Below are 71936 nucleotides of genomic sequence, written 5' to 3' on the forward strand. Positions count from 1 at the left end.
CGTGTACGTCGACGTCGACCGGGAGGCCGACGGCGGCGGCGTCACCGAGCTGCTCACCGCGCACGGCACGTACATGGACGCGGCGAGGAGGAAGGAGACGACCGTGCACCTGGACGAGCGGATGGCCGTGGTGCAGAGGCGCGACAAGGTCCCCGACGTGTCCCGCGACGTCGCGGCGGAGCTGGTCCGCGTCGACACGGTCAAGATGGTCGCCGCCGTGCTCGACAGGTTCAAGGACAAGGGGAGCGCCGCCGCCGCCATGGAGCTCCGTGAGGGGTGGTGCCGCGTCAAGGCCTCCGAGGACGCGCGTGCCGCCGGCGCGGCGAGCCTCGCCGTCCTCGAGAGGGAGATCGACGAGATTGAGGCCAGCCTGGTCCGGTGCACCGGGCTGTCCACCATGCTCTCGTGGCTCAATCGCCACAAGCTGCAGCTGCACACCGCCGCCGCCGCCGCCGCGACGGCGAGGGTTTCCCCGGCGCCACCGTCGTCGTCCAACGTGGTGGCGGACGCTATCGCCGCCGGCGAGGGGCACGTGAAGGAGGTTGCTGGCGCCGCCGTCGCCGGCGGCACGAAGCGCAAGTGCGTGGAGATGGACATGATCGAGGAGCGGCTTGCCTACTGGTCCAAGGTGAAGCACGACCTGCCGCTCATGTTCCCGGACCACGCGGCGGCGGCGGCGACGTCGACGGCGACGGCAACGGCGGCGGAGGGGACGGCGAGCACCGGCGACCACGTGGCGGCGGTGTTCCGCGACGCCTCGTTGGAGACCATCAACCGCGCCATGTTCCACGACATCTACTTGGTACGTGGTCACGTGTTGCCCCTTATAAAGGCTTTCTATGGTGAGGCCCATTATACGGCCCATATTCTGTGTATGGGCCGGAAACCTAAGTTCAAATCCCCGGCCCATACTGGACATGGGATGCTGCTTGGGCCAGGCCGAGTAACGGCTAAAATTATAAGGGCTAGCTACCATCGCTATTTTCTCTCTCTTTTTTTTTCCTTTCCAAAGCACATTATAAGCACACAAACTTGTCTACACGCAAACTTATACTCACTCCTATAAACTTATACATACACACCATTGTGTACTTTCAGAGTTTATTTTTATAACAATTACTCCCTTTATTCTTTTCTATATAATGTTGGTTAGTTCAAAAACGAAGTAACCAACGTAAAAAAAAGAGGTCGTAGTATATTAAAAAAACCAGGTCCATATGGGTCACCCCCATTTAATTTGCAAATTATTAACTCTGCTAAATTGTACTGTTTCCTAATGTAGCTGCTATGATTTTATCATTTTTTTTACAACAATTTTGCTTGATAAATGGACAGGCGGTTCTACATGCCAGCACCGTGAGGCGTTGCGGCCAGACTTCACAGTCAACGGAGCATCCACATCACGATCAGGATGATTCTTAACTCACCAGTATTCAGTAGTAACTAAACTACAAAAAATGTTCAGTCGCATCAGCTTATTATTGTTTAGTAAGTAAATTAGTGTTTCCATTTTGTTATGGAGAAGAAGAGAACAATCCTTAACTATATGTATTTGATATTTTCCCCATGTCCACTATTTCGTTGTAGATGCATTAAATATTTGTGGTGCTAATCATAACCCTTATATGTGATTTTGAATAAGATTCTATGTATGCAGCCGTCAAGTATTTAATTTTTTTCATTACATGGAAGATGTACCCACACATAATATATAAACCGCAAACACACTCTCAATTCTAGACAAACGTCCAATTCCAAGGAACATTATCAACAAGTGCGAGTTCCACAAAATGACATCATAGAAGCGACTTTATCTCAGAAATGTCATCATCGTTAGGGTTTTGTTGTAACTATCCGTTAAGTGTTATAGGATGAACAATAAATTTAATGGCGTGGGAGGGTCGGAAACTCTAATGATGATAGTATTTCTGAGATAAAATTGCTTTTAAAATGATGCTCCCTCCGTATTTTAATGTATGACGCCGTTGACTTTTTGAGAAACGTTTGACCTTTCGTCTTATTCAAAAAATTTATGTAATTATAATTTTTTTATTGTGACTTGATTTATCATCAAATGTTCTTTAAGAATGACATAAGTATTATTATATTTGTATAAAAATTTTAAATAAGACAAGTAGTCAAACGTTGGTCAAAAAGTCAACGACGTCATACATTAAAATACGGAGGGAATATTTTATGTAACTCGTACTCGTACTTGTTGGCATTTCTTGAATTTGTATGTTTGTCAATGGTATTTCTTGAATTTTCTCACAATATTCGTGGTACTACGATTTAAGCTAGGATTAATTGGATCCATACCACAACAAAAATACCACTAATATTCGTGATATCGGTTGGATGTCATTAAAATTTAGAGAAATTAAAACCGTGCTACTCCGTCACGTTTTCCATCCATGATAGGTAAAGTCGTAAATTAAGATACATCCACGATCGTACTACCCCACCACGCTGATCCATATATACTTTTGTGTTAATAAGTAATCAGTTTTGCGCTCTTTTGCTTATGCATACGTATACACTTACCTCGATGCATGCATGGTCAATATATCCATATTAATAAAATGAACCTTGCCAGGTTAATTGACCATATATATATATATATATATATATATATATATATATGTATATATATATATATGTATATATATATATATATATATATATATATATATATATATATATATATATATATATATATATATATATAAGCAGCCATACGTCATTACTATTGTCAATGCAGAAAAGCAGGCGTACGTTCTGGATGATGCGTGAAAGTTAGACCAGAAATTATCTAGAAAATAAGGACCCTCCTGTACTACAGAGCCTTTTCAGGACAAATTAGCAGCTATCTGCTATCCTAGCTATCGGCCGGGCACATGGTAATAGATCGTTCAGTCATTAGTAGTGAGTTTCGCTATATGAAAAAGAGGTTAGTCATAGCGTTTAAACACCTCTAGGTACTATTTGAAGAAAAATATACATGTCGCTAATGAGGAAAAAGTGAGTTATTTTGTCAAAGACGATGCTTACAATTTACAAAAAAAGACGTACGCGTATGATTTGACTATAGACTTGTAGAGTTGTAAGTTGACAGACAGCTAACTGCTGGTTCTCTCTTCAGTTCCTGTGGACTAGCTAGATCGATCGAGCAGCTGCTAGACAAATGAAACCAGCTACTTAACGAAGAAGAAAAAGAAAAAAGAAAATTAGCCAGTGTAAACGTATGCTGAAGCTTGAAGGCCAAGTTTACTTGTCCCATTGGAAAAATAAATCACCTCTCCTAGCAAAGCATGTACTTCTAATTAACTTCAAATACATAAATATTATTCCATCCGTAGAAAAAATTATATTTTTGAAAATGTCAAACTTTACAGATTCTACTCAACAGTACTTAGTCGAATTGTTAAGTACCTTTAGTATATAGTTATGTCTTTAATAGATTTATATTTGAATGTGCTTTTTATAGTAAGGTCTCAAGAACTAATCAACCAAATGTTCATAGTCTTGTCCTAAAAGACTTTTTGAAGATATAATGTGGCTTGTATTTTTCAACGGAGGGAGTACACACGTGGATCACCATCAAGCTTGACTTGGTTAAGGTAACAACTAATATATAGAAGCCTTTGTAAAAGCAGAATTAAATTGAGACAGGTAAATAGAGATATATCACATATGTACCACATATTGTTAGTTATAATTTATATACCTCTATCCTCAAATAACACATGTACTTATACCTTATAAAAATGAAATAAAAATTTAAGAATATTTACAAAGATAGTTTTCAACCTTATTCAAACCTTTAGCATTAGTTTTGGTAACTTCGCTTATAAAAAGATATATCTCAAGTATGAGGAGGTATATATCTTTTCAAGGATAGGAGATTAAAACCACTAAACTTAAACTTCACACGTACCGGCGCCTTCTATGTTAGTATTTTAATAAATGGTGAACTAATTGGTATTTGTGACTCAATATACAAATATAAGAGATATTATGATTTTTATGAAGAATGGTAATAGATTCGTGTATTGCAATAGGAGAACATATATATCCTATACACATAAGCTTCCCGCACACTCCGTGCACACCAACTATCAAATGTCAAAGAAAATTTAAAATAAATTGGACGCGTACTTCTAACAGTATTTTTCCTAAAATGGTTAGGATGTACCTAAAACATGTGATTTTTTTTCCCTCTAAGAAGAGCACGTACGCCGCCTGCAAAGGAGAGCTAGGGAGAAAACAAACGGATCTGCTTTTAAGGAGTAGAGAAATTAAAATTAAAATGAAAAAAAAACTATGAAGTCCCTATAATTAAATAAGGGGTATTCGAAGAGTAAAAGAGGGTTGTGTACTTGTGTTAAATTTAGTGGAAATTGAATCGAAGGTGGTTACATATGAGAAGTACTAGTAGTAGTCTAATAATCCTTGTGTTTTAAAATCAAATTTAATGTCATAATCACTTATGTCATACTTTTGGACGAAGAAGCAATGCTGCTATATAGCTAGAACAGAGGCCTTCAGTCTGAATAGAGTATGTGATGCCGTTATATATTGTCGTTAATTAACTTCTACAGCGTTCCTAGCTAATTTATACTACTACATACGTATACGTAACTTTGTTTACTTTTTATAACACGTCACTACGTTTACTGCATATTCTTACTGTTGCCGTTATCTTGGACAATGTCATCTTAATTTCATCAACTTAACTAGAACTCGGTCAAGAGCAGAGAGGTTAACAAGTTAAACACACATCAGTAAACAAGAACCTAAGCAACAGTAAGTTGGTCAATACACACTAGCAATGGTCGAAAACGATCAAATTAAGAAACGAGTAGCGACGACCAGCGACCAATCTGTCTTCCTCCCTGCTGAGTGCTGACGATTGTCAATCATTTACGACTTTATCGTAATAAGTAACGGTTGTGTGCGTTTCATATGATACAGAGGTTGGGATTTTTCCCCATTATATCCTTACTATTAATAGCTTATAAAACTTAACATTCAAGTGTGGAACATCATCACCCATAAGTAATTATTACATATAGTATTTTAAATCACATGCAAGTATGTTACATTATCACTCACTAGTAATTATTATTTAGAGTACTCTAAATATAACACATCATTTATAATTTTATTATATTTTTAAAACTCAATATAAAATCAATGTCAAATCATTATCTCTACATCATTTTAACATTATTTAAACATGTACATCTATTATTTTTATAATGTATTTTATCCCCATATCCCGCGGCAAAGCACGGACTATTAACTAGTATAAAAAAAAAGGAGAAGCTCAATTGAAAAGGTATTATGAGTAGTACTCTATAATCACTTGTATCTAAACATAAATTTTAAATGTCAACATCACTTATATATTAGGCCTGGGGAGAGAGGCCTTCCTGATCAGTATTATCCGGTGCAGCTCTTATCATTAACTAGCGTAATCGCACACGTTGTTTACTTCCTTACCAAGTCAGTACATATTACTGTTGCCGTTATCTTGGACATGTCATTGTCATCCTATAGTTTTTTAACAACTCGATCAGAACTTGGTCAAGAGCAGAGGTGGCGGGAAACAACAAGGTGGCGGGAAAGCAAGATGCAGGTCAATACACACTAGCTTAGGTCGCAAACGAACAAAAGTAACCAAAACGAGTAGCGACGACCAACGACAAATAATAATCTTCCTCCATGCTGATCGCTGACGATCCCGCAACGCTAGCTCACGCGTCATGTCGCGTGGCGTCGTGTCGTGTCGCCGACATCGCCGCCTATATATTACTCCATCCATGTCGCTTGCTCTGGAACACACCAAGAATCGATCAATGGCGCTCGTCGCAATGGGTAGCAGCAGCGGCAGTGGCAGCAGTAGATCCACCAATGGGATGCTCGAGGAGACCGTCGCCGACGTCGCGGCGCTCGTCGAGAAGTGGCGCTCCCATGATGATGGGCGGCGCCGGCGCCGGAGCTCTCTGTTCCTCGACGGCGGCGTTGCGGAGGCGGGGAGGTTTATGTCCGCCGCCGTCGAGCTCCACCGCGGGATGCTCGTGCTCGCGTCGTCGGATGTCGAGGATGCGCGGGGACGTGGGGACGAACGGCTTGTGCGCGCGCAGGGGGTTCTCGAGGACTCCATGCGGAGGCTGCAGCTCGAGCTGGAGATTTTGCTGTCGGCGGTGAGGTCGAACGCCGCCGACGACGGCGACGGCGACGGCGCCGCCATGTCCGGCCATGGCTTGGATGGTGACGGTGCTGTTGTGGTGGGGCATATACGGTTGGTCGCCGAGGCCATGATGGCGGCTGGGTATGGCATGGAGTGCGTCACCACGTTCATGTCGCACCGCCGCGCGGAGTTCGCCGGCGCGGTGCGCCGCCTGCTCGGGTACGCGCCGTCGCAGCACGCTCGCTTCCGCAAGCTCGCGTGGGACGACGTCGACGGCAAGGTGCGGTCGTGGCACACCGCCGCCGGGTTCGCGTTCAACTTCGCCTTCTCCGGCGAGAGGGTGCTCTGCCACCGCGTGTTCGCCGCCGCCGACGCGGGCGTCGCCGACAGGGTGTTCGAGGGGATCGCCAGCGACCACGCCGCGGACCTCCTCGCCGTCGCCGAGGCCGCCGTGGCGCGCGCGCGCCGCGCGCCCGAGCGGCTGTTCCACGTGCTCGACGTCCACGCCACCCTCGTCGAGATACTCCCGGCGATCGTGTGCGTCCTCGGCGACAAGTCGGAGGCCGCCGTCCGCGCCACCGCCGCTCTTCGCAACGCCGGCGAGGCGGCGCGTGGTATTCTCGTCAGCTTCGAGGAAGCGATCCAGAAGGCGACGTCCAAGTCGTCGGCGGCGGCGACCGGCGGCGCCGTGCACCCGCTCGCCCGCTACGTGATGAACTACCTCGTCCTCCTCGCCGACTACGACGACACCCTTGCTCGCATCTACCAGAAAGGCCGAGGCAGCACGTCGCTGCACTCTCCATCGTCGTCGTCGAACCCGATTGGTCGTCTCGTGTCCGTCCTGCTGCGCAAGCTGGACGCCATGGCCGGGAGGCACCGGTCGCCGGCGGCGAGGTCCCTGTTCATGGCGAACAACACGCACTACGTGTCCAAGAAGGTGCGCGGCAGCAGCAAGCTGGTGGGCATCGTCGGCGGCGAGGGATGGGCGGTGGCGCAGAGCGCGGAGACAAGGCGCCACGTCGACGCGTTCGTGCACGCGGCGTGGCGGGACGTGCTGGTGGTCGGCGGCGAGGGCGCCGACGCGGCGGTGAGGGAGGCAGTGGCATCGCAGCGGAGGTGGGTGGCGGTGGCGGACGACGAGATGGGCGACGCCGTGAGGGCGGCGGCGGCCGCGGCGGTGGTGCCGGCATACCGGGCGCTCTACCGGCGGCACGGCACGGCGGCGTGGATGACGCCGGGGGACGTGAAGGCGATGATTGGCCGGCTCTTTGGTGGGCCGCGGAATGCGGCGGCGGGTGCCAGGCCGGTCGCCGCCGGCGGTGCGACGCCGCGGCGCCATCGTTTGCGTCTCACCTCTCCGTCGGAGAAATTGGCCCATAAACAGTAGGAAGCCCAAGCCCATCACTCATACGACCCATCACTACATTTTTTTTTTTGGTTGAATAGAGTCTGTCCAATCATCTTTTTTTTTTTAACAAACACATTTTGATCAAAGTAGAAAGTGTTGTTTTTGTTTACTTGGGTTTAAAAATTGTTTACTCTTGTGTACATTGCTGCGGAGATCTTGATTATCGAAGGAAGGTAAATAAGTGCTTTGAGATAAACATGTATCTCTCGAGGTAATAGTTAATTTGATATCCTCGATTTTTCATTTTGTCTAACTGAGTATTCCAAGTTTTCGTTTGAATCTCTATTTTTTGGACCAAAGGCTTGAGCCCCACATCCTTATTCCGCTAAAGTAGCTAAGCTGTACACAACTACATTACATTATTTGAGCTGTGCATTACATCAAGTGGACTAAACCGTAACATATAAGGAATTAATCGACCTATTCTTATTCTCGATAAAGGAATGGCAATATTGTAATTTTTTTTATATTATCGGAAGGATTTCACTAAAGATGAAATTATTACTGGCCTCTACATCAACTAGGGATACACACAACGCCTAGGAAAAGAACAAACTGAGGCAAACATGAACATATCATGTTGTTTTACACAAGCACACACTCAAATAGAATCAAAACAATAACATAAAGTCATAAATATCAACTCCAAAAACAACGCTTTTAAGAGGACATATATATATATAAGCACCACGTGGGACAAAGAATAATCAAACAAGCATCGTGTCAGCTGAAAAGGGATTTGATTTGTACTAATTGTGGATGTTGAGGGTCAATGGTTTTACAATTGAGAGAGGGAATTAATCTCCGCCCCTATTTGAGGGACGTAGATAGAGTCAACCTTTTACCATTGATAGCAACGTGCCAGGCCGGGGGATGCTATCGTCCTCGGAGAAATTGGCCCACAAGCTCCAAGTTTGAAGCCCAAGCACGTCACTTGTACGGCCCAAATAGTTTGCAAATATATATCCTTGCGATATTTTAGTTTATTATATAGTAAAAAAAATAATCATTCTCTTAAGAGGCATTTTGATCACAATATGAAGCAAAGAGATTTTATTTTGTTTACGTACTCCAGCATTAAAAGGGAACGTACGTACTCTTGTCTATACAACGGTGTGGATTATCCACAAGAAGAAGAAGAAGAAGAAAGATTGTTGAAGGAAGAATATATGGTGTACTCTGTACATGCGTGGCTTGAGATAAATCAGAAAGTAAATAACATAATTAATTAATTAATGTGGTTAGAAAGGAAAGCCTAGTATGAAGAGGAGCATCTTGACATGGGTGACGAACTCGGGCACGCCTAATGGGCGGGTGATCGCTCTCCCCTATACTCCAACGCTCCCTCCTCTCCCCCCTTCCTCCCTTGCTCTCTTCCTCTACATCATAAATATTTAAATTTAAATTTAGAATTGAAACGGGTATGTAAAGTTTTGACTTATAAACTTTGGGTCTATAAACTAATATTTGAATTCAAATTCAAATTTGAATCGGGTATGTAAACTTTTGACTTATAAACTTTAGGTGTATAAACTTTAGATGTATAGAAATACTATATATATATATATATATTTGAATTCAAATTCAAATTTGAATCGGGTATATAAACTTTTGATTTATAAAGGTGTATAAACTTTAGATGTATAGAAATACTATATATATATATATAAATATTTGAATTCAAATTTAAATTTAAATTAGATATATAAACTTCGGGTCTCTAAACTTTAGATGTGTAAACTTAAGGTGTATAAACTTTAGGTGCATAAATTTACTAAAATAGGAAAATAATGCGGTGCCAAAAAAGGGAGGGGGGAGGAAATCTAATCTGATCGCCTCTAGCTATCCCTAGCGATCAATCGCTAGGTAGCATTCTCGGACGAACTCCCCACCGTGGCAGAGCTGCTTGGCGTGGAGGCTAACGCCACAATCCATCGTCATGATGAGGTCCCAGCGACCAGCTGCCTCCATTTGACGCAATTCCGACGAGACAGTCTCAAAGCAGATAACACTCTCAAACCCTCCTAACGAGATACAACCTGACGTCGTTAGTAGTTTAGCATCCGAGAAAACGAACGAGCACGGCTAAAGCTAGGGCAGGAACGTGAGGCTAAAGCTCCCACGCCAGCGATGGGCGAGGGACGGCGAGTTGTCGCATTGCCGCGGCTGCGCTGGCGGCATGAGATGATATGGCCATGAGTCCTAATAGTAGCATCTTCAGCATCATACATATAGTGAGCTCGATCGATCGTATGGTGATTAGATAAATTAATTACAGAGCTCTGCTATTGAAGCTCCGATAACAAGCTTGACTATTGGCGATTATATAAAACGGGAATTAAGATAACAAGCTCCAACAGTGAAACAGTACAGAATTTTATCAGATTAGAAGATGTCTTAATATCCATATGCAAAAACCCAAAATAACAAGACAACAGAACTTGCAAAGTTTGATTTTTGATACTCATGTCTCTGACTGACTGACAAAGTGGAAAGATTTTGATGCTTGTGTCTCTGACAAAGTCAAAATGATTCTAACATCAGTCATAAAATGTCGATGAATTGGGGTCTTGATTTTCAAACTCTAAACGCCGAGAAGCTGATGTTGCTGCAGTAGTTTCATGATGAGCTTGAAATAATAGATTTGTGAATTCTCCTTGAATTGGCGGAACGAACATCCTCTCACCTTGGAAGAATCAATAACAGATGGATAGTAAAACAAGCATCTTCTCACCTTGGCTGGCTTCGCCGAGTGTGGGGGTTTGATTCACCCATGAGCACCACCGGTTCATCTCCCGCGCCGCGCTCGTCCATCTCCCTGCAGCCGCGCCGCACCTGTTCATCTTCTCTGCTAACGACGTCAGGTTGTATCGTTAGGAGGGTTTGAGAGTGTTATCTGCTTTGATATTAGCACGGGACACGTGTCGCACAGGAGATGAATTCTTTCACAGGAGCGTAAGACTTGAGTCTTACCAAATTTTCTTCCATACGGTAGGTTCAGATAAACATCCTCAAAGAAACTACTACTGGTACCGACCTTCTGGCCGATTTCTGGTGTCTTTGGGTCCATCCACAAAAAATTCCACCATTCGTCTTGATGTGATACCGAAAATCTGACGCTCGTCCACTGTGCCGAGGGCTTCGAAATTGACGATAATTAAGGTACATGACATAATTTGATAACTCCCGGCATGAGGTCCTCCTTGCAGTAGTCGCCTCATCCACGCTAGTGTAGCCCTGATGTAGGCATAAGTCTGTCGTCACAGTGTGCCAAAGGCAGACACTTGACAAAAAACTTGAATCTTGGATCTTACTCTTCACAAGTGCTCGATGAGCTGCGGCATTACTTTGAGAGAAATCACGGTCTTGTACTCTTTTTTCGACCCACCGCTGTGCATGGCCATATCTGACTCCGACTCCGGATCAGTGTCCGATATGATCTGGGCTAGTATCTTATCAACGAGTAGCTTCTTTACCTCTGCAGAGACCTTCACTGCAGGCTCGGTACTGCAGCCTCCTTCGATGATGATGTCCACACAACGCATCATCCGTTCCAGCCGTCCTTGCATGTGTTGTTTCCTGGATGCCCATGTCGATCATGTTAATTAAACTGTTGCAGCTTTCTGGATGCACATGTCCCACGATTTGTTTGTACAATATATATTGCATCTTCTGCACGAGGCATGCAACAAGGCTCTGCAGCCATGCATGCATGGGCAGATCCGCCGCCAAACACAAAGGGTTAATTATATTAAGGCCACACATCGTCAATCAGTCTATATATTATATATGATGTTGGAAATCTGAAAATTAATTTTACTAGATTTTGATACTCTTAAACAAATTCTCACTCAGCCGCCTGGAGATATATATGTTTGTTTGATGAAGATACAAATGAGATCTAAAGGCTAGAAAATAATTAAATAGGGAGTACCGTAAAAAGTTCCACGACGAATATGACGATCATGATGAGCCATTGCAAGACAGCCAATATCTCCAATGTGATGGCACCCGCGAACAATATGTAAGATATGGTTACATCGGCCTTACTATAGCTGCTGATCCCCTTATGATCAAAAGCTAGCCTGGATACAAGAAACAGTGCGAGAGCAATACATGTTAGAGCAAAGGTGCAAAGGCGGCATAACACACCCATGAGGCCTCCACGAAACTTGGTGTACAAGCGGTCATAGATCATCGAGAGATGGATATCAGCCAACTTGTACACCATGTGATGAACTAACTCATCTGAAGATCCATGTTGTCGCCATAAAGAAATGGAGTATAATCCATGCTTAGCAATGAGCCCGTGTTGGCCAGCTCCATGACTCGCTTGAAATTCCTCTCTTTCTTATCTGAAATAATGATGGATGTTAGCTTCTTCTGGTATCTATTCGTGTCACTAAAGAACAGGGCCCCATTGTCTCGGACCAAAGTATCCTGTTGATGGTTTCTAGCCGCTAGCGTTGTTGACTGGGCTCTCCAGAGTGCCCATATCCTCTCGGCGTACTTGGTTGTCCCGGCTACGAACATTAGTACAGTGGGAGCCACCAGCTGCTTGTCACCTCGCCATTGCTTGCCAACGAAGAGATATATCTAGTATCTAATATATCTAGAGAGAGAGAGAGAGCATAACATATAGTAGTTGAGAAAAAGAAGAGATATATCACAAATCAGTAGAGTCAAAATTGTACGGATAACAAAAATTAACTAGCTAGTGCACGCACATCAATTCATTGAATGCAAATGTAGGTATATACAATCAATCTATCTATACTCATCTGTTCTCCAAAATATAAGGGACTCCTGTTTATATATCCTAAGTCGAACTATATATCTTAAGTTTGACTAAATTCTTATATATATATATATATATATATATATATATATATATATATATATATATATATATATATATATATATATATATATATATATATATATATATATATATATATTGCGCAATTAGGAAAAAACAAAAATAGAAAGGGTTGGGCCATAAGACCCTCTGCGAGGTATTTTTCCTTACGTAATACTCTAATTGTTTGCCTTATTTTCAACGTGATTTCATGGCTTTTTCGGTGGGAATTTTCCTATTAAATACTAAAGGAGCGAGCTCTAGTTAGATACTTCTTTCTTTTTTTCCCGAGCTGATTGCAGTCTGTAAACCAACCGTCAATATCCCACTTCACTTGTTGTGAAATAGATCAAGCCAAAACGAAGCATTGGCCCCGACCCCATTCACACTTAGATAAACTCCCTCTCCCTACTGACTTGTTCCGAGATCTGGCAAAGGGCCTAGAGCAGGTGGGGTGTGTGTGTGTATATATATATATACACACACACACGTATGTATATATACATACACGTATATATACGTATGTACATATACGTGCATATATATATATATATATATATATACACGTATATATATATACGTGTATATATATATATATGTATATATATATATATATATATATATATATATATATACGTGTGTATATATATATATATATGTATATATATATATATACAGCAGTTGAACCTATACAATTAATAAAAGGAGACGATAATCTTTTATATATGGTGATTGTTATTGGTACTCGATTTATCTAGATCTTGTGTTGTTTTCCCTCATTCAATGAATTATATCAATTTATATTATCACTCTATTACTGGTGGCATGTAAATTAATTAAACAGGTATTATTGTTTCTACTGATAGTACCAATTTACAAATCAATTAATAGCTTAGATCATTCCTATTGGTGATAATGCTGGTCGTAGAATTCAACTAGTAGCGATCGACCACCGTAGATAGGTAGAGGGAAAATCATATTATTACTCTCTTTGGTTATAAATATATGATGTTTAGAATCAGATTCAACCAAACTTTTAAATTTTAGAATTTTGACCATCAATTATATATTAATAATGGTCAAAATTTTAACCGGAGGGACTACATTTCAAATCTATCCATCAGCTATTGCGTAAAGATAACTCGAAAAGAAGATGCCATGTTTGCTATCATATTAATCAAAGAAAAAAAAATAATATCTAAGCCGTTAAATCATGGAGATGTTTTACGGTGTTTGCGAGGTATCTAGAGGTACTTGGAGGTGGAACAACGTGCACCGTTGATCAAGAGAGGGTCAAGGTACGGAACAAATTTATTGTAACCTGATGGCAATGGTGTAATTAACTTGTAAAACATGGGCATTATACTTTAATTGAATACTAACATCCATCGATCGGTATGCCATCAGAAAAAGAGTAAATCTAATATCCATCGATCGGTATGCCATCACAAAAAAAGAGTATATCACGGATATCCGATCGATCTATAACAGATCGCATCGTCTTCTTTCCCAGATCGCATCGTCTTCTTTCCCTGCTTTGTTCTTGTTCTACGTTTCACCGGAAAGAGACAGAGGGAAAAGTGTAGGCATGGTTGAGGGTTAATTAGGAGACTAGATTGTCTGGTCGACGATATAGATCTCTTGTTGGAAATAAAATATAATTTTCAACAGAATTAAGGTAGGAGTTTTTACGTATTCGTTGGAATAAAATGTAAATGTAGAAAAAAATCACATAATTAGGCCAATAATGTGTTATAAGAACACTGTAAATCTAGACTCCAATACAACGTAAATCTACAAGAAACCACGCAAAACAGAAAATTAAACCCTAGTGCTGCGTTAAACGACTTAACTCCAATACAACATAAATCTACAATAAACCACGCAAAACAGGAAATTAAACCATGCAGAGAGGTTTTACGGTGTTAATACTTACCGTTATACCTATGCGGTACCTTTTATAATTTGGGAGACAATTCTACCATTTTCTCTCTACTAGCAAAATTATGTTTTTACCCTTAGTACCTAAATACCTATATCAATACTTAAATACTTTTAACATGGTACCTGTGATTGAGGAGCGTTGGATCTTTACCCTTTTCGGAATGTACACCGTAAAACCTCGCTAAATCATGATATGACTAAACTAAACTATAACAGTGTAGATTGTTAGCAACAATTGTATATGTAGAAATAGAACAAAACAACTGTATATGAAATCCACTCGCTATAATCCAACTTTTAAAATGTACTGTATACAAAATATAGTGACATATACGAAAATACAAGTTAAGAGTTGTATAACTTACGAAATACTAATAGCTTAGATCATTTATATTTTCTAATTGTGGTGGTACTTGTAGTAGAAACAATAAATATAGTTTTTATTTGAAAATTGTAAATACACTTGTTTGAATTACCTGTGCTCAGCCGTGGGAGGGTAGCTGAGCTGGTCGGAGACAGGGCCTTGATTATTGTCCCTCAGCGTCCTCATCATATAGCTACTATGTTATATTTGCCCACAGGCAGGCGCCGCAGTTGTCACCACTCTAATTATTTAGTAATTGAGATCGTAATACACAACGGGGATGTGTGATGCTACTTCCTTTATATATTTATTATAGTGCTGCTATATATCCTTTATTTGTTCTTTGCTTGCCTTTGCAGCACAAGATTGGGATGAAATTCTAGCGTGATGCAGGGTGCGGACTCGCTTTGCTTTAATTTATTTGCTTCCAGTTGCAGGCGACGCGATGCTTGATTCTTGTCTCCTGTGTGTCAATGGCGCCGTCGCTCCGGTGCCATCTATCCAACCTTTCCTAAAGATGCATGGCAATAGACACCCAAAACCCGATGTATTAGAAATTTCTCTCAAACAGAGCAAATACTCACGTAATAATAAGAACTGAAATAATAAAACCAACACATAAGAAGAAAACAATTATTAATTAAAAACTATTTATGAAACTCAATATATAGTTGACGAAAATCTATATGATCGTAATGCAAGATACCCATGTATATTATCATCTCTCTCAAAACACAAGATAAAATCGCTATGATTGATGAACTATTAGGTGAATGCACTGCTTAACTTATTTAGTGAATTACTTTTTTAGATATTGGAATAACATCTGGCCTTTGCTTCAAAGAAGCTACAGCCACTTATTACATAGTCCGCTTATCAAATAGCAAATAAAATTTAGGAATTGAAAGTACAAAGACTGATAACTGCAACACTTGAGGAGACATACAGTTATCCAATTCTATTTGTAAATCTTTATCCGTAGTTGATAAATAATAACTTATGCAGTGAATTATTGGTAGTTGAATATTAGGAATGCACCATGGTCAAATTTGTAAATAATAACTTATGCAGTGAATTATTGGTAGTTGAATATTAGGAATGCACCATGGTCAAATTTGCATGTCATATGCTATCGCTTTTTGTAAAATCAAAGGTGTTTTTGATTATTATTCTGTGATAAACAATTGGTATATGAGATTATTGGTTTTGATATTTGAAATTTATGTGCGAAGTGGTTTTGGAGATGATTGGAATTTTACAGGTGATATACAGGTACTGCTATGATTTAGGTCCGGTCAGATCGGTGTGTATTGCGCGGTCAAACCGGCGCAGCCCGCGATCTGACTGGCCGACGCTGTGTCGGTTTCGGTTCGGGTTGTTTATTTGGATATCCGTGATTGTTTCATATTTATGGCTTCTAGATGGATACTATGCGTATGTAATACTATTGTTTTCTACTAATGAGTCAAGTTGGAGATAGCTTGGTCTCGGAATATGGTTTCTTTGTTTGATTCATATGTAGGTGACTTGATGCCTCGGGAGAGTATTTGCGGTGATGGATCGGGAGTCGGCTTGGGGATAAGACGATGTCCATGACAGTCTGATATCATGCGGGATACTTAGGATAGAGTTCAATGCACGTGGTTGTAAAGATTTCATATGGCATACGATGGAGGTAATGTGTGCGTATGGGATGCAGAGTCGAATTTGGAAGGAGTCCAAATTTGATATGATTGGTTATGTAAAGTTTGTTTTCTTGTACGAGAAGGTTTCCTAGGGTGATTAGGACTTCTAGTATGAGTTTGGTTCGTGGCTTTAGGCTGCCTACCTCATGTATAAATAGAGAGGGAGCGTGAGGCTTCTCGGTATCGTTTTTGAGAGCAATTGAGTTGCTAGTTTAGTTAGGGTTTCGAGTTTAGTCGAGATTTTTGTAAGGAGTGCTGTTGGTGCACTTTGTAAAAACAGAGAGAAGCAATAATGTTATCATCTATTTTTTGAGAGTTCTTCGATTTGTGTTTTCTCAGGTGCGGCGGTCCAACCGGCGGGACACCGGCAGTCAGACCGGCAGAACAACGGCGGTCAGACCGGCAGTGGCGGCAACAGGTGCTGGCAGCAGACTTCGGCGGTTCGACCGATCGATCTATATCAGTCAGACCGACGTTTCCCAGGCGGTCAGACCGGCGCATCTACTTCGGTCAGACCGCAATTCGTCGAATTTGAGGGTAACTTTTTATTCCACAAAAAGATTGGGTTTTTGGGCATACCAACCATTCACCCCTCTCTGGTTGGCTTAATAAATCCTACACTTTTGTCAGTGTTGTCTTGTATATTTTATTAATATAATAATATTGCTGCTCGGTCGATAGTGTAATTGTTTCATTTACTTATGTAGGATTTGGGTAAACCTACCATGTATACATATTTTAACCTATGTGTGGTATATATACGTTCTCGGTTTTTTTTCTTGTGTAGGTGGGTGTGGGTGACGAAACCCAAACAGGTTTAGACCCATTATCATCTTTAGCCTTTGCACCGGCATGTGGGCCCATTACTTTTTTTACTATTTTCTTATGACTAACATATGGTTCACCCACATTGAGTTTTTTTTATTTACTAGAAAAAATAACGTTGCAATGGGAAGAAAAGATAAAAAAATTAAGGAGAAGTTGAGAAAGATTTACATTATGTAATTAACTTAAATACAAATTTCCTGAAATAGTTGATATTTTTTAAGTAGGTATGTGTTTAAATTAATTTAATAGTAAAGTAAGTGTGGAAATAAAATGATATGGCTGGATTTAATTTTTATGAAGTTCTCCATGAATAATTACACTTTCAGAGCTCAGTTGCTAATTTTAATAACACAAACATCATTTCAGCATTTATTTAAACAAAAATCTAAATAAAAACCTTTCTTTCTCTCTGGGCTATTTTCAGCCCATTTCCTTCCTCAGCCCGCAGCCTAGCCGGGCCACTTTTCTCCCTTCTCCTCCCCTCCGCCTTGGCCCGCAAGTACGCATCCGGCCCAGCAAGGCACTACAAGTCTAATCAGCCTCCCCATGTCCTTCTTTCAATGTCACCTGGGCCAGTCCTACAGGGTCGTCTCCTACCTCCGTCTGTATTGCCGCATCTACCCGACGACGCTTGAATCCACCTCCTCAGTAAAATCCGGCTACATCCTTAGAGATAATCCGAAATTAACTGAGGGGTTTTGATCCTTATCTTCTCGATCTTCTTTCCGTCTTCCCAAGAATTAAAGCAAAATCACGTCGTATAGATGTCGGAAGCGAAACCCTAGTTTTTTTAAGTCTAAGTCAGTTTCTCTTAAAGAAAAACCAACCGCGCACGCACGCGCGAGAGGGGAGGGAATCGGACCATATGGACGAAAAAAAAGTGTGACTAAAGGAAAAATACGAATCTTTAAATTAGTTAAGATAAGATTAAGATTTCTTGGGGGTGTTTTGTTTGCATCCTTGGGTGGCCATGGTGGCGTGGTGGCTCGAAAGTAGAAGCTTTACGGAGACCGGCCGGAATAGCGGCACGATCCAGCGGCACGGCGACGCTCCTGCTTCCCTACTGCCGAGCTAGTGGCGATAGATGAGGCATCGACGTCGGCGAGTTTACGGCGTCATGACTGATCAGCGACGATTGAGATGCAGAGCCGCTCTAGCATGGAGCTCGCCGGACGCCGGTGATGCCGATGGCATCGCGCACACGCGCACCCAATTCTTGAAGAGCATCAGCGATGTGCCTTCCTCTGGACAACCTCTGGAAGCTAGCCACCAGGATATATAAGTGCCCCAGATCGACCACCATGGAGATTGATCACCACTTGCAGGAGGAACTCGCCGGTACGGAGGAGACGAGGGGAAGAGAAGAGGAGAGGGAAAAATAGAGGTAGAAGGTGAGGTGGCCACTTACATATGGGTCCCATATATTTTTTTATCTTCTTTTTACTTACTGTTAACAAAATCAACTATTCATACTATTATGAAAAAATTAACCCGGTTTTGCATGTTAGGGCGTCAATATTTTTGATATTGCGATTTAGGGATACATATATTAAACTAGACAGAAAGATAAGAGACATAAAGTGGAACTATTCCACTTTATGTCTGACGCCGGGGGACGTGAAGGCGATGATCGGCCGGCTGTTTGGTGGGCCGCGGAATGCGGTGGTAGGTGCTAGGCTGGTCGCCGCTGGCGTGCGACGCTGCGGCGCAATCGTTTGCGTCTCACCTCTTAGTTGGAGAAATTGGCCCATAAACAGTAGGACGGTCCAAGTAGAAGCCCAAGTCCATCACTACATTTTTTTTTGGCTGAATAGAGTCTGTCCAATCATCTTTTTTGTTTAGCAAACACATTTTGATCAAAGTAGGAAGTGTTGTTTTTGTTTACTTGGGTATAAAAATTGTCTACTCTTGTGTACATTGCTGCGGAGATCTTAATTATCGAACGAATGTAAATAAGTGTTTTGAGATAAAGATGTATTTCTCGTGGTAATAGTTAATTTGATTTCCTCGATTTTACATTTTGTCTAACTGAGTATTCCAAGTTTTTGTTTGAATATCTATTTTTTGACCAAAGGCTTGAGCCCCACATCCTTAATCCGCTAAAGTAGCTAAGCTGTACATAGCTACATTACATTATTTGAGCTGTGCATTACATCAAGTGGACTAAACCGTAACATATAAGGAATTACTCGACCTATTCTTATTCTTGATAAAGGAATGGCAATGTTGTAATTTTTTATATTATCGGATGGATTTCACTAAAGATGAAATTACAACCGGCCTCTACATCAACTAGGGATACACAAAGCCTAGACAAAACAAACTGAGGCAAACATGAAGATATTATGTAGTTTTACACCAACACACTCAAATGGAATCAAATCATTTCAAAAGCAATGGCTAATAGAGAGCAAGGAAAAATGGTTGACCTGGTTCATCAAAACTAGTATGGTTTCATTAAGACAAAAACAATCCAGGATTGTTTAGGTTGGGCTTTTGAATACTTGCATCAATGTAAGCACTCTAAAAGAGAAATTGTTCTTCTCAAATTAGACTTCGAAAAAGCATTTGATATGATTGAACACTCGGCTATCATCCAAATTCTGCAATCGTTGGGTTTCCCTTTCAAGTGGATATCTTGGGTTTCTACTCTGTTTACTTCAGCATCTATTGCTGTTCTTCTAAATAGAGTGCCTCGTAAATTCTTCCCATGTAAAAGAGGGGTGCGTCAGGGAGATCCTCTCTCTCCCTTGCTTTTTGCAATTGGGGCAGATATTCTGCAAGCTTTGATGAACAAAGGTCACCAAAAAGGTCTGTTTGGGCTCCCGATCCCTGTGAATGGTGATATAAACTTCCCTATAATCCAATATGCAGATGATACTTTGTTGTTCATGCAAGCATCTGGTTCTCAACTGATAGCTCTTAAGGCCCTTCTCCAAACAGTTGAAAATTCCACTGGACTCAAAGTAAACTTCTCAAAGTCTTGCATGATTCCTTTGAATTTAGAGGAGGAAAAGGCCCAATCTTTGGCTTCAACTTTTAGATGTTCTCTTGGTACTTTGCCTTTTACTTATCTGGGTCTGCCTTTGAGCTGCTCTAAGCCAAAGATTATAGATTTCTCTCCTTTAACTGATCGCATTGAAAGAAGACTTGTTGCCACCTCTTCGTTTCTCTCATATGGGGACAGACTCACGTTGGTAAACTCAGTTCTCTCTGCAATGCCAACCTACTATATGTGTTCTTTACAGCTCCCTGTTGCAGTTATTGAAAATATTGATAGAGCTAGAAGACATTTTTTGTGGAGAGGAAAGGATCTTAATTCAACCAATAAATCTTTGGCTGCTTGGGGAAAGGTTTGTAGGCCTAAGAAGAAAGGGGGGTCTAGGGGTCATTGATTTAAGAGTACAAAATAGAGCCCTGCTTCTTAAGCAACTTGCAAAGTTTTTTTAGTAAACAGACAATTCCTTGGGTGAGTTTGATTTGGAACACTTACTATTCACACAAGCTTCCTCAGGATGCAGTTTTATGTGGATCATTTTGGTGGAAAGATATTGCTCAGCTTGAAATTCTCTTTAGAGGCTTTGCAAGGCCTATCATTAATAATGGATGCTCTGTAAGTTTTTGGCATGATATGTGTAATGGAAAAGTTTTTGCTCACTCCTTCCCAACACTCTTTTCCTTCGCAAAGCACAAATTGGACACAGTTGCTCAGCATCATTCAAGGTCAGTTGATGATCAGTTCTTTCTTCCTCTATCAGTTCAAGCATATGAAGAATATAAAGTTTTCATGGAGGATGTTACCCAAATCTCTTTAAAGTCCATGTGGATAAATGGACATATATCTGGGGTAATGATCTTTATTCTTCTCAGAAATTCTATAAGCTGTCATTTTGGTCCATACAGCCAGCAGTAACCCTCCCATGGATCTAGTCCTGCAAAGTATACATGAAGGTTAAAGTCTTTGCCTGGCTTCTATTCCTATATAGAGTTAATACAAGAGATTTGTTGGAAAGAAGACATTGCAAACCGCCAAATGTTCCTGTTACTTGTGTTTTATGCACCCTGGGTTTGCGAGAAACTAGAGAACATTTATTTTTCCAGTGCCCTTTTGTCAATTACATGCTGGAACACAATTGGTTTTTCTTGGGACACTACACAAGAATTTCATCAAATGCTGCAATCTCACATGAGTGCCAGACCTTATCTTTCGTGCTTTATGGAGATATTTCTTGTGGCTTGTTGGCTGTTATGGAAGCAAAGGAATGATTTAATCTTTAAGCATATACAACCTTCTGTTCAGAGATGGAAATCTAGTCTCAAGGAGGAGCTAAGTCTACATTTACTTAGACTTAGGATAGCTGATAGACCTATTTTGCAAACATGGATTGACACCTTGTAATTTTTTTCTTACTTGTACAGTTTTCTTTCCTTTTATATATGAAATTTAACCGTGGGGGCTTCCCCCACTGTTTTCCGGTAAAAAAAAAGGAATCAAAACAATAACATAAACTCATAAATATCATCTCCGAAAACAACACTTATAATATATTGACATGTAATCCTTTTGCGTGTTCGGAAAAAAAAACACTTTTAAGAAGGACCTGTAAGCACCACGTGGGACAAAGACTAATCAAACAAGCATCGTGTCTGTTGAAAACCGTCCTAATACTACTAAGGGATATGATTTGTACTAATTGTGGATGTTGAGGGACAATGGTTTTACAATTGAGAGAGGCGAATTAATATCTCCCCTATTTGAGGGACAGATAGAGTGAACCTTTTACCATTGATAACTATCCAGATGGGTGGGCCGAATTGGGCCGCTACAAATGCGTCCGCGGTGATGGTGCCGGCGTATCGGGCGTTCTATCTGTGACACGGGGCACGGCAGCGTGGATGATATTGGGGGACATAAACGCGAGATGATCTGCCGGCTGTTTGGTGGGCCGCGGAATGCAGCGGCAGGTGCCAGGCCAATCGCCGCCGGGACAGGAATAAGTTCACTTTGTGACCCTTAAAAGTGATCGAAATCTAATCCGTGACCCTAAACTACAAAACCGGATATCTTGACCCCAAAACTCTTAAAACCGGTGCAATTTGACTCTCACTAGACGGTTTTGGATGGCGGTTTTGCTGACGTGGCGCCTACATGGCGGTATTGACCAGGTCTCCTTTACACGTGGTGTTGACGTGGCGCTTAGGTGACATTAGAATTTTAAAAATAATTCATTTATCATTCACACATAGGATGACATGCGGGGGCCACTAACATAGGGGACCCACTGAAAGGTGGGGCCCATATGTCATCCTCTTTCCTTCCCTTCTTCCTCCTCCCTCCCTCTCCCTTCTCTCATTCTCTCCCCCAGCCTCTCTTCACCATCGGAGCGCAGTGGGGATGGCGGCGGCGTCTGGCGGTCGGGAGTAGCGGCAGCGGCGTCCGGGCGGCATGGGTCGGGCGCCGGGCGGGAGCTAAAGTGGCGGCGGGGATGACGAGGGCGGTAGATGCGGCGGCCATCGACAGGAAGTGGGGACACTCTAATTTTGGCAAGTATAGGCGAGGCAGCGACTCACCAGGGATGGACGCCGCCTGGCGCGACCTCCACCGCCGTGGCCGAAGCCACCAACGCGTGATCTGTTTCGATGCCTCCCCATGGTTGTTGCTGCTTGGTATTTATATCCTCTATGTCCAAGCTTCCATGGACCACAATTGGATATCAGTGCAACATCAGCTCAAGAGCCCATCCAGATTAAGAGCCTTACAAATCCCAGGCCTTCTCCCAAGGAAGTCTCCTGATTCTTCCGTTCTTTCTATTCTTTTTAAATCCAACGGTTCATCTAGTCTAGCATACGTGGCTTAATGTGTGAGAGAATAAACATTCATCGTTCATTTGATGAGATGAGATAATTACGGTCAAAGACTAGTCAACAGCCCTTGGTGTTTGAACCAACCGGATCACCGAACCGATATTTTTCTTTTCCAAAAGAAAAAAAAAGGACCAGTCAACAGAGTCAAAGGAATCCTTCTCCCTTTCGGCTTTCTCGCTCTTCTGCGCGCTTCCCTCGGTCCGAGTGCACCGCCGCCCACCAATCGCGAGCAGAGCACCAGAGCCACACGCCGCCTCACCACCTCGGTCTCCCCTTCCACCAGAAGATGCGTCCTCCTGGATCCAGACGCCGCCGTTGCTTGGGAGCCGCCCGGTGAGCGCCGCCGCCAGGAGGCCTGCGCCTCCTCAGCCTCTCCACGAACCGACGCCGCTGTGCCGGTCCCGTCGAGATGGGGAATCGCCGCCGTCTCCCGGAAGCTCGCTGCCGCCTCACACCGACGCCCACGGAAACCAACGCCGTGCCCAATGCGCCGCCTTGAGGATGCTGCAGCCACCACCAACTGGAGCCGGCCCGCGTCGAGCTCCTCCACGGCCTGTACTGCTGCTCGCCGAAGCCGTACACCGCCGCCCGAGTTCGTCGCCAACAAACCACGCTGCCCACGAAATCGGAGGTTTGGTCTAGCCCTTGTCTTGTGATTTTGCTCAATCCCCGTGGAATCCCTGCTGCAATTTTGGGATATTAATCATCCAATTTTGAGTCCAAATTGAATCCTCCTCTTCCCCCTTTCGTTTCCGACGCGGTATCCTTCTCAATCTCTTTTTTGTCGTGTGTATTGAAGCCGAACCCGTGCTCAACTCCTTTTTACCACGGCCTCCTACCTCTGCATGAACCCAAACCGGGTCTGCTACTACTAGCGCCGCTTCTGTCTCCGTCGCTGGCCTCGACGCAAAACCGCGCACACGGCCGCGACCCTGACCTCCAATTCCAAGCTTCATGTACCCCAGCGACATCCTCGCTCTAAAGTAAGCACACACAGCACGACCATCGACACCGTCAACAACTTCCGCCGGCAATTTGTGTGGACCCTATGCTGATTCTTCTCTGTTCTGCCATCCATCGATGTACGCCGCTAAGTAGCAATCCTCCATGCAGTACCTTGTCGTCAACACCTCCAAAAACAGCCTCTAGGAACCACCCACTTTGACTTCTGATTGAATGCCATCAATCTAGTCGCGGGCTGAAGCCGACAAGTCGCATGCCTTCTTCCTAGACACCGTACGACCTCAGCGCTACGTCTAGCCATCTCCCTGTCGAACGGAGCTCATTGAAAGGCTCGAGCCACCCCGCCCAAAGTGTTCAATCCACCCACCGAGAATGCCGATCGCCTCTAGCTTCAATCAACTCTGGGTCCCACGTCTCCCTGTTGAGAGTAGCTCACTGGAAAGTCTAGGCCACCCGCCCGAAGTGTCCGACCATCGGAAAGTCTGGGCCACCCGCCCGAGGTGTCCGACCCACTGATTGGATTGCCAATCACTTCCGCCGCCATCAACCTGAGCACCACGTCTGGTCATTTCCCTGTTGAAAGGAACCATCGAAAGGATTGGACCACCGCCTGAAGTGTTCGATCCACCGATCAAATTCCGTTGATAGCCGTTGTGCTCCACCTTACGCACATGTCCCTCCCTGGACATAAAGAGCGAGTGGCGTGGTGTGAAGCACCTCCATCACGCCTCTACCATGGATCTCCCGCAGATTATGATACCACTTGTTATAAAACTGGCCCCAAAATCACATCGGAAACCAAACCGTGGAAGAAACACCATAGGAGATCCAAGCACGATGATGACACTGAGGCACGATATTTGTTAACGAGGTTCAGCTGAAGCCTACATTGGTATTAGAGCTCTTGTTTTAAACCGGCCCCACGATCACATCGGAAACCAACCCGAGGAAGGAGGAGATCCAAACACGATGACGACACTGAGGCACGATATTTGTTAATGAGGTTTAACCGAAGCCTATATCCTCGTGGCACTGATTACAGGCGCTCCTCCTCGATCCAGCATATTACAGCGTATCAGAGTTTCAAAAATTCACGGCTGGACGCCGCCCACAGTCGCTAAGTCCAGCTTTCAAACTAATCCTAATACCTAGTACGACTTCCTAAATTGTAACCAACTTTCTACACATATTCGACGGGAGTGGACTTTAATCGGTTGTTCCCTCGTTGTTTGTACGTCATAAAAAAATTTGACAAGATGTATTAACATATGATATATCACTCCACAAACATGCAAGTTTAAATTTAATTTCTATATCTCGCAACGAAAAAAAATAAATTTGACTGTAAATATACGTTAACTAGTTGTAGTTTAATTTGTTTTTTCGTTGTGAGATGTAAAAGTTAAATTCGAACTTGCATGTTTGTGGAGTGATATATCACTTGTTAATACATATTTTCAATTTTTTTCAATTTTTTTGAGTACTATTTGAGTGACATGCAAACAATGAGGGCACCTCCCCTTGTGGGATCAAAATAGTTTCCCATATTTGACACAAACTCTAACAATTAATATGTCACACGGTGGTTAATTATTGGAGAAATTAACCTGCGAGATGCGTGTCTCACGATTATTACATGTAAGCACACCTTAGCTAGGGTCCAATGCCATATACATATGCACACACAAATCCAGATTCCACCATATTGAGCATTTGAGCATAGCAATGCACTGATCGTCCGCCCAACTGGAGGCACCGAGCTAAGCATCCTCACGGGCGTGAGTATGCAGACGAAATTAATGAAGCCACGCAGATCGAGCATGCTAGCTAGGCAGGCTGCAGACAGTACAATTAAGGCAGTAAGCAGAGCGAATGCACACACTGACACACACACACACACAAACACAAACATATATCGACCCATGCACACGAACATCTCCGTCACGGAAACACGAGCATGCAGCTAGCACACACCAACTTTACATGGACGAATGAAGGATGCAGACGTTTGCATCTGTTATTTCTCTTCTTCTGCTCCTTTTCGATCTTACTGGTGATTGAAAATGGGTTTGTTTTTATGTTCGTTAATGTCTTGTATCACCAGAGACAGGGATAATGTCACCGTTGAGACTGAGGCTGCGCAAGCTTGGTAGCTGATTGGCCAGTATTTTCAGTTCATTGAGATCCAGCAAGGTACCATCGAGTGTTAACTTGGAAAGGTGAGGAGCACCGGCAGCAAGACATTCAACAAGCTTCCGATCATTATTATTCCCTTTCAGCTCAAGCTCCTTCAGGTTTGGAAGGTGAACAATTCCATGAATATGAGTTGTGGACGTGAAGGACAGGATAATCTTCTCAATCTTAGGGGCTGCTCCTTGTTTAAATATAATGCTCATCATGTTGGTGCCCTCTATGATAAGGTACTTGAGTTCCAGGAACTCATTCTCTTCAAAAGTGATTTTCTCATCGTCGTATGATAGATGCCTGAGCCGAAAACAGCACAGATTGTGCAGCTTGGCGATGTCTTTCAGATCCTTTTGCTTCAGCTTGGTCCCACTAATAGTTACCTTGGCAAGGTTACTGTTGCCCTGACCTTTGGCCAACAATGGTAGAAGCTGCACCTTGTCTGTCACTCCACTGATGCTTAGGCTCTCTAGAAGCTTGGGATGTTGTTTCAAGCAATCTGCATATATGTCTTCGCTGGAAGGAGTCTGCTCACTTCCTGTTCCAATTAGAGTGATCGATAAAGACCGGAGGGACTCACTCAGCTCACTGATCGCCTGAAGCAACTTCCTGAGGTGACCATCATGGTCGTCGATAACCACACCAAGCTTTCTTAGTTGCTGTAGCTTTCCAATCTCTGTCAACATATTACCATCCCGTGAAACGTTGACACTATACATTACTTCCATTTTAACCATTTTCTCAATCTTGCGAGGAATCCGCACACTGGATGATATTGTCTCTTCATGTCGTTTGAGATACATGCCGGTGCTATTGCATCTTGGGCTTGGATAAACTTGACCTGCCAGTAGGCGCTTCAGATTGAAAAGCATGATAGATTTTGTGTCAATCTCAGGTACCTTGGCTTGCCGGATATCTAATACCTCCAGCTCATGAAGGTTATTGATAGCATTGGGCAGGTGGGCAACATTTGTGTCCTTTAGGCTCAGATACTTAAGCAGTAAAACTTTGTTGCAGATGTCTTCGAGGTAGTGGTTGTTCTTGTCAAATGATTGGCAGCCTTCTAGATCCAGCACCTTGAGCAGTTGCAAATAAGGTGAAAAATACTTGAGATTTTGCATGAACTTTTCGATGTTGTCAGAGCGGCGGAGTCGGAGATTGCTAAAAATAGAGAAGTGGTGAGCCAAGTGATGCAATTGGCTTTCCTTCACAAATTGTTTCTTCTTGGCAGCCTTGGTGATGAACTCATGGACAAGATTGTCTACCATGCAGCTCTTGACCTTTCCTGCAGCAGTAACATCCCCTGGATAAACAAGCCACCGATCGATGAGCGCGTCAAAACATCTCTCAGCATTACGCACGGCACAGTTTGCACTAGGCCAATCGCCCTTCCCGGTTATCAGCCCTTCTACAATCCACCGTGCTTGTAAGGTTGATCTCCTGATGCTTTGGCCTTGAGGGAAGATAGCTAGGTACAGCAAGCAGGACAAGTATCTTGCAGGCATGTCGTTGTATGAGAACTCGAATATCTTCTTAGCATTGCTTTTGTCAGGCTCAGGACTAGCCTTGGTAGCATTACTGGCTAGCGATTTTTGTGGAACCAGGGTTTTATACAACTTGCGCAGATCATTGTTGCTCCTATTGGGTTCAGCATACAAAGCATGAGCAAACATCTTCATGCAGAACTCATCTGGATCACACTTGTCCAAGATGTCACGGAAAAGCTGGGAATTGTAGTTATTGTTTTGTTTCGCCTGCTGACTTGTAAGCTGGAGCACGGTATCATGATAGAGACCAGCAATAGAATAGGTAATAGGCTCTCGCGGTGGATAGCAAAATTTATTGGCCACTTGGCTTTCCTTTGTGATAACCACGACCATTGCATCAGCGCAAGTGTAACCCAGTAGACTTAAAGCATTCATGGTGGTCTCCTCGCACGAAGACAAGAAGCCTTTATCATCTTGGAGGATAATCAGGGTCCTTTTATCCTTCTCCAAATGGTCTTTGATCTTATCCACAATCCCTTGGATCACCAGCTGGACTTTAATCTTCTCCTTGATATCCCCTATCTTGTTCTTAGTTTCTTCAATAGCATCAGCCACTTCCAAGTGCTTCTCCAATTGCTTGTCTAGTATAGCCTTGTGGACAATTTCTTTGATTTGATCCTTGCCTAACATAGTAGCAGCAGCACTTGGTCCTAGTGCAGTGGACTTGGTGGTAGATTTATCCTGCTGCAGTGGCGTGCTGCTGACTGTCGGGAACACTTCCCTCAGGATGTTTACATATTGCTTCTTACTGAGATGAATCTTGTTCACCTCTGATGCTTCCATATGAATTTTAAGCGCCTCTGCAATTTTTCTGATAATATTCGCCTCGCCCGATGCTAAGGTACGCAGGGCACGCCTCACCGACTTTACATCATTTGGCATGGGAGGCAGCAATGCCAGGAAAAGTATGCCCAAAGGTTTATTGTAGACAAGAGCGTTGAGATTAACCTTTTCTTGGCTTCTCACCGTTTTCTCGATTTCATTGGTCGTTTTCTTGTCCTTGATGCTGTCGATCTTCGTCTTGAGTTGTTCAATGCGGTCGTCGAAATTCCTTTTTTCTATCTCTTCCCACATTTCATCAAACACTTGCCATTTTTCATCGGAGGCTTGCGATTGAAGGTTGTCGTCGTCGTCGTCACTGCCCATGGCCTTGTCATCTTTGGCTCCCTCCTCCTGCTTCTGCTTGCGTTGATCTCTGCTGCCTTGTGCTTGTACGGGCTGGGATCTAGGCTTGAGCTCCCCCAGGATGTAGCAGAGAATTTCCCAGGGTTCAAGTGGCAGATCAAATTCCGCGTGCAGCAGCGGGAGATTGACCCAGACTGCGGGATTGAAACCAGCTGCCTCCGCCGCCACATACGAGACTATTGAAGAAACGGCGGCGGCATCCTCTGGACGCGGTGCCTCAACAGCGATAAATGGCACCATTGAACCCCTCTTTGTGTTGAATTCCTTAAGCCACTTGTGCAGGTTCTCGCAGCAGTAGTCCTCTAGAGTGCGAGGCTCTAGAGCTCTTCGGCGGTCAGGACGACCATCGACGACGGTCGCCGTTGCTGCATGATTCTGGTCGTCGTCCTCTTCATCTGCTCGAGCATCAGCTGCAGCTGTGGCCGCCGCAGCATCAGAAGACGGCGCCGTCTGAGACCCGTGGCCGGAAGAAGACGCCGCATTCTTCGTCGGGATCTCCCCCACCACTCCATACCTCTGCCGCCGCTCGCCGACCTCGCGGACACGGTCCTTGAGCTCGTGGATCTTCTTGGCGAGGCGATGGCGGGTGGGCACCGTGCTCAGCCACGTCGGGACGTGGCGGAGCCAGGGCCAGAAGCCCGGCTCCGGCGGGGTGAGGTCGCGGCGGTAGAGCATGATGCAGTCGTCGGCGACGTAGGCGATATCACGGACCTGCTTCATCCACGCCCGGACCTGGTCGTCGTGGGAGGCCTTATTCTCGGTGAGGTACATGAGGGTGCCGTTGATGCTGTCCATCTCATCCTTGATGAACTGCATGTCCTCCTTGGCGCGGCCCGACATCATCAGCTCCGCGTTGCGGATGAGGCCCAACAGCGAGCTCACGGCGCCCGCCGTGAGCTCAGCCATCGCCGCCGTCCAGCCACAACACACCACACACCTTCAGTATTCTGGCTAGCTAGCTAGGCTTACTTCAGCTTTGCTTAGTAAAATGGCCAGCCTATTTAAGTCGAGAATATCGAACTTGCTTGGGAGATCAGGTGAGCACCACACCAGCAATAAAGCTTATCGATCCCTTTATTATTAAATAAATAAAGCAAAAAAACATACGTAAACTTTGCCAAAGCAATAAAGCGCGCGCCGCACTTTAATTTGTCGCCTCCGATCCGTTGCCCCCAATCCGCGGATTTCCGCGCGCCGGTCCCCCCGCGCGGCGCGGCACGTGGTGCGGGATCGACGACGCATGGCAGCTTCTTTCGTTTGTTTTTGTTTTTTTTCCCGGTTTTTCTTTTGGCTTTTTTTCGGTTTTTGCTTTTTAATACATACGTAAACAAACTTTGTATAAGTACGTATACAAACAATATATATACTAGAAAAAATCCCCGTACGTTGCAACAGGTAAGATGTTTTTAATCAGTATACGTTATACTTATTCTACATCCCTCCACTCAGCCTACCTTTCTTTGGCCCAACCCACATGTGGAACCATGGGTCTCCGTCTTCAACCTCCAGAAAATGGTAACGATGCTGGAGCTGATTATCTCCCATTAAATCTGACCGAATCTTTCTCGGTCTCCTAAAATTGGTTTAGGAATTTTGATCCACTCGATCTTCTCTTTCCGTTTTTTCTAAAATTGGAGCGAACAAAACTCGGGATATAAACGGTTGAGAAAGCTTGCTGGCCGGCCATCATCGGCGATGGTTAAATGGAGAGAATTGAAGAATTGAAGGGAAAAATCATGGGAAAATGATGAGGGATGAGTGGGGAATCGATTTTGTAATCAATTAGATGAGGAAACGCATGGAGAGACATATCGACGTGGTGACAGAGCTAGGCTTCGGCCTAGCGAAGGAAAGAGACGGTGACGAAAGGAAAACCAAAAAACCGAAAGCCCTTACCGCGTGCAAGAAAAAAAAACGTCAATGAAAAAAACAGTGGCGGCGACAAAAAAAATCTGGACATAGCATAAAATTTTTTTTTTATTAGGTATATAGAATAAAACTGAAATATCAAATTAAAACCGACTCAAACATGGATGATGTATCACGGAAATGTAGGATCGAACACCTAATACCAAAGCAACCAGAGGGGGGGGGAATTAAAAGTTACCCTCGAATTTTGATGATCTGCGGTCTAACCAGAGTAGATGCGCCGGTCTGACCGCTGAAGATCACCTGCTGTCACCTTCTGTCAACGCCGGTCTGACCGCCGTGCTCCCACCGCTCTGACCGTGCCGATGCCACCGGTCAGACCACCGGTATCTCGTCGGTTGGACCACCGCACCCGAGCAAATACAAATCGAAGAACTCTCAAAGTAGATTAATACTATATTACTTATCTCCGTGTTTACAAAGTGCAACGACAGCACTCCTTACAAAAATCTCGACAAAACTCGAAACCATAACTTTGTCGCAACTCAACTCACTCTAAAACGCATACCGGGAGGCCATACTCTCCCTCTCTATATATACCCGAGTTAGGCAGCCTAAAGCCACGAACCCAACTCATACAAGAAGTCCTAATTCCCTAGGAAACCTTCCGGTACAAGAAACGAACATTACAAACTCCAATTGTACCAATTTTGGACTCCATCCAAAATATAACTCCGCATCCCATACGCACACAATATCTTCATCGTATGCCATATGAAATCTTCACCAACCACGTGCATCAATCTTTACCCTAAGCATCCCTCATGATATCCTGATCGTCCGGACGTCATCTTCTCCCAAGTTGACTCCCGATCCATCACCGGCAACACTCTCCAGAGGCATAAAGATTACCTACACATGAATCAAACAAAGAAACAATATCCGTGCACAAGCTATCTCCAACTTAACTCAATGTTATCACACAACAGTATTACATACGCATAGTATCCATCTAGAAGTCGTAAACACAAATTATCCACAGATATCCAACAAAAACAACCCGAAACCGAAACCGAAACCGACACAGAGTCGGCCGGTCAGACCACGGGCTGGCCGGTCTGACCGCACACAGACCTCCGGTCTGACCGGCAGCATCTGCCCGTATTGATGCGAAAAACACACACTGGCCTGGGAGATTTGCTTAGCTCCAGTGCAGGTCCAAATCTTAGTGAGGTGCGGGCGTGCCAGTCAGTTTGATCCTGCAACTGACAAGATATGTAAATAGTAGATCAATGAGCCGATCGGCTGACAAGCCGATGTAGTAGTTCTAGCCGATAGCCGATGCTAGCCGATAGCGATAGGGTTTTAAGCTATCAGCTATATGTCCAATGTATATAATGATATGAAGGCAATTGGTTGATGATAATATAATATAGCAAGATAAGCTAGTAGAAACCAATCAGCTAACAATATCATATAGTAGAACAAGTATTAATCCGAAGGTTAAAGTATACATCGGCTGGAGGTCCGATGTCATAAAATCCACAAGATTAGATTAAACAGTAAAAGCTTTGTTGCGATCGGCTAAATACAACTTATATGTATATGCAATCCTTACAAGCCGATGCAACGTCCAGATAACTTATCGGCTAGCACCCCGATAAAACATTAGCATGAACCTATCGGCTTAACAAGATTTATATTATCAACAACAATCTAGTAGGTCGAACCTAACCGATGCAGCACTAGACTGTATGTGATAATATAATACTCGATGAGCCGATAGATCTATCTAATGTGATGGATACAACAAATCTATTTATAACAGCATTGGGATTGTAGAGATATATCGGCTAAGACAAAAGATCGGACCTAACCGAGACAGTTACAACTAAACCGATGCGTCTCTAAACACAATGCAACTAGAGATAGAATTGAGATATCAGGTAGGTAAATATATCAACCAAACCAGAGCGATCCAAGAGATCGAAGCGATGCAGCCTTGAACAACACCAATGTAGCCAATAGATCCACCAGGGCCGGTGGAACGTAGGACTTTCCCCTTCGCCGGAGATCGAAAGCCGATGCAGCCCCGCGTCAGGTGCCAAATTCCGCCGGTTGATAAGTAAAAACCTCAGGAAAGAGGGTGGCGATGCGCCGAGAGTAGTTGTATTGATCGAGAGATTGATAGATTACAATGACCCCGGGTGTACATATTTATACCCATGGGTAGATACTAGTCATTGTCGGACAAGAAAGAAACTTTCCTAAAGATAAAAGGAAAACATAAAGTCCTTATCGGACACTAAATACACTTTCGTAAAGATAAAAGGAAACTAACAAACTATTCCTAATTAATAGATAAACTGCCATGCCGCATCCTCCTTGAACTCGGACTCTTCTAGATAAGCTTCCTTTATTTCCTTAACCGAATCTACTAAGAATCCGACTGCCGACGATTGATAATTTCATCATCGGCTTACCCCAGCACTCTGAAGCCGATACAGACTCTTAAGCCGATGATAACTCCGAGGCTTACCAAATTTCGTCGTTAACAGCTCGGTCTGACCAGACCCGACAACAGCAGTCCCTATCAATCACCTGCAGAAATCCAATCATCTCCAAAACTACTTTGCCAATAATCTCCAAATATCAAAACCAATAATCTCATATGCCAATTGTTCATCACCAAAGAATAATCAAACACACTTTAATTTTACTATACCCCCCTTGATGAACACATTGCCAAACCCATCAAAAATGTTTTGGTGTTTGGAAAATTAAAAACAAAAAATGGTAAAAAGCATCGGAGTGCTCAAAAATTCAAAAGAAAATTTCCCCCCCTTTTGAAAAGAAAGAATTTCCCTTGACCTGAAAAACTTGCACTTTTTCTATCTCTTCCCCCCTTTTGACAATAATTTCATCAAGCATAAGAATTATGTTCATTAATAATCAAGAGCTTAGCATCATACATATAGCAGGTCATGTCATGTGTTGCAATAAAAAGAAGATACCCCATAAATTATATAGCAAGCATGCATTAGAGTATAATCATGAACCAAAAATCTTACAATTAAGATCAATAATGCAATAAAAATTCATGAATTCAAACGATTTATAATGCAACATCTTTATAAGCACATAGGTTGAAAAATAAACCCAAACATTTATACCTATTGCAACTATTACTCTTTCTCAAATTAGCTCTAACACAAAACAACCAAGAGAATTTTTTCACATTTATTTGACCCTATTTTTGCTCATATTTTTCTCTCAATTATTCTGGAAATGTCCTTGTCGTCGAGACTGTTTCCAAGGATTTGGCATCCATTATTTTTGCTCACATCGAATACGTCCTTGTCATCAAGACTGTTTACAAGGATTCAGTATTTATTTTTTTCTCTCATAGATATTTTTATTCTCTTGCACAATAAGCACTTTCAAAGCTATTTGAGAAATAACAATTCAACACAGCATATATATAAGCATTTACTATCCAAACTATGCTCTAGTATCAACATTGCATATTTCATTAATTCAAGTATAGGAATTTAAATGTCATGCATCATCTCCCTTAAAAGCAAAATCTAAGCCTCATGAAAAGACTAGAATACATACAAGCTATGCTAGTGACAAATAAACCTTCATAGAATTGCTAGCATGCACAATAAAATACTATATGTATCAACAAAGCTCTCTCTTCAATTTAATTCATTCAAATATTGCTTGATAAAACCAAGAGCACAAACTCCCCCTCAAACCATGCCAAAAGGATGAATAATTCCCAACTCTCCACGAAGAAAAGCAAAGCGAGACGAATCCAATGGTTTAGTGAAAATATCCGCAAGTTGCAATTTAGTATCCAAAAATTTCAATTCAACATCTCCCTTCTCAACATGATCCCTCAAAAAGTGAAAGCGAATATCAATGTGCTTTGTGCGTGAGTGTTGTATATGATTCTTAGCAATGTTTATAGCACTTGTATTGTCACAATAAAGAGGAACCTTCTCAAAAGCAAGACCATAATTTTTCAAGGTTGAAATAAGCCAAAGAATCTGAGAACAACAACTAGTAGAAGCAACATATTTTGATTCAGCAGTTGATTGAGCTATTCTAGATTGTTTTCTAGAAGACCATGCTATCAATGATGTACCAAGAAAATGACATGTTTCACTAGTACTCTTCCTATCAATTCTACAACCCGTAAAATCAGCATCGGAATAACCACTTAAGCATATAGAAGATGAAGTAGAATACCAAATTCCAAACTCAAGTGTATGATTCAAATATCTCATTATTCGCTTGACCGCTTGACGATGTGAAGCACGAGGAGAAGCTTAAAAGTGTGCACACAAACACACAGCAAATTATATGTCTGGCCTAGAAGCAGTTAGGTACAACAAAGATCCAATCAAACTTCTATACTCCTTTTGATCCACAGTTTCACCATTTTCATCAGGATCCAACATAGCAGTAGAACCAATTGGTGTAGAGTTTATCAAGATGTTACTTGGTGGTTTAATAAATTAGAAAAAACTCCTAGAAAATCTAAGAGAAAAACAAAACATCTATCAGATGGTTACCTAAATTGTGCCCTTCTTTCAAATCAAATTCATTTTTCAAACAAAATAAGAAAGCGTATAAAAAAAGTAGAAGTAAATAGCCATATTTTTTAATATAAAATATCTTCAATTAATATATCCTAAAATTCATTAATACATATATAGTATAAAAATTTTGTTACTTAAAGAGTAGAAACTTCAAAAATAAGATATGCTAAATATTAAAAAAAGAAACACACATGGTACAAATGATAGTTTCATAAGAACCAACTCCATTATTACAACACAATATTTTCTCATAATTTCAAAACCGCATAGTTCCAAGTAATTTAAATAAGTTTACAATAGAGTCCGATATTATTTTTAAAAAGTCACCCACACATAAAACATTCTTAACACAAATTAAAACAACATCAAATAAGATGCATGTGCATGTGTGAGGGCTACCTCTATAGTTTTATTAAATGCCCATCCCTATTTAATTTTGTTGCAAAAATCACCCTAGTATGAACATGTTTAACCGCATTAGCCTGTTATGCACCGATGTAGAGCTATCATAGGCTAAGCTAGCCGTGTCAATCTTATCCAAGTGCTTGCATTAGGCTTATTCTTCTGGATTCATTGAATTTTTGTGTGCATAAAACGAAACTCAATGCGACAACGTTTAAGATCTCATCAGCAATTCTATTTGTTGAATCTCTAAAAAAGGTGTTAAGACTATATTAGTAGAAGTATTTAAGTTTGGTAAAGACCACATTGACGGCTCATAGTTTATGAAAAACATATGATTCGATTAAGCACGTGCGCACTAGGATGGTTTTTTCAATAAAACTGAGTAGGGGGATAGTCATTTACAACAAAATAACTTATGGGGTGAATGTCAAACTTCAAGTGATTTATGAGGTGCTTTTCGCAATTTCCCTTTTTTATTTTTGCCTGTTATTTTTGTTTGCGGAGCTTGGCTAAAAGGAACCCAAACCCACTAAGGAGAGGAAGGAAAAACATGCAATTTTCTTCTGCTGATGTGGCGTTGAATCCTACCGTTCTTTTTTTTTTGACTGAGATCTAACAAAGAATCATTCGAATGCGAGGTAGATAGTCCTACCCCAAAATTATTTTTTAATTATAAATAAGTCGTACAAATAAGCATATGCATAAGTGAAACAGGTTGGATTTTCACTACTACAGAAACGGTTTTTCTGTACGAGGGGGGGGGGGGTTGGTTCCATGCGGGCGGTTGTGTCGGCGCCTGGAAAAATCGCCCCCTCGGGGGCGAGTCGACGAGCCGCATGCGAAGATGCTTTATCGCATGCGGCTGCTTAAGATAGCCGCATGCGATAATAGGCCTATTTTCGCATGCGGCCATCTTAAGGGGCCGCATGTATTAGGGCATGCGGCTGCTTAAGACGGCCGCATGCGAAAATAGGCCCATTATCACATGCGGCTGTCCTAAGCAGCCGCATGCGATAATGGATCTTCGCATGCGGTTGGCTTAAGGGACCGCATGCAATGATCGGCCATATATGCTCATCCAGGCCCAAGCTCGACCATTTGAAAATGAAGCTCTCTCTCTCATAAAGCAAGCAACAATTAGGGGGGGAGGTTTTCAACTTGAAATTTTTGCTTGAACTCTATACAAAAGGTGAAGAACTCTCTCTCCTCCTTCATTCGGCACCATTTTTGTTATATTTCGTTGGTGGAAAGTGGAGTTTTTTTAATATTTTGACAAGGTTTGTTCTAGCTAGTTTTTGCAAAATCTAGCTTCAAAATATATGTTTTGATGGGCAAATTTTGCATGTAATCACTTGTACATACTAGTTACATGTATTGTTGTAATTTTTTTGGAGGGACAAATGCATTTAAACTTTTATATAAAATACCTGCGGTCTATTTTTTTTATCTGTAACTTTTTTGTCTTTATATAAATAGATGGATCGGTCATCATGGATGTATGAGATGCGGAGAACGCAGCTGATATTTATTAAGGAAGCATCTAAATTTATTGATTAGGCTAAGGCGCATGCTTTGAGGGAGAATATGACAAAGATTTTTTGTCCGTGCCGTCATTGCAAGAATCAGAAATTGTTGGTAGAGCCTGGTGAAATATTGGGTCACATAATGGAGTACGGATTCACCGCCAACTACAAGGTTTGGACTTATCACGGGGAATTCGCCAATCCCAAAGATGACGATGAAGAGTTAAGTTTCGAGATGAATGAGGCAGAGAATTTTATAATCGAAGACATGTCCCATGAAAGAATGGATGTCGATGTTTCCACCGATAGTGATGATTTCGAGGGTGGTTTTGATTTAGAGGATATGCTATGCCATGTTGAACCAGAGGTGCTAACGGGCAGGTCACGAGGATTGGAGAATTGGCAGGTATTAGAGAAGGCATCGAAGGATCTTCTTTATGATGAAACGAAGGGATGTGATAAGGATTTCATAGTATTGCGTTCAGTGCTTGAATTTCTGAGATTGAAGGCTAAACATGGATGGTCGGACACAAGTTTTAACGATCTGATGAGTTTGTTGCGTGTGTTGCTTCCTAAGCCTAACTTTGTAGCATCAAACATGTATCAAGTGAAGAAACTCATATGTCTGATATGTTTGGAGAAAACTTCGTACAAATACCTGACGTCGTCTTTGAAGATAGTGTACATGCGACATCGACGGTTCCTACCACAAAGACACAGGTACCGTAAGATGGCCAGATTGTTCGATAATACAGTGGAGAATGACACTGCCCCAGAAGCACAAAGTGGTACATACGTGTATGAGATAACAAAGAAGATTAAGGTTGTATATGGCAAGGGAAAGAAGAAGACAGTAAAGAGGAAGAAAGGTGATGGTGACAAAGATACTACGTTGCCTTTCAAGAAGCACTCAATTTTCTTCAGATACTTAGATTACTGGAAGGACCTAGAGATTCGACATGCAATTGATGTTATGCACCTCAAGAAGAACGTGTTTGATAGCACCATTGGCACATTGCTGGACATCCCGAGTAAGACGAAGGATGGATTGAAGTCACGTAATGACCTTGTAGATTTGGCCATACGGCATGACCTTCACCCAGTAGTGCTGCCAAATGGAAAGACCGAGATTCCTCCTGCTTGTTACTCGTTGACACTTGAAGAGAAAAAAAGCCTTCTGTAAATGTTTACAAGGGGTTAGAGTGCCTACTGGTTTCTCATCGAACATCAGGAAGCTAGTATCAATAAAGGATTTGACCATTTCCGGATACAATGCGCATGACTGCCATAGGTTGCTAACGGTATTCCTACCAATTGCTATAAGGGCAGTCAAACCAGTCCATACCAAGGTTGTTATAACAAAGTTGTGCTACTTTTTCAATCAAATTTCGCAGAAGGTATTTGATCCTCTGGAATTTGGTCCCCTTCAGACATTTGCTGTCGAGATCGTATGCCAGCTTGAGATGTATTTCCCACCATCATATTTAGATATGATGGAGCATTTGATCGTTCACATCATTCCTCAGATTATTGAACTTGGTCCCTTATACTTACATCAGATGTGGGCCTATGAGCGTTACATGTCGATCCTCAAAGGCTATGTACGCAATCGCGCTCACCCCGAAGGATCAATGATAGAGGGATACACAACTGAAGAGGCGGTCGAGTGTTGTATGGATTACATAAAGAATGCTAATGCCATTGGGATTCCTGTTCATCGACACGAAGGGAGATTGTCTGGAAGGGGTACACAGCGTTCTTAAATAGCTCGCTATCGTTGAGCCATTCATTGAGCGACACCTTGAAGAAATCAAAGCCTGCTTCCCAGGGCGATCCAATGATTGGGTATCAAGAGAGCACAAGCGTCGCTTTCCTCTGTGGTTCAAAGATCTAAACCTGCCAGTTGGTAATTCTGTGGAGGAACTTACTTTACAAAGACTGGCATGTGGGCCTTCAAGTATTGTCAATTCATGGCAAGGTTACAACATCAATGGATTTACCTTGTATACGACTACGAAGGATATGAAAAGCACCACACAAAACAGTGGGATCCGTGTCGAAGTGATTGACACGAGTGGTGAAAAGAAGTTGTATTATGGGACCATACATTAAATATGGGAACTGGACTATGGCCTGAACATCCAGATCCCTGTGCTCCGTTGTGAATGGGTTAAAGACACAACAGGGGTTTCCGTTGATGACTACGGGCTAACAATAGTCGATCACAGTAAAACAGGCCACAAGGATGATCCATGGGTTTCAGCAGAGCGTGTGGCTCAAGTGTTTTATGTGAAGGACCCTTCGGATGAAAGAAAAACTATTGTCATATCCGGAAAGCAACAGATCGTCGGCATCGACAACATCGAAGACCCCAATGATTACAACCAGTTCGACGATGTACCATTGTTTACTGATCTTCCTATGCGAATTAAGAAGGTTGAGAGAACAATCGATGAAGCGAATATGTCGTACGTTCGAGCAGATGGTGTTGCCAAGGTTATTAAGTCATAGTTATTTTGTAACCTTTAGTTGTCATTGTGTTCCAAATGTATCCGGATGAATTTAAGTGCCCCTTATGTTGTACTCATTAGCATGTAACATTTGGTAATGAGTTTTAAGTAATTTTCACAAAACTACTGATACTTTGATCAAATTATCACAAAACTACAGATTTAATGACAATTTAATCACAAAACTTAAAACAATTACATTAAATCTATAGTTTTGTGATAAATTTATTGTTATATGTAGTTCTGTGATACATCACTTTAAATCTATAGTGTTGTGATAATTTGACCAAAGTATTTGTAGTTTTGTGAAATTTACTCATGAGTTTTCTTACTGCCTAAAATATTTGGAATTTTTGTTGTACCAAAATATTGGAAAAAATATATATGTACAGTTTATTTAGATGAAAGAAAAAATATGAGTTTATTTGGTAAAAAGATCTTTCCATGCGGGCGACTTAAGCCGCCCGCATGGAAAGATCATTTTCGCATGCGGCTGGCTTAACGTTCCGCATGGAAAGATCATTTTCGCATGCAGCCAGCTTAAGTCGCCCGCATGGAAAGATCATTTTTCCATGCGGCCGCTTAAGCCACCCGCATGCGATGATCTGCGCCTATATATAGGGAGCGCGGGGAGCCAAAATTTTCTAAGTCCCGGCGCCCGCGAACCCTAGCCGCCAGGCTGCCAAAATTTCCCCCTTCGCCGCGTCGCCACCGCCGGCTCGTCCCCAAGACCTCCCCCTCACCGCCAAGTCCTCCGCCGGCTCCTCCCCGAAGTCGTCCCCCTCGCCGTCGCCGTGTCGCCGCCGCCAGGACCTCTCCCCGGCCCCTCGCCGTCGCCAGCGCCAAGTCTTCCCCGCCACCGCCGGCTCCTCCCCGAAGTCATCCCCCTCGCCATCGCCGTCGCCGCCGCCAGGACCTTTCCCCCCTCACCGCGTCGCCGCTGCCAAGTCCTCCCCGCTACCGCCGGCTCCTCCCCGAAGTCGTCCCCCTTGTCGTCGCCGTCGCCGCCGCCAGGACCTCTCCCCCCTCGCCGCGTCGCCGCCGCCAAGTCCTCCCCGCCACCGCCGGCTCCTCCCCAAGTAGTATCCCTCTCTGCCACCGCCGTCGCCGCCGGCAATACCTCCCCGCCACCGCCGCACCGGCTCCTCCGGTCCCAAGTCCCCCGGTAACATTTTCTTTAAAAAAAAAGAAATGTGAAATGTGCAATTGTGGATTGTGAAATGTGCAATTGTGGATTGTGGATTGTTTAATTTTGAGAATGTTTAATTGTGCAATTTTGAGAATGTTTAATTGTGGATTATGTTCAATCTCGGAATTATGTTAAATTGTGACTTGTGTCAATCTCGGACTTATGTTAAATTGGGACTTATGTCAAAATGAGACATGTTAAATTGGGACTTATGTTATATTGGCACTTATGTTAAATTGGGACTTATGTTATATTGGCACTTATGTTAAATTGGGACTTATGTTATATTGGCACTTATTTTAACATTGAGTTTGATGTCAATCTCGGAATTATGTTAAATTGTGTCTTGTGTCAATCTCGGACTTATGTTAAATTGGTACTTATGTTAAAATGGGACTTATGTTAAAATTGGGACATATTCGTTAAATTGGGACTTATGTTAAATTGTGACTTATGTTACATTGGGACTTATGTTAAAATTGGCACTTATATTAAATTGGGACTTACGTCAAATTAGGACTTATGTCAAATTATGTTAAATTGGGACTTACGTCAAATTGGGACTTATGTCAAATTTTTTTACGTCAAGTTGGAAGATGTCAAACGATAAGGTTCCATCGAACGCACCAATAGCGCCTCAAGAAGGTAACGCTCCTCAAAAATCCGGTAGCAACAAGCAACATGACGCTTCCAGTGAAGAAACGTGGCGCACACCAAGTGACCCGTTTCCAATGGAAATAACACAAGTCGCCCCTCGCGATGATGATCCGGACTACATACCTATGGAACAGGCCTTAAGTGCTGAATATTGTTAGCCATATATTATTTACTAACTATGATGTGACATGAACCTAATGATGTAGAGAGTTACCTATACTATGCAGATGGTAGTCCGACGCCGCTCGAAACGTAAAGCCGTGAGGACTAGGAGAGAGGAAGAAGTTGAGATGGACACTGCTACGTCTGCACCTGAACGTACAGATACATCTATAAGTGTAGGCGGGAGTGGGAAAAAAAGACGTGGTGAGAGAAGTAAGAATAAATTACCCAAGGAAATTTACAATGTGATTGCTCTCGATCAGGATAGGAAGCCCGTTGAGCCACCGATAGTGCGGTCCAAGTTTAGCAACACCTGTGGCACTCTAGTCAGGACGCGTTGTCCCATTAATGTCAAGTTAAGGGAAACGGTGGACGACAACATCAAGACACTTCTCTGGAATGAGTTGCAGAAGTATTTTGTGTACCCTCCTAGATCAGAGGTCAGGGGAAGAGATTACGCACTTAAAAAGATGGGAGATCGATGGCGACAGTGGAAATCCGATCTAAATCGGGATTATGTTCAGAAGAATCTCCCACCGTTCACGGAATATGGACATATATCGCAGGCTGACTGGGATACGTTTGTTGCGGATCATACAACAGTTGAAGCATTGGCTTTGAGGAAAAAAATGTCCGAGCTCGCCAAGAAGAACAGATATCCCCATAGATTGGGGTCGAGCGGATACGCTGGGCACGTTGATCAATGGCGGGAGACCGAGCAAAGATTTACAGCGGCCGGCAAACCTCTGCTGGTAGACCCCATGGCGGAACGTGGCAAGAACTGGGTTTGGGTGCGCAGCACAGATCAAGTCTCGGATGAGGGAGACATACTATTCGAGACTCCAGACATAGAAGAAGTGACTACTAATTTGCAGCAGATAGTCGAGAAAGAAAGATCAGGATAGTTCATCCCACGGAGGGAGCGAGACCAGCTTACTGCGGTGTTGGGGACCGCCGAACACTCTGGACGTGTAAGGGGTTTGTCCTTAAAGACAAGTTGAAAGATAGGGTTTCCACAAGACGCACCAAGCTATAAGAAGAGAGACAAATACAAAGAACAACTATCAGACAAAATCTATGCGCAAGTGAAGGAACACTTCTACTCATTGGCAGCTGAAAACCCGACAACCTTTCCAAGATTATTCCCTGATGGCCAGCAACCCACACAATCCGCACAGCAAACAACTAATGTACCCAACAGTGTAGGCTCAATGGAGACAACTCCCTTCCCTGTGGATAGTATAACTGGACCAACTCCGTGCAGTCTCGTCGTACCTATCGGCCGCGCTAGAAAGACTAAGGAGGTTGCAACGGGTTTAGCGATACCCGGACGTCAATTCCACAACACGGCAATCCCTGAGGATTACGCAAGGGTACATGTCGCCAAGGTCCATAGCGACCACATTTCCTTGGGGCTAGACATACCTGCACCTGAGGGGATTGAACTTCTCGGTGATGCAGTGAATCAGTTTATCTTGTGGCACCGCAGAGACATAATCCTGACCGCGGCCATTCTAGCAGCAGGATCTTCAACTCCATCCTCATCGCAGGCAAGGACAGCTGCCGCTCCTGCACCACCGTCGCCTCCTGAACCACCGTCACCTCGACATCCGGCGTCACCACCACTGCTTAGGTCACCGCCTCACCAACCTAAACCACCACCCTCCCCTTCTCAACAGCCTGCTCTCCCGGCTCCGCAACCAGTTCAAGCCTCTCCCACCTCCCCACCTAAACAGCATGCCTCCCCTGGCTCTGTCCTCAGTTCAAGCCTCTCCACCTACACCCCAATCTGCTCTGGTAGAACAAGTGCACATACCAGAAGATACTACATCCGAACCGAAGTCTAATCCTTTGGAACCTCGTCGTATAATTCCAAAGTTGATATCGACATACGACCCAAAGGAGATTGACAAGGATAAGGAGAAGTTCATGTTTTCGGCTTTCAGGAATTCTGAGAAGAGAAAAGAACTTGCTCATGTCATCTCAGACTCCCAGAAGTAAGTACTAGCGACCCAAGATGAAGTGCAATCCTAGTTATCTGCCGATGTGCCTGAAACTTATGAGTATGGCAAGCCATTCTTGCCAACTTATCTTATGAACAAGCTACCATGGGAAATGAGGGTAATGCACGAATGGTATATCAAGGCATCTAGGAAGGGTCTCGGTTTCATAAGCGTCGCCGTCCTGGAAGGCGCTTTCATGAGTGGTCCTAATGGGATATTTTTTTATCTCTTTCCGAGACCTTTACGCCCTCTACAAGCTAGATAAAATGGACGTTAATCTCGTTGCGGCGTTCTGTCTGTAAGTCTGAACTCTTTATTACATGTTACACGTATCATTCCAAACAAAGAAACCAAATCTCATTACTTCTTTGTTCATTGTACAGTATGCAATTCCACGAAGCTGATAGAACTGGAGCAAAGGTTGGATACGTCGATCCAACAAGAATATGCAAAACACAACACACCATAGAGCTGAGAGAGGACTGCGAGCAATTGGTTGGCAAGACCCCTCAAGAAAAGGAAGAATATGTGAAGACATTGCACAAGAGGAAGAAGCTAGAAGTAGCAACATACTTGGCAATAGCAATGCTGGCGCACGCCGACAAAGATGTCTTAATGGTCCCCTACGCGTTCACGTAAGCTTTCTCTTCTTTTTGTTTAATTAGTTTATCTTCTTCGTAATTTTCTGTCTCCAATAAGCCTATCTTATATGCAGAGACCACTACATATTATTCCTTATATATCCAAAAGACCAATTGATCATATCATTGGACCCCTCACACTATGACAAGGAGACATTTATGGAATTCCTCACTATTTTGAATTTGTAAGTGATAAACATTTCATTAATAACTACTGATAAATTGTTTAGGTCGATCCACAGTCTTCTAACTATTGATAAAACAATTGTTTTCTTCAAACAGAGCACACAAGTACTACCGCAAAAGAGGCGGACCAGTACATATTCCAGACCAGAAGCAGTTATCCGTCAGGACTGGCTGGCCGGTACTATCAAATCTATACCAATACAACTAATTATCAAACAATACATATATACTAAATTATATCTACTGAGATCGGTCCCTCATAATTATATCGTAGTGCTACAAACAACCACCAGGAACTAACTTGTGCGGTTATTACGTATGCGAGATGCTCAGAGTAAACGGGAGGTACAAAACAACCAGTAACCGAGTAAGTCAGCGAACTCTTCTCTACAAAGAAACCCATCTAGCACACACTTCTCACTGAGTACCATTTTATTTTCTTTTCTGTGCGCAGATCCCCGAAATCCCATATATTGCACAACGATTCAACGATAGTACCATCTTGAACGTGGCCGCTGACCTCTGCCGATTCATCCGTCGCGATGTCTGCAACGTAAGAGGTCTCTTCTACGACAACCAGAGTGAACTCGCAATGGATGACAAATTTAAACCTCTCAGAGAGCGGGAGAAAGAACATATGCAATGACATGTACACGACTTATACATATGATGAAAAAACTGTGGCACTTGTATTATATATTTCGTATGTAAATTACGATTGAATTTATGGTTATGTATTACATGTTTGTTACTGTGGCACTTGTCTTATCTCATATGCTTACTATTCCGAAATACGATAATAAATCCCTCAATAATTTAATATTAATTACGAGACACATCTCACCAAAAGGCTAGAATAAATATTATTTTAGCTATTCGGAAATTGAATTTCGCATGCGGTCTACTTAAGACGGCTGCATGCGAAAATAGATCTTCGCATGCGGTCTTGTTAAGTCAACTACATAGGAAAATAGATCTTCGCATGCGGCTACTTAAATGGACCGCATGCGAAGATCTATTTTCGCATGCGGTCGTCTTAAGTGGCTAGGCCGGCCGCATGTGCAAATGGTGATCTTTGCAGACCATTTCGCGCATGCGGGCCGGCCAACCGCATGTGAAGATCGATTCCGCCCGTATGCAAAAACACTTTCTATAGTAGTGTTTGTTGAATGACAGGAGAGACCAAGAGAAAGAGACAGAGGAGGGGAACAATTCGACCGAGGCAACAGTCACATTCATGAAAGGGATGGTGGACGTGAAGAGCATGCTTCCTTTCGAGAAAATTTCTTATATGCCATTGAAACCTCACTGGTTTCCTTATATACCATCGAAAAGTAGCTATTTCCTTCTATGCCACTAGGTGAAGTTTTTGTTCCATTTTATGCCACTACCATCACCATTCTGTTAACCCTCTGTTAAATAGGCTTTGAAATGACAAGTTTACCCTTGATATTCTTCTTCAACATGTTCTTTTCTCTTCTCTATCCCTGTCATTCGTCCAAGAGACGATGAGTCAGTTATTTTGGTGCTGCCATGAAGCGATAGCTTTTCTCGTTCTTTTCAATTGCAATATAAGCAAAGATGACACGTCGCCAGGAAGAGAGAAGGGAACAGGGTATCGGGATAGGGAAGCCGCATCCCAAACATACTAACAGTTACTTGGTGACGGCAATGGCAATTGAGTGAATGACCAGGTCAAAAAAAAAATGGCAAATGAGTGAATGAAAGCAAATGAGCTTAATTATATTGCCGTGCATGTGAAATGGATTAATCATTCACTTAGGGTGTGTTCGGACCCAAGGGTTCCCAACCCTTCTCCATCGTATTCCGCGCGCACGCTTTTCAAACTGCTAAACGGTGTGTTTTTTTGCAAAAAAATTTCTATATGAAAGTTGCTTAAAAAAATCAAATTAATCTATTTTTGAAAAAAAATTAGCAAATACTTAATTAATCACGCGCTAATAGACAGTTCCGTTTTCCGTATTCACTGTTCCGGGATGGGAACGTGTTCTAGCGAACACAGCCTATTCAGGCTGTAGATGTCACCGGCGGCTATGCCGACCACTTCTTTTGTCCTTAATTTAATTTCATCCCTCGTACCAGATCCTAGAAAATATAATACTAATACTGTCACCCACATCCCATGAACATGTAGAGTTTTTTTTTAAAAAAAAATAAACAACCTCCCTAATCTCTGTAATAGCTTCAGTTAACACGTTAACGATCAGATTGATCGACCGCGCATGCAGTCGTGTATAGAAAAGTTCCATGCATGTTGTGATGTTGATAACATAACTTGGACGAATGACAGGGATAGAGAAGAGAAAAGAACATGTTGAAGAAGAATATTAAGGGTAAACTTATCATTTCAAAGCCTATTTAACTAAGGGTTAACAGAATGATGACGGTAGTGGCATAAAAGGAAACAAAAACTTCACCCAGTGGCATAGAAGGAAATAGCTACTTTTCGATGGTATATAAGGAAACCAGTGAAGTTTCAGTGGCATATAAGAAATTTCCTCCTTTCTTAAAGGGTTGAAATCATAAAAAAATAAATATTTATTTCCTGTTGCAACGCTTAGATATGTTTTAAGTATATATAGCAACAATTATTTTTGTATTTAAACTACACAGGAAATCTTAGGATCATAAGGAGCATCTTCACATGGGTGACCAACTCCCCACCAGCGCATAGCTGCTTCGCGTGAAAAGCAACACCACAGTTGTGCGCCATGTAACAAATCATCTCCACCCATACCGTCGAGATAAGGTCCCAGCGAGCAGCTGCTTCCTCCATTTTAAGCAATTCTGACGACACATCGATAGCATCACCAAGCACATCATGATGCCGTGCGGAAAGGAGATTCTCGACAAACTCACTCCGATCAACTGGGCGGTCTAAGATAACAGGCCACATCACTTGCTCTCGACTATAACTGAGACTGTCACGCTCGTATTTACTGACCATGGCTTTGCACTTGACGATGAGGTACATGACGTAATTTGACAACTCCCAGTTTGAGTTCATCAACTTTTCAGTAGAATCAGCAACTCTACTACTGTCGGCCTCTAGGCATATGTCGGTCACCAGGTGCCAAATAAAGACACTTGCCACAAAACCCAAATCTTGGATCCGACTAATCCAAAGTGCTCGTTGAGCTCTGGCACTTGGAGATGCAGAAGCCTGCTCCTCATCACTTGTACCAGCAGTAAACTCGAAGGGAGGAGGAGCTTCATGGTGGTAATACCTTTTGACCCACCGTTGTGCCCACTCCCCATGGAATCTGGTCAAGTCCAGCTTGTTTGCACTTGTTGAAGTGGCCCATATCTTGAGCATTTTATCAAGGATTAGCCTCTTCACATCGGTAGATACCTTGACAGGTTTGGTACTGCAGGCTCGCTCAATGCCCACGAGACGCATCACCCGTCCCAGCTGCAGTCCTGCTTTTTTCTCATGGATGCACTCGTCGATCATGTTATACTGTTGTAGCTCCCCTGACCACTCTATTCTGCTGCTTTCCGGATGGAGATGCTTTCTGGCAAATGAGAATTAATAATATATTACTTTCATAAAACACTTATTGTATAAGCAAAATATTTCTTTCTTGAGAGCTTTTACGGTGTTTGCATTCTAAAATTGGTAAAAATCTAACGGTCCACAATAAAAGGTACCACTTAAAAGATATTTAAGTATTGATATAGGTACTTTGGTAGTAAGTGTAAAAGGATAATTTTTTAAGGGATAGAGAAGGGCATAATTGTCTTCTTATCAGTTTTAGGTACACAGGTACTGCATCGGTACCTCATCTCTAGTATGCCCGTAATTCTCATTTTCGTTATTTACGTGTCCTAAAAAGATTTACATTTCCTTCCTAGGAACATGATCGTCGGTAATCCTCCATTACAAAATATACGTGTTTTTTCTTAGATTCACATCTTCTTTCTAAGAATATGATCGTGATATTTTTTAGGTTGATATTTTGTTTCTAATAACACAATTGGATAAAATATGACCGAATGTTTGTGTGGTTATTTTAAAATTTATATTTTATCACAAAGAACATATAACCTCAATAAAAGATCGTCGATTTGTAGGTTCATATGTAATTCATCGTCAATACGCTATATTTACATGTTTGTTCATCTTTGCATATTCTCCCCCAATAACATGAACATAGATACTATAATTTCAAAGTACAAAGTCTTAAAAAAATATCAAAGTACAAGATATGACAGTAAGTGAAGAAGGAAATTGATATGTTTTGTTGATCATGCAGCCATGTTGTTTTGGGCGAAAAAATGTGTTATTTTTTATTATTATGTTGATTAGGGTGCAATCGCTACAATTGAGGAAATTCTTTTAAGAATAAAATGCTGTCTCTTTAATTCTATAGTAATCAACTGTGTTAATTAGTGGGATCCTGATCTTGTTCTCACATCTTCGTTCCAAATATTTGAACTTGCTAGCTAATAACTTGCGTTACTCTTGTTAAGCATGCTAGAAATTAGGGGCTAATTTAACCATCACCGTTTCCAACTTAATCATCATACATGCATGAACACATGCTAAATTTAGTGGCTAATTTGGCTGCCACGTACGCTACCTTATATAGAAACATGCATGTCAACTTAATTATAAATTTGTGATACATGAAACAACACAAAAATACATTCAAATATTAGAAAATGATAAAATTTATTTAGGAGATAAAATTTATTTTGGAGATAAAATGTATGGGAAGATTTACATTTTCGACCGAATGATACAAAATGTAACGGAGACAAAATGCCTCGGAAGATTTACAACTTTTTCTACCAAACAATACCGATCAATTCAGCTAGGTATTTGATTAACCCAAAATACTCATATTTTACAAGTTAATTACTTCACTGCCATCGGTTACAATAACTTTTATTCTGTACCTTGCCCCTCTCTTGATCAACGGTTCATATTGTTCTATCTCTCAATACTTTAAGTACCTCGCAAACACCGCAAAAGCTCTCTTCTTTTATAGAAGGAAGCAAGGAAGGAAGGTTCAATATTGTGTGTATTTCCTCTTTTTTCAATGATCTATAACCTCTACTATATATATAATAACTGAAAAGGCCAAAATTGAACTAATTAATTTGGGAGTACCGTAAAAGATTCCATGTTGAATATGAAGACATGAGCCACAGCAAGACAGATGATATCTCCAATGTGAAAGCGCCGACAAGCAATATGTAACATATCATTACGTCAGCTATATTGTAGCTGCTCCCCGCCTTGAGATGATGATCAAGCCTGGATACAAGAAACAGAGAGAGAGCAATACAGTTTAGGGCGAGCGTGGTGATGCGGCACAATAAACCCACCACGAGGCCGCCTCCGAACTTGGTGTAGAAGTAGTCGTATATCATTGAGAGATGGATGTCGGCTAACTTGTACGCCATGTCAACTAGGCTGTCTAAAGGTTCACCACCACCCCATAATTCTGTTCCCCCTTGATACCAGTAGGCTGGTCTTGGAGGGATCACGTCCATCAAGAAGTCCAAGCCTAGCCTGAAGCCCTTGGTGGCCACCTCCACGATTCGCTCGAAATTCCTCTCCTGCTCATCTGAAATGATGGATGACAGCTTGCTGTAGTAATCAGTGGAGTGTGTATTGAAATCGTACTCGGCGCTTGGGGCATAGAACTCCATGTCACTGCTCTCCAGCGATGTTGATTGGGCCCTCCTGAGTGCCCATATTCTCTCGGCGTATCTGGTCGTCCCGGCAACGAACATGATCGCTGTGGGAACCGCCAGCCACTTGTCACCTCGCCACTGCATGCTGACAACGTAGATTGCCATCAACATTTGGACGGTAAGGGTCAGAAGGTGTCGCTTCCATAGCGCGCAGTCCTCCATGGAGAAGGCCGTGATGGTCTCCTGCCCACCGAGATGGAGCAGCATGAAGGGCGCCCAGAAGAGCACCAGCCGATGCTGCTGCTGATTGTCACCCAAGAGCGTGAGTCGCCCGAGGACAAAGACCGCCACAGAGTCGGCTGACAGATAGGCGAGCCAGAGTAGCACGCTGAGCACACGGGACCGGCAATGCTTTCGGAAGACTGCGGCGAAGAGGAGGAACACCTGCAAGGAGAAGCTCACCACCACCAAGCATTGGATCTCCCAATCATTCCAGAGTTGTTGCGCATGCGTTACCAAGCTGCAGTTCCAATTATTAGTATGCAAATTAAATATAATTCAATTTACTAGTACGTACCATATATAGAAGATTACATATAGGAAAGATACGTCCGTCCTCTGGATAAAAAATACCCTCTTTATTAGGTGGCTAAGAAATTTTCTTCTTTGGCAGATGCATGGCACAAGTACAACAACACCACCAATGAAATGAATGAATGTACCGTTTAGACCCTAAGCTAATCTAGTCAAGTGTTATGAGATTTGGTAAGCCAACTAGATAATTATGTATCTGTCAAAACTTTACTACTGTAATATAAGCTAGCGCACATCGATTCTTAATTTGATTTCAAGGTACTACGTACGCGCAGTATCTCGATTCTTAATTTGAATTCGTACCTGTGGTGATCAGCCGCGGGAGGGTGGCACCTCTGCTGTACGCAGACGACGCAGACTTGATTGTCCCCCATACATATATTTTGCTGCTCGCTGCAGTTCGTACGTTTTGTACGTAGCTGATCACCGATTAGCAAGACTCGATCGGAGGGCGATATGATCTGCTAGCTAGCTAGCTTAGTTCCGATCCTGTCATTTATATATTTCTTGCGTATTGTTGTTATTCTTTGCTTGCTTTGCAGCACAAGCCACAAGCCGGGAATTGATTCTAGTGTGCACGCAGGGTGCAGGCTGTTAAAAGATTAGAAGAGTAAAGTGCATGGGCGGTCGTTAAACGTGGCATGCCACACAGACAAGACGTGGCATCATTTTGACTAACAAACAAAACCCATTTAAAAATTTTCCCTTTTTTTTCTTCTTTTCTTATCTTTTTTGTCTTCTTCTCTTTTTTTTCTTTTCTTCTCCTTTCTATGTGACCCGAATAGAAGAAAGGAAAAAAAAGAATGAGAAGAAAACGAAAAAGAAAAAGAAGAAAAAAGAAGGAAAAAAAAGAAGAAAATGACATGTCACGTCCATATGGCATGCCACATCAGCGCCACGTATGATCCTATAGGGGCTGTGGCGATTTAGGACCTAGATGACACACTTTGACAAGTTCTGAGATCTAGATATACATTTTGAGAGTTTAAAAATCTAGATGACACAGCCCTACAAGTTTAAGGACTGCCCATGCATTTTACTCAGATTAGAATATATCTTTGATTCATTCACAGTGTATATGGTACTAGGTAGGATTGTATAGTAAGTCCATCATCCCTTACCGTTCGTGTATTCTTTTCGGAGCCATTCATCCGGTGATCTATAAGATACACGGCCAGGCATAATTGTTCTTCGTGCTGCCACTCAATCTTTCCCCTACGCACAGGACAAAGCGGATTTGCTTTCTTGTTTGCGCTTTGCTTGCAGTTGGAAGCGATGCACATGGTTCTTTTGTTGCCGAAGCTAAGCTCCGCAGCTTTGTCAGGGAAGAAGGTTGGCTGTTGAGGGTCACATTTCCTCTGTGTTTCATTTTGGGCCGAATTGGGTCACTACCGATCCATACTTTGGTAGGCTTAACAGGCCATGTACCGACCCAGAACTCAGTGGGCTGGTGACATTGCGTCAGTACTTCCAAACTTTTTTTGTGGGAGAAATAAGTTCACTTTAGGTCCCTCATCCTGACGTCAAGTTTGAATTATATCCCTAACCACAATACCGGATATAATGCATCCCTCATCTTTCAAAACTAGCACGAATATAGTCCCAAAGTAGTATTGTAGGTTGTTTTGGCTGATGTGGCGCCATAAGAAAAAAAAGCAATAAAAAAAAACCTTGTGTGCCCCACATGTTAGTGATACAACGTTCTTCCTCCTCTTTCACCCTCTACCCTCTCTTTCCCAGCTCTATCGAGTTCTCCAGCATACAAAATCGACAGGGTGGTAGCTGGTGGGGAGAAGGGCGATAGCCGGTGGAGAGAAGCTAGGCGGTGGCGGCAACTTCACCGAGCTCGATAATAAAAAACATTGTATTTGTAATGGTTTTTTTTAAAAAAAAAGAGGGACACGTTATATCTGATACTGTGGTTTAGGATGTAATTCAAACTCAATGACAAGATAAAGGGACCTAAAGTGAACTTATTCTTGTGTGGGATGCTACAAATTGGGTGCACTGAACTGGGCCGCTACAAATTGTAGTGGGTCAGTTTCCTCGAAATGGACCAGACCTTTGTGGGGTTGGACGCTGTAATATTTAATAGGAATAAGTTCACCGGAGGTCCCTCAATTTAACAGCGAGATTTTTTAAGATCCTCTAACCACAAAACCAGAAATCTCCACCTCTAAACTAAACAAAACCGTTCACTCAAGGTCCCTAGGCAGTATATATGGGTGGTTTCGCTGACGTGGCATCCTAGTCAGCAAAAATAATTAAAATTAATATGTGGGGCCCACATGTAAGTGAGACAATGGTGTGGGTCCCACATTTCTCTTTTTTTTTCCTTTTTCTCTTCCCTTCTCTCCGGGTTCTCTCGAGCATGTGCGGCGATAGAGGGGGAGAGAGGCGGCCGGTGGCGGAGCGGGGACGGCGGCGGTGGGAGAGGGAGAGAGAGGCGGTCGGCGGCGACAGCGGCGGCGGGAGAGGAGAAGAGGTAGCGGCCGGCGTGATGGCGAGCTCGGCAGCAGAGATGTTCAAATGCGCCGTGTGCTCGACCTCGGGCCCCGCCGCCGGCGGGCGGCGCGCTCCCCCTGTCGACCCTCTCTCCCTCCCTCACCTACTCGCCGTCTGCCTCCTCTCCCTCCGCCGCTGAGCTCACCACCTCTCCGCTACTCCACCCGTGGCTGTGCTCGCCCTCCGCTGCTCTGCCCGCATCTACGCTCGCCTGCCGCCGCTCCACCGCCGCGCTTGCCCTCCACTTCTCTGCCGCGGCCACGCGCGCGCTCCACTGCTCGGCCCGCCGCGCTCGCCCTTCGTTGCACCCCCCGCATCCACGCGCGCTGCTCCGCCTACCACGCTCGTGGAGGAGATCAACCAGCATGATGACGACACCGGCGGTGAAGAGCTGGAGCATGAAGAGCGTCGCCGCTCCGCCTGCCGCCCACGACCCGCTTCGCTCGCTGTCACTCCGCTACCGCTCTTGCTCGCCGCCCCGCATGCCGCTCTCACATGCTGCCCCGCCTCCTGCTCCTGCTATCCCGGCCGCCTCTCTCCCCCTCTGATCCGCCGCTCCCTCTCCCCTCCCCTCCCCCTCCGGCTCGACTCGCGCGCACCTCTCGCCATGCGGAGGAAGAGAGAGATGGCGACGGGCGGAGGGAGAGGGGCGGAGTCGTCGGCGGCGCCATGGGTGGACTCGACGGCGCGGCCCACCGGATTTGGGGCGGTAAAGAGGAGCGGAGGCGATGGGTGGTGGGGCGGAGTCGGCGGTGCGGTGGTGCGGAGGCGGCGGCGGCGCGATGGGGCGGAGTCAAAGGCGGCGCGGTGGGGCGGAGGCGTCGTGGCGTGTGGGGCGGAGTTGACAGCGTCGACGATCGGCGCCGCTGTCGGGCCGACGACGAGGACGCGCCGCCTGCCGCGCTCGCTCCGTCCCGGCCGACACGCCCGCATCGGCCCACTTGCTCCGCGCTGCCCGCCTGCCGCGCTCGCTTGCCTCCCACCACCGGCCTCCCTCACTGAAGAAGAGAAGAGAGAAGAGAGAAGGAGAAGAGAAGGAGAAGAAAAGATAATGTGCAGCTGACATGTGGGCCCCCACGTACTTTTTAATTTTTTTTTCTAACTAGGTTGCCACGTCAGCGAAACCACCCATATATACTGCCTAGGGACCTTGAGTGAACGGTTTTGTATAGTTTATGGGTGAAGATTTCTGATTTTGTGGTTAAGGGACCTTAAAAAATCTCGCTGTTAAATTGAGGGACCTCCGGTGAACTTATTCCTATTTAATACCTTTCATTAGAACCACACGATTTCAATCCAACATTTCGGATGGAAGTTTGCGCTTCCAAGAGGCGGCGAGAGATGGGAGAGGAGGCGAGCAGCGGCGCACGCGTGGAGCTCGAGATGGGCTTTAAGGTGTTGGGCGTTTTGCTCCAGTGGGCATCGCTGATCAGTTGCGTCGTTCAACTGGACGAACACCCATTCATATGTGCTAAAATGGCACCTATAGTCAAAGTCTTGTACTGAATTCGTCCCATTTTGATTTGCAGAAATTTACAGCGATTGAATTTCGTTGATCGATCGAGAGGAGGATTTTACTGTGGAAGTGTTTTCCAGCCGGGCTTACACATGATGAAAGTCACGAACCAAACACAAAACACCTTCTTGATTAATTAATTAATTACGATGAATTCGTTCAATTAGCTAGGTAATGGTGCGTCCGCCGTCGACGCCGACGACCTGGCCGGTGATGTAGGAGGCCGCCGGCATGCAGAGGAACGCCACCGTCGCCGCCACCTCCTCCGGCTCCGCCAGCCGCCGCATCGGCAGCCGGTCCATCTCGCTCTTGATCAGCTCCGGGTCTATCGTCTCCTGCTCCGGCCATCCACCGAAATTAATCAATCAAAATCAATGATGTGATTAATCACACTAATTATACCATTAATCATGCACTAATTATGTACTAGTAACTGAGCTGGAGATCAATTGACTGAGCTGGTATATACTCCCTCAATTTTAGATTATAAGTCATTTTGACTTTGGTCAAAGTCAAGCTGCTTTAAGTTTGATTAAGTTTATAGAAAAAGATTAGTTACATTTTCATCCAAAAATAAATATATCTCTACTATTATAAAAATTGAAGATGTTTTTGCCGTTGTTCCAGTAGGTTATTTATGTTTGAGTCGGTTTTTAAGTTTGTTCGTTTTTAGAAATATAAATCTGTGTTTGAGTCCTTTTGCAAGTTCGTTCGCTTTTTAAAATACAAAAGACATCTTATAAGAAATTTCTTTAAAAAAAGTCATGCCAGAGAGTCGAACTCCTAATTACAGCTCATGATTTTCTTAAAAAAAAACAAGTGAATTCCTACAATGATTTTCACTCTAGCTAAACCGTAAAACAATACTAATAATAATACTAAAATAACCTTCATCCATTGCAACGCACGTGTATTTTGTTCTAGTTTAATTATAAATTTAATAAAACTAATTTGGTGTTGTAAATATTACTATATTTATCGATAAACTTAATCAAAATGACGATTTATAATCTGTAACGAAGGGATTATTTAGCTTACGTTTTGGCAGATGTCAGTCTTGACGCCTCCCGGCGCGACGCAGTTGACACGTATGCCGTCGCCGGCCCACTCGGCGGCGAGGCTCCGGGTGAGCTGGTTCATGCCGCCCTTGGTCATGGAGTACACGGCCAGCGCCGGTATGCCGACGGTGCCGGCGACGGAGGAGATGTTCACCACGCAGCCGCCTCCGCCGCCGGCGGCGAGCAGGAGCGGGTGCGCGAGCTGGGAGAGGTGGAAGCAGGACTCGAGGTTGGTGGCCACGAGCAGGGCGAAGTCCTCGCCGGAGCACGCCGCCGCCGCCCGGAACATGGTCCGGCCGACGTTGTTGACGAGGATGTCCAGCCTGCCGCCGAACTCCCCCGCCGCGGCGGCGACCAGCCTCTCCCGGTCGCCGCGCGCGGAGACGTCGCAGACGGTGGCGGTGACGCGGAGCCCCCTCTCCTCCCACCGCCGCCGGCTCGCCTCCAGCTCCGCCGCGTTCCGGGCGCACGTGTGCACGCGCGCCCCGAATCCGGCGAGCTCCTCCACTATCGCATGCCTGTATACGTAGGTATATACGCTCGTATTATACTCGTATATATACGGTGATGTGTATAGTTGCGTGTATATACCCGATGCCTTTGCTGCCGCCGGTGACGAGCGCCGTCGCGCCGGCGAGGGTCCACCGGTCCGGGATGCTGCGAGCTGCGGCGGCCGCCATGATCGAGCTTGGTGTTTTCTCTCTCTTCGCCGCCGTAGCTGAGTGCTTTGGGATGGATGGATTGTAGACACATGTCCGTATACATATTTATACTAGTAGCTCGCACGTATAGCAGCTTTAATTAACTAAAGCGGTGCAGAACTAGTCGTCGTTGAAAATTGATTACAATAAAGATATACTTGCTGTTCCTTCGTTTTATATAGAAACTTTTTTAAGGAAAACACACAGTTTAATAGTTTTGAAAATGTGCTAATGGAAAACAAGATAATTGAAGTTTAGAGCGGAAGAATAGAACGAGAACTAGTCATTTCGATTTTTCTTATAGTAGCTTACAGAAAAGTAAAGCGACATTATTTCTTCAACACAAAACAAACATATTATTAAAATATATTCAATGTTACATTTAATGAAACTAATTAATGTGTTATAGATGTTATCATTTTTTCTAGAAACTTATTTAATCTAAATAAATTCGACTTAAAAATCAAAATAATTTATAGTATAAAACCAAGGAGTATATAATAAGCTAGTAGTTGTTCATCTGATGGCTGGATACGTGCGGATCATATGCAGCAAAAGAAGGCGGCGACCGGCCGGCCGCCGGCCAACACGATCGCCGGCGGGTGCAAGCGGCGACCGGCCGGCATGCCGGCGTATAAACTGGAGGAATATATACTTTATTCAATATTTATTATCGCATAGAAAATATAAAGTGATATTCGTATGCATGCATGCGGTGCACTACCGTCGTCGTCGTTGAGCTATCATGCTCACGTGTCATTTCTTGTCAACTATACCTCCCATCTCTAATCTCATGATCTCTTCTAAAATATATTTATATCCGTGTAGCTAGCGTATGCATTTTTCTATCCATCTACTCCCTCCGTTTAATTAAGAATGTAAGGTGTTTTGGGTTTTTTTTACTAAGTTAAACTATTTTATATTTAACCAAGTTTATGGAAAAAAACATGACGCTTATAACATCAAACTAATTTCATTTGATATACTGTTAAATATATTTTTATAATTAATTCTTCATTTGTCTGATATTAAAAATGTTGTTATATTAGTTATAGACTTGGTCAAATTTAATGAAATTTAACTTAGAGAAAAGCTAAAACACCTTACGTTACAAAATTAAAGGAGTACTTTATGTTTGTTTTCTTCACTTTTGCCCAGGTTTGTTCTAACTAGAAAAAAAACATGCTTAACAAAATGGATTGGAAATTTATGTATTGTTGATTATACTATGAGTCTAGATTATATACCGGTGTAGATATACTCAAAATGGTTAAGAAAGAAAAGATTAAAAAAGTTTCCATGGCGATAAATGTCCTCAAAGTTTCAGATGGATATTAATATGGTCCTCTTGACACAACTGACGCACAATGCTAACGAGACGACAGAGAAGCGATGCATGTGCCGGTACATCGGCCGAGATGCCTCCCGTAAATCATGATCTACTCATATGCATGCATATTCATATATTATCATGACCTTACGTATGCATATACTAGGGCAACTTGTGGAGTTGTGGTACAACTACCTCCGGTGACAACGCTCGGATTCAGAGGTACGTACGATATCAACTACCTAGTTTTTCTTGGAGTAAAAATGGTTGCATATATAGATAGCTCGCTTGGGTACTGATACTTGCTATTGTTTAAGAACCAACACCTATATATATATATGTAAGATTATAGGTGTCTGTTCTAGCCTAGCACTAATACCTATGGGGCTGCCAGCACATTTTCGGAAGTATTATTAGGGCACCCGCAATGATTATCTATAGGCTCTCTACAAGAGATTTATGTTAGCATATTTTCCTACTTGTAAGAGATTAAATGAAGAGAGAGAGCAAAGCTATCTACTAACTTAGAGATAGTCTATAGAGAAAAACGAGGCAATGCATTAGAGAGCTATAGATACCCATGTAGACATACTATTGAGGTACTATTGAGGTGGTTTACTATTAATCTAGTCTATTGCTGAGATGTACATGTTTTATAGAGAGCACCTTACTTTATCATTGCGGGTGTTCTTATATGTAACGGTTTATAGAGGTGCTTATTATTTTAGATCTAGCACTAATGACTCGGGTCATTAGTTCTGCGTAGTTGGTGCCGGGATCGAAACCGGCACTCATACTATTTTTTTCCCTAACATTGCTATGTCTTAGTAGTGTTAGATTCTAGAAAAATACAAGTACCACACTTACACATGTAGCTAGAGCACTAGTTTTAAATCTCATAAATTAATTGTGCGCTTTACCACCTTCGGAGATTTATTATTAGAAAAATGTTAGTACACACTCAGACAGTATAATCTGGGATGAGCTTTACCGCTTCCTGTTATTAATAAAAAAAATAAGTAACTGTGATAAGTCTATTACTTAAAATTAGATAGACAGTTTGCACTCGATTACTACAAGGATCCTTCCTACAACTGAACTATGATTCGGTTTGTAGAACATATATCAAGATAGACATTAATCATTAACATCATGTTCAGGCTTGACAGGACCAAGGGCTGACCACGACCAATGCAAAAAAAAAAAAAGTATTGGCCAAAGTGCTAATAAATTAATAATTGAACGCAGGAATTCTAGAGTAACATCTAAATTAGAGCATCAGCAAGAAAGGTATAAAACTAACCACGCTCGCTGTTATGACTTTTTTTAAAAAATATTTAGTACTGATCACTAGTGGCATGCATTGCGACAAACTAGTAGCTCCTACATGTAACAACTGAGCTACTTCCACATGAAAATCCAAATTAAAATTTATATTTCTCTATGCAGGGGAAATCGCCTATTAGCTTCTATCAAAAGCCAATTTCAATGTTTAAATGCAAATTATATCGAGTATATCAGGGGTCAAGAATAACATCAGTCCTATCGAATTTTGGTAGTGATAAAGCTTGAGCAATGCAAAATTTTGGTTTGATGCTAATTATAATGCTGTGAGATGGTTAGATATCTATCGATATGTTACCCAAATTTTGGTCGAACGAGGTTTTAAAGAAGTGTTCTTGCTAAACACATATATATCCGAGGAGTTCAAGCTACTGCATGCTTTCGCACGCTGTATATATACCTATCGAATTTGTTGATGATATTACTTATTTGGTTTCACTACTAAACAGGTATTCGCAGGCGACCTAAATAGGGTTTCGCAGGCGGACAAGTTGTCCGCCTGCAACCTGCGAAAATAGCACCTGGCATTAGAAAAAAATGGGCAGCCACCGCCCACCGCCGTTTCGGCCGGGAGCAGTAGCTTCCCATTCTCCTCCCATTCCCCTATCCAGATTCAACATCAAACCAAATTAAATACACAAAAACATCACAGATTAACAGACATCATAATGGTTCACAATCAAATCAAATCAAATCACAAATTTTCGCACGGACGTCGTCGTTGCAGTCGCACGGACGCACCCCGCCACCGCCCGCCGGTCCGTACCCTCCCCGCGCGCGACGCCGCACCCGCCCGCCGGTCCGCCCTTCGCCGCCGGCCTCCCCCCTCCCCCCTCTGGCCAGATCTGGAGGGGAGGGAGGGAGGGGAGCTGCCGCCGGCCACCCCGCGCCCAACGCCGCTCCCGGCCACCGGCCTCCTCCTCCCCCCTCTGGCCAGATTTAGAGGGGAGGGAGGGAGGGGAGCCGCCGCCGGCCGCCCCGCGCCCGACGCCGCGCCCGGCCACTGGTCCGCGCTTCGCCGCCGGTCACCGGCCTCCCCCTCCCCCCTCCGGCTAGATATAGGAGGGAGGGAGTGAGGGGAGCCGCCGCCGGCCGCCCCTTCCGCCGGCGGGGAGGTGAAGGGGAGGGGAGAGATGAGGAGAGTGAGGGGAGAGGAGGGTGAAGGGGAGAGGAAAGGACACTTAGAAAAATATCTGCCGATGTGCCACATATATATACCACGCTAATTTTCGCAGGCGTACCCCTTCGCAGGCGGACAACAAACTTCACCCTAATTTGCATTTTTTGTAGGCGGCTATTTTGCTCTAAGGGTAATGTCCGTCTGTGAAAATAAATACCCAACGTCGGCGAAAATGCTTTTTCTAGTAGTGTTTTCGGGAGATTAATACTTTGGTTGAGTTTGTTTGTTTATGACAGTGTACATTATCTCTGATCTAGTTAGAGAAAATTAACAGAAAACCACTTCTAAAGCAACGAAACTAGTGTGTGTGTCTATATATATATATATATATATATATGAGAGAGAGAGAGAGAGAGAGACAAACACACACATATACCATGAGAAGTTGACCTATATAGCTATAATAATTGATCGTGCCGTGCACTGAGTTAATTGCTTATGTCAATGCATGGTCAGAATAGAAACTAAGTTTAGCAAGGAACGTGTGAAAATGTGTTAGTAACTAACCAGTCAATGACTCAAAATTTGATGTAATTAAGAGAAATACTTAACAGCAAGTTTAATAGTATATATAGTCAAGTACTAGCTCTTAAAAATTAATACGTCATCTACAACTAATTTAATAGCATACCCATACAATAGTTACATATCAATTACTATACCATTAATAGATGGCACATACTCCCTCCGGGCTGATAATACTTGTCGTTTTAGATAAGAGTGAAGTCAAACTTTAGAATCTTTAATTATAAATCATTTTTAAAATATTTGTCATTCAAATATGGTGACTATATGTATAGATTAGTCTTAAAAAGTACTTTAATAAGATCATATATTTGTTAATGCTTTTATACATATTATACTAGAAAATAATAGTTAAAATTGTTTTTTGGAGACCGTCTCTTGTCCAAAACGACAAGTATTATTAACCCGGAGGGAATTCTCATTACACACAAAGTTTTAGAACATGTGTTGTAGTTGCCTACATATCTACTCTCATCTCCTCTCTCCTCTACCTAAACATAGATATGATATACTTCATCCGTTCCAAAATGGATTCAAAATTTATCCTAAAATAGTTATTATTCTAGAGTAGTACTTATAATTAATCAACTTCGATCCATTCAATTTCTCCCTATTCTATTCCAACTACCTTCTTATTCTCAGCCATACATTATTTAATAAGAGACATTATAGTTTTTCTTCTCAAGCTTAATATATAGTACAAACAATCTAGAATAGTAGTAATTTTTAAAGCTTGCTTACGTCATTTGATGTATTCTGTCGAAATGGGAACTGAGCAAAAATATAGAATGGACTGAGAATTTGCTAGGCTTTCCCGGTCATTATAAACATCTTTTAATTAGGTCATGCGTGCCAATTTGATGAATGTATACACAACACATACTTGTTTACTGAAACAATACTAATATTTTTTTACAGCATTCTGGGAATTATTTTTGATGGATAATAAATGAAATCAACATATCTCGATCGTCACTGTATGTACACATTAAATTAATTAGACACCTTTGTTTGCTATAGGTGAGACGTCCCATATAGCCTTTGACTTTAATTAATCATCATCGTCCTTGGTTTGTTTACATTTGTCCTATTTTATGAAATGTGCTGCGGTCTCACCACAAGTCTACAACTACAATCACCACTACTGACATTTATCTGAAAAAGCAAGACAAGAATATATAATAAGAAATTAGGAAGAAAAATCAGAGTTCATGGTGTCCGGATCTTCCATTACGCCAGAACCCTACATCTGTGACGGCATACCAGTGACGGGCCTATGAATTGGTCACAGATGACCGTCACTTTTGACGGGTCGCTAGGTTTGCCGTCATCGGTGGGGCATCCGGCCGCGGCCCGTCACAGGTATCCCCTCACCTGTGACGGGCCGGAAGGAAAAGCCGTCACAGGTGAGGAAGTGACGGGTTTTCCTCCCAACCCGTCACTGGTATCTTCTCACCTGTAAACTTGTGAGAACCCTATGTCATCTTGAGATGTACTTTCCTCCAACTTTCTTTGACATAATGGAACATCTTCCCGTGCACCTTGTGAGGCAAACAAAGTGCTGTGGTCCAACATTCATGACGCAGATGTATCCTTGCGAAAGGTACCTGGGGATCCTTAAGGGTTATGTACGGAACTGTTCACACCCCGAGGGGAGTATCATCGAAAGTTACACCACCGAAGAGGTCATCGATTTTTGTGTGGGCTACATGTCAGAAACATCTTCAATTGGATTACCACGATCTCATCACGAAGGGAGGGTTGATGGTGTTGGTACTGTTGGAAGAAAGACTGTTAGGTTGGATCGGAAGGTGTACGATAAAGCTCGTTTCACGGTACTGCATCATATGATTGAGGTGGTGCCGTACGTTCACGAACACCTTGCAGTTCTCCGACAGGAGAACCTAGGCCGATCAGAGAGTTGGGTCAGAAATAAGCACATGTCTTCTTTCAACAAGTGGCTGAAGAACTGAATTGCCAGGTTGCAGAACTTGTCTAGTGAAACACTTCAGTGGTTGTCACAGGGTCCTGAATGGAGTGCCACCACCTGGCAAGGATATGACATAAATGGATACACCTTTCACCTGGTAAAGCAAGACAGCAAATGCACAGTGCAGAACAGTGGGTTACGCATCGAGGCTGCTAGTGACGGTGGTCGTCGTGATCAATACTATGGTAGAGTTGAGAAAATATTGGAGCTAGATTACTTGAAGTTCAAAGTCCCGTTGTTTCGTTGTCGATGGGTCGATCTTCGCAATGTAAAAGTTGACAATGAAGGTTTCACCACTGTCAACTTGGCTAACAACGCGTACAAGGATGAACCGTTCGTTCTCGCCAAACAAGTTGTTCAAGTGTTCTACATAGTTGACCCGTGTAATAAGAAACTACATGTTGTTCGTGAAGGGAAAAGGAGAATTGTTGGATTGGACAATATTGCAGACGAGGATGATTACAACCAGCACGTCCACGGCATAGGTCAAGAAATACCTCTAGAAGAGGAGGAAGAAGAAGATGACGTTCAATATGCACGCGTCGACCATGAGGAAGGATTATTTTTGTAATTTATGTACGTAGTTTATGTCTACATGTCTGTTATCTGTATGACTCTAATATGTTCGCAATGATCAAAAGTATATTGCTTATGAAATAGTCAAATAAAATAATTAAGTGAAGCACCCACTAGAAGTGAAATAAAATAATTAAGCAAGTATAACCATCGGAACTAAAATAAATTAATTAGTAAAATAATGAAGTGCAATTACTACTGTTAGTAAAATAAAATAATTAAGTATAACAAAATATGTAGTATATGTGGAAATATGTTAAGGAAAATAAAAGAACTAAGTGAAATAAAATAAAATAAAATTGCTGTAGGCAAACTCAGCTGTGACGGCCCCGCAGTAAGAGCCCGTCATAGGTGAGGCCACCTGTGACGGCTCCATAGTTGGCGCCCATCACAGGTGACATCACCTGTGACGGCCCCATCGTTGGCGCCTGCCACAGGTGAGTTTGACTAGGGTTGACCTAGGGTTGGACCTCTTCTAGATCGATCCAGATCCGGCACCCACTCTCACTCACTCACTCTCTCGACCGCCACCACCTCACTCACTCTCTCGACCGCCGCCGTCCTCTCCTCCGCCATCTCCACCGTCGCCGCCTCGACCTCTTCGCCGCCCTCTCCGCCGTCATCTCCGCCGCCCTCTCCACCGCCATCTCCGCCCTCTCCGCCGCCCTCTCCACCGTCGCCTCGACCTCTCCATCGCCGCCCTCGCCGGCTCCCTCTCCACCGCCGCCGCTGTTCTTTTTTTTATGTACACTTGTTCTTTTTTTTATGTACACTTGTTCTTTTTTCTGGATTGATAAGAGGAGTCTATCTACACTTGGTTATTTTTTACGCTTTACTTTGGGTTGCTTTTCCCGCCTAGTAGCCGATTTCCTCTTTTTTTCCCTTGATGCAAATGATGGTAATTGATGCATAATTTTTGAGCAAAACTGAGGCCATATGTCTCATAGTATACCCCGTATTACATTGGATCTAATGCTATTTAGTATAATGGTAGGAAATTTATAAGCTTTTTCGCGAAAATTAGACCATGACAACGCCTGGCGCAAACCCGCCCTCCCCAACACCTGCGAGGATACAGGAAGAAGCAAACCCAGCCACGAAGATAGTTGTCGAAGGTCATCCCTCGACAACGGCGGTCGAACAACCCGAAATTCATGGTAATTTATAGGATAAATTTTCACCACATGACCACATAAATTTTAGCTAGCACCCCTTAGCATATGTTGCCTTCTGTTTGTGCTGCCGAATCGCCCCAGGAACAACATACGTCGATGTCGGGCGGGACAAGTGCAAGTAGGTCGAGTAGAAATCTCCGGTCACAAAATATATGGCCGTCCATAGTGCAAGTTATAAGAGAGGTTGACGCTAGTGGTAGGCCCACGGCGCCGAGGACTATCATTGGAAGATGGTCTAACTGCTGTGGGCTGGCGGCACGTGAGAATTTCGGGATCCTCCATAAAGATATCGACAAGGTCACAGAAGCCGAGAAAGAGCGTGCTTGGACGGCAATGGAGAAATGGTTCACATTTCCGGCTGAAGCAAAGGACAGGCTCAAGCGGAAGGCATTCCATAAGATGGGCAAAGCTTGGAAGAATTGGAAGTCGAAGCTCTTCACCGAGTTTGTCAACCCGCCCGGCAATCACACGCCGTTCGATGAATACCCTCAAATAACTGAAGCGGTGTGGGAGGAATTCTGCTCTCTCAAGAACATCCAAGAGTTTAGGGAATCAAGCGAGGCACATCGCCTACTGCAACAGCGGAATGAGCACCCGCATCGGCTGGGCACCGCAGGGTACATCGGCAAGGAGGCAATATGGGCCCACGAAGATGCAGCCGCAGCAACAGCGAATGTCCCTACCCCGTTTCAGACATCCCTGAACAAAGATCTCACAACTGGGCGCGGGCAAGGGGTAAGGTCAACCCGGACAGCTCTGTCACATTTGAGAACAAAAGTGATGCCGTTGTCTATCAGGAACTGGTGAGTTCACTACTTAACCTAACTAATTTCCGTTCGTATAAAGTAGAAGTTCGTATAAACGACTCTCTTTTTTTCTAGTTGGGCTTGGTTGCTGAACAAGCTTCACAAAGCGAGGTTGAGTCCGTGCAAAGAGGCGCGAAGATGACATCCTCACGAAGGCGCTCGGAACCAAAGAACATCCTGGCTGGACTAGGGGAATTAGAAGCGATGTGCCCTGGAAGCATGGACTCCCGCAGTACAGCTCCCAATACAGGAAACGGAAAGTCTCCAAGGAAGAGAGGGACGCTCCTTTGAAGGCCGAACTTAAGGTTGAGGTCTTCAAGAACTAGAAGCTAGCATGAACCCTAGGGTGGAAGAAAGGGTTAACAAGGTCCTCGCCGACATGAATATACCCCGAGGCACAACACCTGCTGTGCATCCAACTCCTCGTGCACAACACAACACGAGTCCGTCACAGCATAGGAGTAGTTGTGCATCCACAGAGGTGCCGGCCCCTGGTCTCCCGGTCGCACCACTAGCTGCAGTGGATCACATAGAGGTAATTGATGTTATCCGATCCATATCTAATAAAAAACCTTTACACGTTCCAATATTAAATTCAAACTTTCACATATGCAGGGCGTAGCACAGTGTGTCCTACTAGCGAGGGTCCACCCAACTTTCGCTCCCGAAGTTGCTGAGGGCATGGCTTTCAAGCCCTCGGTTACAGACAAGGTCCACGGCGCAGACCTGCTGCCCGTGCCCCCCAATAATGAAATCATGACTTTGGGTGATGTGTGCAAGACATTCATACAATGGCCCAAAGAAGACATAGTTGTTAAGATGACTCCTCGTCCAAGTCGACCGACGGAGCTTACACCTCCCAAGTCTAAGCTATCAATTGAGGCTCCCCGTGGACCGGCTCTCCATCATTCTCCTGATGGAGCTAATATGGACTTGGCAGATATAGCTCAAAGCTTGGCTCCAATAAAGACCACAAGAAAGGCCGATAGCTCCCCACCACTTGTTAAGGGCCAGAAGCGTGAACGCGGCAAGGGGAAGGTCGGGGAGTTGGCGCCAGAGCCAAAAAGGGGCAAGGCTGCGACGTCGATGCCGGTGAGCAAAGCGGGGAAGGTCGTGAGGGCGCCAGCCCAATTTGAGCTAGGCATGCCATTGGCGGAGGACAATGTGTTAGCCGTGATGGGTATTGCTTGCCGAGAGCTATATAAGCAATACATGGAGCTAAGAAATGCCAAGCAGAAAATGAGGGAGTCATCCATAGTTGGACATCACGACCACCAACCGTTCCTATCGTCGCCTGCCTATATAACTATAGGCTTTGATGACCTCTTCGACCTTTTCAGGATCCGGAAGTTGGACACTGGTCTTCTAAAATGCTACTCCTTGTAAGTGCATACCTTCTATACTTGTGATATGATTGGACTATATCTCCTAATTAAATTAGTTCTAATACGTAATTGTTTTAAGGTTGTGTTGGATCGAGAGTCGTCGCCTTGGTAATCAGGTTGGGTTCCTTGATCCATCCATGGTGAACGAGGTTAATTTACGACAGAGCTTCACTGAGGTGGTTGACTATGTCAACCGGTGTTTATGGGCCCATCAAGACAAGGAGTAAATCATGTGCGCACACAACCAAGAGTAAGAGGACAATACCCTTCGTGTATATTGTTTTTGATGTTAAGGTTCTTAGTACTAACGCTACATAACCACTGCACAGGCGACATTGGATTCTCCTAGTCATCGTACCTAAGTGGAGTAGGGTTACCTACCTTAACTCCAATAAGTCCAAAGATTATGATTTCACTGAAATCGCCAAGGCCTTAAATATGGATTGGGGCCCATATGTGGAAAAGGGTGGTAGGCACAAGGAGGGCAAGGACGAACTTTATCATGACACCAAGTTCGCATGCGCACAACAGATCGGAGACCAATGTGGTTTCCACGTGTGCCACAACATGTCAACACTTCTAAGAGAGGTGAAAGATTTCGACCCTGAGGTTGTTGCTAATGGCGAATAAGCTCATTTCAATACCAACATTGCTATTCAAAACGTGCTAACCTCTTATTTATTAAACAGAAAGGTAGAGCTGGCTTCAAGATCTCACCCATCAACGCCCCCCCTCCCGCGCTATCAGAGGCGAAGTATGCGCCTTCATTCTTGCAGAAATAATGAACAAGAAAGGACGTTTTCACGTCAAATAGACTCATGAACTTGGCTAGATAATTTATTGTGATGTAAAAAAGATGTTTTTATAATTTCTTGTGATGTAAAAAAATATGTTTTTATGGAGTGCAATGTAATTTACTTTCATATGTGCAATATTTATGGTAGTTTACTAAATTGTCATCAAATTTGATCAACTACGATTTACGTTGTACTATTCATCTCTTTCTCCTTTTTTTCCTTATTAACAGGTCGTGGAGGTCGAGGACATTATGGCTTTAATCCATTTGGTAAGTATATATGCGGTTATATGAGCAACGACCGAAATTGTGGCTTTCAAGGGGTGTGAATTTGCTGTGTAAAATTGTGGCATTTGAACTGCATATGTGAATGATGTCAATTTTTGATATGGATCTGTGTTGTTGGGGATCTGTGATGTTATATTGGGGGGTGACTGGAATATATCTGTGATGTATCTGTGTTTCAGAGGGCATGGCTAGCAAATCCTGAGGCTAGCTAATATTTAGCATTTATTTTTTTTCTGGAATTAACTCATCAGTGACGGGTCAGAACAAAAATCTGTCAAAGGTAACCTCACCTTTGACGGACTAGCAAATAAAGGCCGGTTAGAGGTGACCTACCTATGACGGGCCTTTACTTTTGGGACCGTCACAGGTAGATCATCTGTGACAGCTTCTAACTACGTAGACCATCGCCTCTGACGGCCTTTATTTAAAGGGCCGTCAGAGATGAGTCACCTGTGACGGGTCCCAACTCGCCCTAGGCTAGCGGAGACCAACACCTCTGACGGCCTTCTAGTAACTTGCCCATCAGAGGTGGGTGTCATCTGTGACAGCCGGCCACCCGTCAAAGGTGACTGGACTCACTAGTGACCACTAATCACTGACCATGCGTGAAACCGTCAAAGATGAGGGTTTGGGCCCGTCACAGATGACCTTGGCCAATGTAGTGTTCTCTCTTCATCAGTTTCAGGTATGGATAAATTGCATCTACCAAGGTGATCACAGAGAGAGAGAGAGAAAATTAACAAAATAATAATAATAAAACTAATTAAGAAGGCAGAGTAAACGGTTGACTTAAATTAAACCGGTCGTTGATTTGGTATGTCAAAGAGCTACTGAATATTTGATTGCACTAGCTGGCCAAAGCAAGAAATATGATAGTATGTCGGCAAGATGAAACTGCAGTTGAACATGGACGAACAGATTTGCTTGGCCGTCCTAATCTCCTTGCAGTTAACTTGTTCTAAAGAATAAATCTACATGTATGTACATGATTAGCACACTTAATTATATATATCATAGTCTTAGCTAATTAATGTATATTTTCCACAATTAATCCCATCCCTGACAAGCTTGAGATGGACAGCAATTCTTGACAAATGTTTGGAGATATATATTGATTCTTTCAGAAGATACTGTGGATGCAGATACGAAATCTTTTTGGTCTACGGATCATATATAGATGTGGCATGCCAATCACATGGAGTGGCGATTCATCCATGTAGCCAAATTTCAAGAAAACTTGGGACTCTTTTAAATAAGATTTTGACCAACAAAGTCAAATCCTGAACACATCCTACGTGCAACGAAGCGGTCAACGAGAAGATGGGCCTGGACTGGGCCTTCAGCGTGGGCCCAAACAAATCGCTGACAATTGGCAACAATGGGCAGTGGTGACTGTCAGTTCTGTATGTTCTGCAACTGATGGAATTCAGAAAGTGACAGTATTTTACTCACGAACCAAACAAAAATAGAAGTCAACTAAATTATAAATGTAATTACTCTTCTGTTGTTGGTTGTTAATCTGCTTCTTGACAAAATGCAGGGTTTTTTTTTTCTGCACAAGATTTGGTGATCTGCATGATGTGATAATATGCAGACAAGAACTGAACAGAACAACAACAATAAGAAGATATGATAAAAATGCAGTGCTCCACTACATGACATTGGTATGAAAGCGAGTACGCATCACTAAAATTCACTAAATCCTCAAGCCTGAGAGGTACGACGCAAATCTTGGCAATGGCATTTCATTAATTCCTCAGGGCGTACTAATGTGTTTTCATGGCTGTATGCTCTCAAAAAAAGTTTTGCTGATGTCTAAATATATGCTTTACTGTCCACCTCTAAGTTGTTTGTTTGTTTGTTCAGTTCGATTGACAGAGTGGAAGCAGTTGAAGTAAAAAGAAAAACCACCCTCACATGAAGGTTGAAGCAAAGTGTAAGAACAGTTAAGGCTTAGCTATTTTCAGATTACTAGCAATGTACCGTACGTGTATTGCAACGAGAAATATAATTCGTTTACAATATAGAAAGAGATCCTCTACCGGCGAATCGATGGACTCCCTTTATGAGTTTGGCCCTGGGAATACGAGTGTAAAATCAAGTACTCCCTCCATCCAATTTTAGATACAGCAATGAGTTTCCGTATCCAACTTAAATAGTCCATCTTATTTGAATTTTACTTTAAAAAATAAAAAATATATAAGTCACGAATAAAGTACTATTCATGTTTTATTATCTAATAAAAATAAAAAATTAATAAAAAAATAAAATAAGACGGACGATTAAAGTTTGCGACGGATTTGGTTGCGCTAGCTGGCCAAGCAAGAAATATGATACAGTATGTATGCAAGATTATAAATTGCAGTTGAATACGGGAGCACAGATTTGCTTGGCCATCCTAATCTTTGGGTGTATCGATCCATCCTTGCAGTTAACTTCTTCAGAAGAATTAATGTGTATGTATATATATTTATACATGATTAGCGCACTCAATTAATATGATAGCCCTAACTAATCTATATTTGCAGTACTATTAATCCCATCATTGACAACCTAGAGATGGATGAATCGGAGTGCAATTCTTGAGATGTATAAACTATATATATAGCTCTTATATATTCTTTCAGAAGATACTATTGATGCAGATACGTAATCTTTTTGGTCTACGGATCATACACATATGTATATGATACTTGGAACATGGAAATTGATCCAAATGCGTTATAAGCTAAACTCTTACGTACGTATCTGTATCAATAGGATCATATAGATCATATATTTCAAAGAAACTTAGGATATTACGTATGTATAATTAATACGGATCATATACAGATGTGGGCTAGTAAGCACCACGCAGGCCCAACCAAAGTCGTGACGATGGGCCGATCGAATCAATCTGGGCCGCAAAGGCCAGATCGAACGGCGCTCAGAGGCCCAAGGGGGTTCGGCGTTGAAAACTCCGAACGCCATCAGTTGTATGTTCTGCAAACTGATGGAATTCAGCAGAGTATCGAGAAAAAGCGACAGTATTTTACGCACGAACTGGAGCAGCCTCCTTTCCTAGACGCGATCAACTTGCTCCCTTACGGTCATCGATCGATCGTCCTCCGAAGAACTTGCTCCCTATATATCGATCATCGTCCTGCGGCAACAGTAGACGATGATGATGATGATATCATCAAGAAATGCCTGCAGCAGCTGGGTGTCGACAGCATGAAGAAGATGCTAGCTAGCTGCTTCGTTCTCTGTATGCACATCGTCCTATATATGGGACCAAAGAACTGGAGAGAACTTGTCCCAGAAGCTGCAGCTACTGCAGGATCAACGATGTGGCGGCCAAGGAGGTGATGCTACAGCAAGCTGCAGTCAGTGCAGTACAAGAGCTGCCTGCCTGCAGTATCTGACCACCTTGGAGGTAGAAGAAAGCATCAGCAGGACAAGCTTGGTAAGGAGGAGGTGGCTCGCCGGAAGGCCTAGTGGCCAAGGACCAACAACAACATGGGCTAGATGATGATGAAAGCATGGAAGCGCCCTGCGAGCTAGCGCTGCTTCGATGAGCTCGATCGTGTTTCGGGGCTTCCTTTCTCCTGCCCCAGTACATCGCTTTCCGAGGACCGGCGGCCTCAAGCTCAAGTGCTGCGTTCTTGATGCTTCAGTCAAGAAGCGAGAAATTTGTGGATGACTTGCCAACCCACCTTCGACATCAGATTAGTATCCG

At 43.2% G+C, this 71936-nt stretch overlaps 5 protein-coding genes and 1 pseudogene across 5 annotated transcripts in view; 3 read left to right on the top strand and 3 right to left on the bottom strand.

Annotated features, from left to right (window-relative positions):
* The window catches only part of LOC127755475 (E3 ubiquitin-protein ligase WAV3-like), a 2688-nt gene extending 1089 nt beyond the window's left edge, over positions 1–1599 (top strand). Inside the window, exons 2-3 of the mRNA XM_052281153.1 lie at positions 1–802; positions 1336–1599. The exon at positions 1–802 is cut by the window's left edge and continues 848 nt beyond it. Coding sequence (XP_052137113.1) covers positions 1–802; positions 1336–1422 — 889 coding nt within the window. The 3' untranslated portion in view covers positions 1423–1599. The remainder of the gene's footprint in view (positions 803–1335) is intronic.
* Positions 1600–5861: 4262 nt separating this feature from the next.
* LOC127755915 (exocyst complex component EXO70A1-like) lies at positions 5862–7676 on the top strand. Its single transcript, XM_052281524.1, has one exon. The coding sequence runs from the start codon at positions 5862–5864 to the stop codon at positions 7581–7583; it is 1722 nt and encodes a 573-aa protein (XP_052137484.1). The 3' UTR covers positions 7584–7676.
* Positions 7677–23240: 15564 nt separating this feature from the next.
* On the top strand, positions 23241–45534 carry LOC127753997 (uncharacterized). The gene is made up of 6 exons (XM_052279451.1): positions 23241–23779; positions 44339–44590; positions 44671–44781; positions 44879–44960; positions 45057–45149; positions 45237–45534. The coding sequence occupies exons 1-6, from the start codon at positions 23634–23636 to the stop codon at positions 45426–45428; spliced, it is 876 nt and encodes a 291-aa protein (XP_052135411.1). The 5' UTR covers positions 23241–23633; the 3' UTR covers positions 45429–45534.
* LOC127753996 (disease resistance protein PIK6-NP-like) lies at positions 25691–30748 on the bottom strand. The gene has a single exon (XM_052279450.1). The coding sequence runs from the start codon at positions 29931–29933 to the stop codon at positions 26196–26198; it is 3738 nt and encodes a 1245-aa protein (XP_052135410.1). The 5' UTR covers positions 29934–30748; the 3' UTR covers positions 25691–26195.
* A 1857-nt stretch (positions 45535–47391) lies between the features above and the next one.
* On the bottom strand, positions 47392–51491 carry LOC127755279 (uncharacterized). Its single transcript, XM_052280934.1, has 3 exons — positions 51347–51491; positions 49920–50969; positions 47392–48318 (listed from the first exon to the last, which is right to left on the bottom strand). The coding sequence occupies exons 1-3, from the start codon at positions 51415–51417 to the stop codon at positions 47409–47411; spliced, it is 2031 nt and encodes a 676-aa protein (XP_052136894.1). The 5' UTR covers positions 51418–51491; the 3' UTR covers positions 47392–47408.
* A 3565-nt stretch (positions 51492–55056) lies between these two features.
* On the bottom strand, positions 55057–56802 carry LOC127755844 (noroxomaritidine/norcraugsodine reductase-like; annotated as a pseudogene).
* Between the last annotated feature and the right edge of the window lie 15134 nt (positions 56803–71936).

This window comes from Oryza glaberrima, chromosome 11, assembly GCF_000147395.1.
Source record: "Oryza glaberrima chromosome 11, OglaRS2, whole genome shotgun sequence".
Taxonomy (NCBI): Eukaryota; Viridiplantae; Streptophyta; class Magnoliopsida; order Poales; family Poaceae; genus Oryza; species Oryza glaberrima.

Bases quoted from the DNA above. Each gene is read 5' to 3' on its own strand.
- LOC127753996 (XM_052279450.1), bottom strand. From the start codon at position 29,933: ATGGCTGAGCTCACGGCGGGCGCCGTGAGCTCGCTGTTGGGCCTCATC.
- LOC127755279 (XM_052280934.1), bottom strand. From the start codon at position 51,417: ATGGGGGACAATCAAGTCTGCGTCGTCTGCGTACAGCAGAGGTGCCAC. The intron at 50,970-51,346 runs GTACGAATTCAA...TTGGAACTGCAG, and splicing joins CCCGCGGCTGATCACCACAG to CTTGGTAACGCATGCGCAAC. The intron at 48,319-49,919 runs GTACTCCCAAAT...CTCATTTGCCAG, and splicing joins TCAACATGGAATCTTTTACG to AAAGCATCTCCATCCGGAAA.
- LOC127753997 (XM_052279451.1), top strand. From the start codon at position 23,634: ATGCGCCGCCTTGAGGATGCTGCAGCCACCACCAACTGGAGCCGGCCC. The intron at 44,961-45,056 runs GTACTATCAAAT...ATTATATCGTAG, and splicing joins CCGTCAGGACTGGCTGGCCG to TGCTACAAACAACCACCAGG. The intron at 45,150-45,236 runs GTAAGTCAGCGA...TTCTGTGCGCAG, and splicing joins ACAAAACAACCAGTAACCGA to ATCCCCGAAATCCCATATAT.
- LOC127755915 (XM_052281524.1), top strand. From the start codon at position 5,862: ATGGCGCTCGTCGCAATGGGTAGCAGCAGCGGCAGTGGCAGCAGTAGA.